Consider the following 72,089-nt stretch of genomic DNA (forward strand, 5'->3'; position numbering starts at 1 on the left):
AATAAGGAACATGAGAGTGATTGGGAAGCTCCTGAGGAAGCTGGGACTTGGTTTTGAGAGGATTCAAGATTTCCAAGAAGATTAGAAGGACGGTTGGGCTAGATTTGATTGAGCCACCCTATTGCAGCTGGAATCAGTAATCCCAGGTGGGCGAGGAGGCAGCAAAGAAGGGAGTAATGTGACAGGGAGACACCTCAGGTTCACTCTTGGTGCTCTCCTGACCAGGTCCCACGTGTGGGAGACAAAGGGGATGACAGCCAAGAGGTGATGAGTCACTTCAGAGGGAAACCCCTCCCTCACCCCTTCCCAGTTGAGAGGCCAGAATCTCTAAGAGGGCTGGTGTGATGAGATGAAGACCTTCTTAGAGGATGCTTACTTGGGGCTTAAGTTTGAGTCTGTATTTTATTTAATGAGCCCTGTATATTTAATGTCTCTGCATTATATCTTTAGAAGGGGCCTGAACTCCAGAGCTTTCTGTAGATTTAAGCACTGCCTATTGTCTTTTTTTGTAATAACAACTTCATTGAGATATAATTCACATGCAATAAAAATGCACCTTTTTATTTTATTTATTTTATTTTTATTTTTTTATTTTTTGCGGTACGCTGGCCTCTCACCGCTGTGGCCTCTCCCGTTGCGGAGCACAGGCTCCAGACGGGCAGGCTCAGCGGCCATGGCTCACGGGCCCAGCCACTCCGCGGCATGTGGGATCCTCCCAGACCAGGGCACAAACCTGTGTCCCCCGCATCAGCAGGCGGACTCTAAACCACTGCGCCACCAGGGAAGCCCCAAAATGCACCTTTTTAAAACTGAAGTATAGTTGATTTACAATGTTGTATTAGTTTCAGAAGTACACCACAGTGATTCATATATATATGTGTGTGTATATACTTTTCCAGATTCTTTTTCCTTATACGTTATTACAAAATATTGAGTATAGTTCCCTGTGCTACACAGTAGGTCCTTGTTGGTTATCTATTTTATATATATTAGTGTGTATATGTTAAACCCAAACTCCTAATTTATCCCCGCCCACCCCCAATTCACCATGTTTAAGTGTAGAATTCAGTGCTGTGCGTTGATCACCACTATCTAATTGCAGAACATTTCATCACCTCAGAAAAAACCTCTTACCTTGCAGTCACTCCTCACTCCCTCTCTCCCACCCCCAGCCCCTGGCAACCACTAATCTCCTTTTTGTCTCTGTGGATTTGCCTATTTGGGACATTGCCTACAAATGGAATCATATAACTTGTGGCCTTTTCTGTCTGGCTTCTTTCACTTAGCATAATATTTTCAACATTTGTCCATGCCGTAACATGTATCTGTACTTCATTTCTTTTTATGGCTGATAAATTTTCCATTGGATGCGTATACAGATGGCCCCCAGCTTAAGCGTTTTTTGACTTTAGGTGGTGTGAAAGTGATACACATTCAGCAGAAACCATCAGCCACAGGATCACAAGGGTAAGCAACCAATACATGTACAGCCATTCTGTACCCATACACCCATTCTTTTTTTACTTTCAGTACAGCATTCAATAAATTACATGAGATATTCAACACTTTATTATAAAATAGGCTCTGTTAGATGATTTTGCCCAATTGTAGGCTAATGTAAATGTTCTGAGCCCCTTTAAGGTAGACTGGGCTATGATATTCAGTAGGTTAGGTTTATTAAGTGCATTTCGACTTTTATTTTCAACTTAAGATGGGTTTGAGACTTAACACCACTGTAAGTCAAGGAAGATCTGTACTGCATTTCGCTTATTCAAAAATTGATGGATATTTGGGTTGTTTCTGCCTTCTGCCTCATAAATAACACTGCCAGGAACATTTGTGTACACGTTTTTGTGTGGCCATGTTTTCAGTTTTCTTGGGTATATACCTACAAGTGGGATTGCTGGGCTGTATGATAACTCTGTGTTTAACTTTTTGACGAACTGCCAAACTGTTTTTACAGTGGCTGCACCATTTTATAAACCCACCGGCAATGAATGAGGTTTCCAATTTCTCCACATTCTCAACAGCACTTTTCTTCTTTTTGATTTTACCATCCTAGGGGGTATGGAGTGGCTTTTCATTGTGGTTTTGATTTGCATTTCCTTAATGACCCAAGATGTTAAGAATTTTTTCATGTGTTTATTGGCCATTTATATAGCTTTCTTGGAGAAATAGTTATTCAAATCCTTTGCCTGTTTTTTTTTAAATGGGCCATTTTTTTTATTGTTGAGTTTACAAATTGTTTATGTTTTGGATGAAAGTCTCTCATATGATTTGCAAATATTTTCTCCAGTGGGTTGACTTTTTACTTTCTTGATGGTGCTCTTTGAAGCACAAATGCTTCAAATTTTGATAAAGTCTGACTTGTCTATGTTTTCTTTTGTTCCTTGTGTTTTTGGTGTTATATCTAAGAAACCATTGACTAATCCAAGGTGATAAAGATTTATACCTATGTTGTATTTTTACAAGTTTTATAGTTTTTGCTCTTACATTTAGATCAGTGATCCATTTTGAACTGATTTTTGTTAGGTGTAAAAAAGAGGTCCAGCTTCATTCTTTTGCATGTGGTTATCCAGCTGTCTAGCACCATTTGTTGAAAAGACTATTCTTTCCCCTTTGAATTGTCTTGGCATCTTTCTTGAAAATCAATTGACCATAGATGTATAAGTTTATTTCTGGAATCTCAGTTCTATTCCATGGGTCTATATGTCTATCCTTATCCTAGTACCACACAGTCTTGATTTACTGTAGCTTTGTGGTAAGTTTTGAAACTAGGAAGTGTGAGTACTTACTTTGTTCTTTTTTTTTTTTTTTTTTTTTTTTTGCGGTACACGGGCCCCTTACTGTTGTGGCCTCTCCCGTTGCGGAGCACAGGCTCCGGACGCGCAGGCTCAGCGGCCATGGTTCACGGGCCCAGCCGCTCCGCGGCATGTGGGATCCTCCCGGACCGGGGCACGAACCCGTGTCCCCTGCATTGGCAGGCGGACTCTCAACCAGTGTGCCACCAGGGAAGCCCATTACTTTGTTCTTATTTTTCAACATTGTTTGGCTATTCTGGGCCCCTTGCATTTCCATATGAATTTTGGGATCAGCTTTGATTTCTGCAAAAGAAGGCACCTGGGATTTTGAAAGGTACTGTGTTGACTCTGTAAACCAGTCTGGGGAGCATTGCATTTTAACAATATCAGTTGTACCAATCCATGAACATGCACATTCTTTCCACTTATTTAGATCCTCTAATTTCTTTCAACAATATTTTATAGTTTTCGGTTTAAAAGACTTGCAATTTTTTGATACACTTATTCCTAAGTGTTTTATTCTTTTTGAGAGTGGGATGGAAATAGAGCAAGTTAAAACACCACAAAGCTCACTGTTCTCACAGAGATTCAGTCATTTTTATTGAATGACTGCTCTTCCAGTTATTGTAAGCCTTTGATTAATTTTCAAAGTTTTGAAATGGTTGATTTTAACCACTTTTGCCAGTGTTCTCATTTCTTTCATAGAGGAATGGATTTTCTGAAGTCTTTTCTCTGACATACCAGAAATCAGAACTGTCTCTTTATACCACTTTGGTGGTATAAGTGGTACCATTTATACCACTGCCTTATTTTGGTTTACCTGCCTGGTCTCTGAGGACATTTGAGGTATAGAGGCAGGTGACTCAAACAAAGAGGTATGATGCAGAAGTTCATTGGGTCACAGGACATTTTGGTGGTTGTCAAGGTTATATTAACAGACAGATATATTGGGCTAAAATTCCCATTACTGAAGCCACAGATAGAGTGGTATACCTGAGACGTGGTTTAACTAGAAGTTGCTCCTCAGTGAACTGAAACTGAGAGAGCCATCAAGTGTCCAATAATAAGGCATGGTTTTCACGTTTCTTGGTGGAGGCTCAAACCAAGAGGAATATCATCCCAAATCTAAGAATGACAAATGCATTTCAAATGTCAACTTTAATCAATTCATAGTTACAACCTGGAGCTCAGTGCTGAGAAGATTCTGTGATCATATGTGATAGTGCCAATCACTATATTAGTCTGGTCCAGCTAGATAATAATGACCACTCAAACAAGGTGAATGTGGAGAATAAAGGGATTATTTAGGAAGCTGTGGGCAGAGTTGAAAGAAGTCAATAAAGAGGGTGCTGTACCATAGCCAGAAATAGTGACTACTACTTCAAGGCCTAAAGGACCTTTGATAGGATTGATTAAAGAAATGAGAGTTTTATCGACTCATGTAGAGTTCTTTGTTTTGCCATTTCTTATACCATAACCGAGGTTAGTTGTAGTAATATCAATACTTTGTCCTTTAAAATTTCAGAATTTCTTGGTTGAAAATGCTTGGGAATATTTTTAGAGCTAAACAAATGCAATTTATTGTTAACTTCTTCTATCAATGATTCCAGCTCCATCTAATGTAGTGAGAGGTTCTACATTACTAAGAAGTTTCACTATAGACTTATCTTGTTTAATCCTCAGAACAAATAAATCAGCAATGCAATGTTTGAGAGCCCCCAAGACCACTTTCACTTCTGACACTAACTGCAAGTTCAACGGTCCCCAAGATCACCTTTAGGTTCAATAATTTGCTAGGAGTCACAGAACTCACTAAAAGCTCTTATACTCGCAGTTATAGTTTATTACGGTGAAAAGACACACGTTAAAATCAGCAGAGAAAAGAGGCACATAGGGCAGTGTCCAGGAGAGATCCAAGAATGAGCTTCCAGTTGTTGTCTCCTTGTGCAGTTGTGGATAGTGTTAACTTCTATCAGTACTGCGTGATAGACATATGAAATATTACCACCTAGGATGCTTACCTGAGTTTTGGTGTCCGGAGTTTTTATTGAGCTTGGTCATATAGCCATTGTTAGTCGACTGCCTGCATGGCTGACCTTAGTCTCCAGCCCCTCCAGAGATCAAACTAATATTGCGTAGCCCAAGACACCCCTCAATAAATCACACTGTTGCGTAGACCATCTGGCATGGCCCAAGGTTCCCAGGTCAACAAAGGTACTCTTATCAGGCAGTATATTCCAAGGTCACTTAGAAGTGACCTTACAGGAGAGGCCAGTCCTATTTTTAGGCAAGGTTAATCCTTCACTACACAAACGTGTAGGGTTATAGAATCCTAATTTTAAAAAAACGGAATGAAGGAAACCCTTAAGGCAGGCAGACATCTGATAGGGATTTTCCTTTTGTCCTTATAGCTCAGTGATACTTTAGTGTATATAAGAATTACTATACACAAAATTTTGTATACTAGACATCCTGGGCTACATGACGGACTTTCAAAGGGCTTTTTCCTTTACAGCTTAACTTTTAAAAATACCTTCTTGGGACTTCCCTGGTGGTCCAGTAGTTAAGAATCTGCCTTCTAGTGCAGGGGATGCGGGTTCAATCCCTGGTTGGGGAACTAAGATCCTACATGCTGCAGGGCAGCTAAGCCCATGTGCTCTAGAGCCTGCATGCCACAACTACCGAGCCCATGTGCCGCAACTACTGAGCCCGCATGCTCTGGAGCCCACATGCCACAACTAGAGAGAAGCCCCATGCACTGCAACGAAAGATCCCACATGCCTAAATGAAGATCCCGCATGCTGTAACTAAGACCTGATGCAGCCAAATAAAGATATTTAAAAATAAATAAAAATACCTTCTCACTATACCCAGCTCCCACCACAATGAAATACATAAGCAGCTGCTACTATAAAGAAACAAAAACAAAGGAAACAAAAACAACCTACATAATGAAATTGTTTTTACAGAAGAACTTAATCTGGAAACTCAACTTCTGTTAGGGCTACAATTAAGATTCTAGCCATAAAAACTCCATTAGGTCATACATCTCTTCAACACACTTGTTTATGATTGTGAAACAAAGAGCTAAGGACTCTTGGGACCATTTTGGGGACATCTCCTTCTAGTGTAAAGTTGACTAAAGAATGAGGAAATTGTGTGACTTATAAGGTTACTTAAGAGTAAAATATTAGGCATTCTTAATCTACAGAATTAAAAAAGATAGTTTACAGAGTCATTCGAAGAAAGTTTTATAATAAAGAAGTCAATCATTACAAGCAAGTAAAAAGTAACATGTTTTCTCTCTTCCTCACAAAGTTCACTCTTTCAGAGATGTTTAGTGTGGTTATCCATCTCTGACTTTGTCGGGCATATAACAGCACTGGGCTCTGCCTTCCTGGCTGAAATATTATAGATCATCTTGAGATAATTTATCAACCAAAAGCATTCTCTCCATAAATCTTACTAAGTTAGCAATGAATTTCTGTGGTGGAAAGGGCTTTTTTTCCCCCTCTTTTACATTTTGATTTATAGCATGCCCTTTGCTGTGTCTCTTAAGAGAACAGTGATTCTCTCTAATGGTTACATGTAGCCTGTCCTCCTTACACCATGAATTCAAATACTCAGCAAAATATCCTCTTACCAATAAATATATTTGTTATATAACACATTAGTAATTAACTTGGATAATTCGCTTTTTAAAGAAACAAACCTTTGTTGCACAATAGGTTAAGCCAATAGTTTCCAGACTTTGTGATTTCACAGACTAGGAAAATTCCCAAAGGTTTTTTTGGGAGAACTAACATAGAGTTGTCAAATATTTTCTTTTGCCAAGTGAAGACACTACAAGGGAAAAAAATCCCACAGAATCTAGTATCAGAATTATTTTATAAAAGAATATTTTTGTAGTTAATATATGAGTTAATCAATATGATTTACTGATTTGTCTTATTTTTCTGCTTACATCCTACTTTTTCTGTCCAGGTTCAATATGTCTTTTAGTAGTAATTTCAGTGAAGGTCTGTGAGGAACAAACTGCATTACAGTAAGTGATTAAAACCATGGAATCTGGGGCAGAATGCCTGTGCTTGAATCCCCATTTGGCCACTGACTAGCTGTATGACCTTGGGCAAGTTACTTAACCTCCCTGTATTATTAGTTTCATCATCTCTAATAAGGTAATATTAATAATATCTCAAAGTGTTGCTGTGGGGATTACTGAGTAAAAATATATAAAGCACTTAGTACAGTGCCTTGTAAATTTGTATTATATAGCACTTGCTATTATTATTCATCTGTATATGTCAAAAATGTCCATGTTTTGTCCTCATTCTTGAATTACAGTTTAGTTAAGCATGGGATTCTATGTTGACCATTATTTCCTTCAGTATTTTCAAGATATTACTCCACTATCTTCTTACATCTATAGTTGTGGATTGCCTTTCCTTTATAGGCGAGAATCTCTTTTCTCTACTTGCTTTAAAGCTTTTTCTCTTTACATTTGATATTTTGTGGTTTCACTATTATGTGTTCATGTGTGAATTTAACTTCATTTTTCTAGCTCAAAATTTTTTTCTCCTTCAAATTAAAAACTCACATCTTTCTTCAATCCTACAAAATTATCAATTATTGTGTAAATTAGGATAAGATTCTGCTGCAAGTGATAAAAACAAACAAACAAAAAACAGAAAAACTCCAAATCGGAGTGATTTACACAAGACAGAAGTTTCTTTTTCATATGAACTAGGCCTTCCAAGTGGTGTTTGATGATGTCAGGGACTCAGGGACCCTTCTATTTTATTGTTCCACCATTCTCAGCAAGGAGATTCTCTACTCGAACTTAAACCATAACATCTGCATTCCAGTTACTAGGAAGGAAAAAGTACAGAGAAGGGCCTACCTCCTCCCTCTAAGTATATTTCTGGAAGTTGTTTCTGCTGTTTTAGTTACATCTCAGAACATAGTCATATTGTCAATCCAGATACAAGGGAAGCCAGGAAATACTGTCTTTTGTCTGTCTGGGCAGCTAAATTCCCAGCTAAAAATGGGTGATTCTATGAATAAGGCAGAGAGGGAGATTGGTTGCTGGAAACAAGTAGTAGTCTCTATCATAACCATTTTTTTGGTTGCAAATTTCTCTCGTATTCCCTCTATTATGTCCTTCTGGAACTCTTAGTAACATTCTCTTCTCTTTGCCTCTTTCTTTTTAATATATTTTTATCTTTTTGTGTTATATTCTGTGAGACTTCTTCAGCTCTATCTTCCAATTTACTGATGTTCTTTTAAGCTATGTTTAGTCTACTGAGTTAAGCTTTTTAAAAATTATACATTTTGGGCTTCCCTCATGGCGCAGTGGTTGAGAGTCCGCCTGCTGATGCAGGGGACACGGGTTCGTGCCCCGGTCCGGGAAGATCCCACGTGCCGCGGAGCGGCTGGGCCCGTGAGCCATGGCCGCTGAGCCTGCACGTCCGGAGCCTGTGCTCCGCAACGGGAGAGGCCACAACAGTGAGAAGCCCGCATACCACAAAAAAAAAAAAAAAAAAAAAAATTATACATTTTTATTGAAGTATAGTTGATTTACCATATTATATTAATTTCAGGTATACAGCATAGTGATTCAGTATTTTTACAGATTATACTCCATTAAAAGTTATTACAAGATAACGACTATAGTTTCCTGTGCTATGCAATGTATCCTTGTTGTTTATCTATTTTGTACATAGTAGTTTGTATCTCTTAGTCCCATACCCCTCATTTGCCCCTCCCCCCTTCCCTCTCCTCTGGTAACAACTACTTGTTTTTGGTATCTGCGAGTCTGTTTCTGTTTTGCTATATACATTCATTTGCAGTATTTTTAAAAATTCCACATATAAGTGATATCATAAAGTGTTTGTCTGACTTATTTCACTAAGCATAATATTCTCTAGGTCCATCCACACTGCTGCAAAAAATGATATATCTTTTATCTTTAGAATTTCTATAACTTTTTCCCTGAAATATGCCTCTTATTTTTTTATGCTCTTCTGTTGTTTTCATTCTTTTATGTCTCAAATCATTTAAGCATACTTACTTCATAGTCTCTTTGCTCTACTGTCTGTAACTCTTGGGGGATGAATTCTACTAACCCACAGAAGAGATATTTCTATATTTATATACATACACACACAAATATATATGTATGTAGGTGTATATATGTGTGTGTGTGTGTGTGTGTGTATTTTTATCTCATCTTGGGTATTTCTTTCCATGGTGTCTCATGTGTCCAGGATTGCAGAGGGTTATTATGGAACAGTTTTGTATTTGTCTCTACCAGCAGTCTTCAGGTTTCCCTGGTTCAAGCCAGCTTTTCTGTTGCTACCTCAGCTTGGGTTTCCTGCACTATTCATGAATGCACATTTGGCCCTCACTCTTGTGGACAGCTCAGTTTGGGAGGTATGTCATGTGGTGGTAATCAGTCTGCATTCTCCCCTAATTCTAAGGCTAATGGGAGCAGATATTCTAGAGTCCTTTTCACATCAGCAAAGCTCTTCTGGGATCCTACCTCTATGCTCAGCTCCAACGCCATTGCACTTGGAACCTCAACTCCCCTTTCAGCTTAGGTATTAAAATCCCAGCCCCTAAGTCAACTTCTGATTCCACTTCTTCAGTTGCCTGTTCAGCCTCACCTCTTGCTCACCACTTTTTAGTGTTCTCTTCATTTCTGGTATTTGAGGATTTTAATTTCTTAGTTTAGTGCTTAGTTGCGTATTTCAAATGTTTTTATTATATTTTATCGAGCATTTATCTGTGTAAGGAGTGATGAGTGCTTTCCACATCAACTTAGTCTGTCATAGTGATAAAAAGATAAAAAGTCTGGCAAAAAGAATTTTAAATCCCCCAAAGCAGAGAATAAAAACCTCTCAATAAAAGTATCGAAATTATTTGCTTCAGTATACTAACCTTGTTTATTCATTTGTAATGGGCCAGCATTGCCCTGTGGATTGACATTTAGGAATTAATGGATAGAGCATTGAGTTGGTTCAGTTGGTTCAGGTCCTGGCTTTGTTGCCTGCTAATTGCAAACTTGAGGAAATTACTTAAGTTCTCTGAGCTTATGATTAGCCATAAAATTGGCATATTATTATTTACCCTGCTTCATATGATTATTGTAAGGATCAAATGAGATAATGGATTTGAAAATGCTTTATTTTTTTATTGAAGTATAGTTGATTTGCAATGTTGTGTTAGTTTCTGGTGTACAGCAAAGTGATTCAGATATATATATATATATATATATATATATATATATTTTCAGATTATTTTCCTTTATAGTTTATTACAAAATATTGAGGCTAGTTCCCTGTGGTATACAATAGGTCCTTGTTGGTTATTTATTTTATAATAGTGTGTATATGTTAATCCCAAACTCCTAATTTATCCCTCCCCCACCTTTTCCCCTTTGGTAACCATAAGCTTGTTTTCTATGTCTGCAAGTCTATTTCTGTTTTGTAAATAAGTTCATTTGTAGCTTTTTTTTTTAGAGTCCACATGTAAGTGATATCATATGATATTTGTCTTTGGCTGGCTCCCTTTACTTGGTATGATAATCTCTAGGTCTAAGTTTGAAAATGCTTTAAAACTTAAAACACATCATACAAATTTATGGTATTATTAATAGCAACATCAAGGGTTGAAAAACATTAACACATTCATTAATATAGTTTTCAAATACTATATGTAGTATTATGGGATTTTTGGTTTGGTTTGGTAAACTGAAAAAAAAAAAAACCTGTATCCTGGTAAATGCTATCATTCTATGAAAATACCTAATAAGGGAACTACTTGGAAACATTCAAATTTTCTTGTGAAATTTAAGAGCAGCATTTATACTGACAGGCAGTTATAACTTTAATAGACTATGGAATTCATTGTGGAGAGATATACTCTTAGCAGTTAAAAAACAGAGACTCGAACCTGGAAGTCATCATTGCATTTTGTTATTATGTGTTTTCTCAAACAATGGATACTGAAAGTTCAATTAATATTTTGTGAGGAAACATAAACTCTTTATTTAATGCAGAAAAGATGTCCTCATATTTGAAAATGTTGAGAACTACCAACCTAGCCTATGGTAGTACTCCACTAACTGGCTCCAAACCCTCCTTGTCTCACTAAAACATATTCTCTAAGACAGAAGGATTGTATCAATCCTCCTTGACTATCAGTCAACTATGACGTCTATTGCAGAGTATCTGTGACTTACTAATGGTTATAGTACTAAGTTTGCAAATAATTTACTTAAAAGAAAATGAAAGATTGACTCGAGATGGCAGACTGATCATACACCTCTACCATTTACTCTGTATTAAATCTCATAAAAATACAGGTAAATAGATATAGATAATAAAATACAGTTTAATAGCATTGGAAAACAGGGAAACTTCCTATCAGAAGAAATACTTTTTAAATAAATTCTGAAAGATATCACCAAGAACAAATGTTTGGAAAATGAAAATAAATGAAACAAAAGCCCAACACGTGTGGAGGTAATTGCTGGGGAGTTAAATCTGATAGAATTACAAGCTTAGAGTCAGTAAATATTAAGAAGTGGAAAGGGCCCTGGTACATTTATCAATTTGGAAAATTAGGGAACTGCATGTGGAGCAGCAAATTAGTTATCCCCTCTTCTGTGTGCTAAGAAATGGGCAGCTGTGGTATGAACTGAATCATACACTGTAGCTAGAAAAGCAAGTGAGTGCCTAAGTAGCTATTTACACCCAGGGGGATCAAAGAGCCCATCAAACAAATCATGCTGGGGTACTATCTGACTGCATATCCCAGCCCTGTTCCAAAGTGAGGCTATAGTAGACAGAAACAGCTTATACTGATAGGGATTTGGAAATATCATGCATAAGATTGTACAATTAAGAGTCACCAAACATTTGAGAAAAAGTACAATACCAAGAAAGTGAGTCATCACACTAAACAAACAAAAATTAAGAAAGTGGACAAAAGACTTTAAGCATAAGTACAATATTCTAAGAGAGATAAGAGCAGCTTTTGTATCCATAATATAGGGAGAGTCTTATGTATTAAGGAAGCATGTATAGATCTTGGAAATTAAAAATACAGTCAAAAATTTAAAATTTCAGTAGATGACCTAGCATAACAATGGACTTGGCTGAAAAGCAAATTAGTTAGTAGAAAGTTAGTGCCAAGGGATTCTTGCATTACTTAGTGGTAAAGTACGATGAGAAGGATAATGAGAGAAAAGTTAAAAGACCTAGATGATACATCCAAGTGTTCATTCTGTTAGTAGCTGTCCCAGAAGGAAAGAGAGAGAATGGAGGGGATGGAAATAGCAGAAAAAGCTACAGGATAAAATTTTCCAGAATGGAAGAAAGATAAGAATCTTCAAACTGAAAGTATTTTAATTCTTTTCTCTCCAGTTGTGAGGTTTTAATCATTCTCTTTGTTGTACTGTTGTACTCTTGCTCCATCTGATTTTCTTCTTTGTGTGATTTGTAGTTTTTGTTTGTAACCTTGCCTTTATCAGGGACTGTTTCTTCTGTGGATTGTGGAAATATCTTTCCGGGGGTGGAGGGGGGTGTTGCATTTGCTTTTGTCAGGCACCTCAGTGGTATCACCAGCAGGATTATTTTTTATGTTAATTTTCTGTCATATGAGATGACCTGCATGTAAACTCATGTTTCAAATTGGAATGTGGTGCAAGCTTGAGGTTTTACTTTCTCACACAGATTTATTCATTATCTATAGCTCTAGGCAGAGGCAAACTTTCTTGCTAACAGTTAAGTGAGTGGAGTTCTTCTAGTCTGCCTTGTACCAAGATAGCAGCTATTCCAAAGTTCTAACTTTATGCAGGTTTCAATGCCATCTCTCTGTTTTGGAGGCCATAAATTTCCATCTCTGTTCCAATGTGAATTAAAATTCAAGTTCATAGTCTTTTTTTAAAATAGTGTACACTTTAAAAAAAATATTTTTTCAAGTCCCTAGCCTGTAAGACCTCTCTCCAGATCTGCTAGCAACCTCCATTCCCTTTCCCCACTCACATCAAAGCTTGTGTTCTTATTGCTCCAGTTATATAGTATATCTATACTATGGAAGACTATGCTGCTGTTAAAATAATGAGGTAGTCTACATGTGTTGACAAGAAGAGATCTTCAAGATATATATTGATACATAAAATAAGCAAGTTCTTTATTTTGAAACATGAGGGTTTCCCTGTTTTGTGAGCTGGGCTGCATGTTTATTTATTGTTCCATTTTATTCAGCATTTCAAGGTGTTTGTAATGAAAGGGGTTCACTATTCGCCTTAATCTGCCATGTTGTAAGAACCAGAAGTTCCCAATACACAAATATTTAATAATGGCATTCATTTGTTTGCAGTCTATTAAAATGTCTTTAGTGGAGGAATAAAGATACACCTGTAGGGGCCTCCCTGGTGGCGCGGTGGTTGAGAGTCCGCCTGCCGATGCAGGGGATACGGGTTCGTGCCCCGGTCTGGGAGGATCCCATATGCCGCGGAGCGGCTGGGCCCGTGAGCCATGGCTGCTGAGCCTGTGCATCCGGAGCCTGTGCTCCGCAACGGGAGAGGCCACAACAGTGAGAGGCCCGCGTACCACAAAAAAAAAAAAAAAAAAAAAAAAAAAAAAAAAAAAAAAAAAAGATACACCTGTAGTCTTACCAGTACTACAGATAATAGTGTACAACGGATATGTTCCCATGGAAATTCGTTGGGCATGTAAATACTCTTTGGGGCAGCAGAGGAATACTTCACCTACTTCCACTTGTGTGCAACATAACACAGCTTATAGTAGATACATTTTTGGCACACCAAAATGTACCAACTAGAATAACTGGTAGAATTACCTGTACCAAACTCTGCCAAAAAGCAAAGGTTGAGTTAGTGCTAGAAATAATTTAAATAAAATAGAAATCAATTTAGGAAATATTTTGATATTCTATGTACTCATGCCTTTCAATTAAAAGTGTGTGTGTGTGTGTGTGTGTGTGTGTATGTGTATCTTGTACTGGGAGAAAGGTTTTTAGTTTTTACACTCTTAATTGTATATAGAAGGGTTCAAAGTTTTAGAATAAGGAGGAGAATTCAAGGTTATAGGAGAATGTTATCCTTAAATTGAAATTTTAATTATAGTAATAGTGATAATGTGATTACATTGATCACCGATCAATGTGTGTGATCTCATGCTCAATATCCTTATGAAGTTACTATTATCCTAATTTTACAGATAGGAAACTGAACTCTAGAGAGGTTAAGTAATTTACCCAAAGTCACACAGCCTATATGTGGTGAAGCCAAAATTCCAGCCCCAGTTTGATTCTAGAGCCATGGCTAGCAACAGTCTAACATAGAAATATGTCTCATATCCATCACTCATTGGAGACCACACTTAAATTTTTGGTGTATTTTATTATCTTTTTTTCATTTTCCCATTTACATAAATTGTCATTTTTGAGGTTATTGATAACAGAAAAAGCAAATGTGAGGGCCTGTATGATGATTCTGAAATCGTCTACATTCTAAGGACTATGTTTTTTTTTTTTTTTTTTTTTTTTTTTTTGTGATACGCGGGCCTCTCACTGTTGTGGCCTCTCCCGTTGCGGAGCACAGGCTCCGGACGCGCAGGCCCAGCTGCCATGGCTCACGGGCCCAGCCACTCTGCAGCATGTGGGATCTTCCCAGACCGGGGCATGAACCCGTGTCCCCTGCATCGGTAGGCGGACTCTCAACCACTGCGCCACCAGGGAAGCCCTATGTTTTTATTTGAAGAAGGTAGTTTATCCTGATTTATCCTGACTTTTTATTGGTGGACTTAAAGAATCATGCCTGGTGAGAAGAGCATTTACTGCAGTTATTTGAAAGATGTCTGCAGTCTTCTCCCTTCTCTCAAGACTTCTGGGACATGTGTTGGCTGCCTCTCTGACGTCTGTTTCTGATAAGTGAGTTTTAGTCTCTAACAACTCCTGGGAATTTTGTCGGCAGAGACCGGGTGAGATCATTTTGCTTTCCGCTGAGTTTCCTTTCTCTGTTTTTTTGGACTGTTCTGATGAGCATGACCCTGGAGCATTCAGTAATACCTCTGTTCTCTTAGGAACTGTTGGCCTACTCCCTGGTTTTATCTCTGTCTGCACAAAAACTCCATGTCGCTGGAAAGGAAAACAAAGTTGACGTTAACCAGGGCACACAAGTTGCTGGAAGATGCAACTGTGACCTGAGTTCATGTATTAGCTCAAGTCCTGATTGAAGCAGGCACTTATTTCTCTGCCTCTTCATTGGCTGTCACCTTAGTTCAAAACTGAAGACGGAAGCATAATAAGTATTGGTGAACCATTTAAACAAATTATGAACAAGGGTGCACCAGAAAATGAACAGGAAGGGAAAAACAGAAAGTCAAAGGAGTGGCATCTCATTATCTCCCATTCTCAATTTTTCTGTCATTTGAATTGTATGAGACTATTCATATCCAATTTCATTTCTTGCTCTGCAGGTTGCTATGGATACGATAGAAACTGCAGTTCATAGACCTAAGGATTTATGATTGCGTCATAAACATCTATTACTTCCAACAACTAATAGTTGTTGTGAATGTTTTTATTATTAACTATGGTGAAATATGAAAACAAACATCTGTAGTTGGGAAAAAAATCCAGCAATTGACTATTACATTACTGTTCGATTTATAAAACTTATATGCATCCCCCTGCCACACACATACATAAGCATATCAAAAAATTTAGCAAGTTGCTTTGATATTACCTTAAGTGAATGATTTTAATAATTTGAACCAAATTCCAAAGACTGATCCAAAATTATGACATCATTCTTTAGTTTTGACTATGACATGTGGTTAAGATTTTATCCTCCTAATAACCATGTTAGTTTGTTTAAATCAACTTTGAGAAATATGATTATGACTTGAAAGGATTAGAGTTCTACCATAAATCTATCCCATCATAAAGTATTAAGTAATTGATTCTAAATACTGACTCACCTTTCCCCAGATGGGCTCATTGGGTGTTTTCCTGGCATCATATTGATGTGAAAAAGAGATGCATTCTATAAAATTCTTTTGGAGTTCTGCTGATGCATCAGGAGAGGCAAGTGGAACTAAGGGGAAAAAAAGAGATTTTGTGAATAAATATATAAAGATTTGTATATGGAAATGTAATCAGTATTTATAATATTTTTGCTTTATCAAAAATGTAAATGAAACTAAATTCTTTTAAGTATGAAAGGTTACCTAAACACATCTAAATAATACAATAATAGATTCATCATTCTTTCTCCATGAAAAGAACCAAATGAAAACAACCAAATTAGCCCCACATGTGGAATTGCTAGTAATTTTGAAAAGTAATAATAATGTAATAATGACTTTTAAAAATCAACTGTTAGATCTGCTTCTTGCACATATACTAACCAAAGTGTTAGGGAAAGCATAAGTACAATTTATTTCTCAACTTATTTTTACTACTGAAAAGGCTTTGAGAAATTTATGCATAAGTTGCTCCCTGCTAGCACTGACAAATGAACTGGAAGATTCCAGGGCTACTGCACTTAGAGTTGAACACACAATTCTTTTCATTTCCCATTGACAAAGGCTCTGAAGATTTGTGAGAGTATTAAATTCTTTAAAAATCACTCTTAAAAATAATCTTTCAATCTGTGTAATAGCTATATAGGGGTTCATTATATTGGTTTCTCTATGTTTAAATTTTTTAATAATTTAAAAAACTCACTTTAGTTTTGCTTTTAGCACACAACGTTATATAAGGAGTCAGAGTAACACCCAGTTTAGTGACATAAAATTCTGTCAAGGAAAAAATTTTAAATGTCTCCCTTTTATAGAAAAATATATACATAAGATAATATGTACACCTACCATATCTATGGAGTGATAACAAGAAACTGATAACAGTGGTTGTTGCAGGGGGAGAGAATTAGCTGGCTGGAGGACAGAGGTGGAGAAGGGTGGATTCACTTTCACTCTTTTCCCTATTGTACCATTTGAATTTTGTACTGTATGCCCGTATTAACTATTAAAAAATAAAATTTAAATTTGAAAAACCATGACTTTAAAATTAGGGAGGATATATAAGAAGGAAAAATATGTTAGTAAATTCACATTTATTAAGCATTCATGAATTTAATTCAATATTCAGACATTGATATAAACTAATTTTACTAGCTAGAATGATAATTATTCCATTATTTATATATTACATAATGTGAGATGGCAATCTTTTCTAGCTAGCAGGGAAAAACTCATTTTCTACTTAATCATTACCTTTCTTTTAGGATTTGCTAGCACACAAAAGAGAGCAGGTGCCAAAGATTCAACATAAATTTGTGGACTACTATTACATTGAGAAATTCTAACCATAAGTTATATTTTTCCACCAAGTCAGAAAAGACTATCAGTTTTGGGGTGAATGTCATGGTCTGGCTCACAGAATGTTAGTGTTTCCAGGAACATAGTCTGGTAACTCTTTGAATAAAATGAAGCAGCTCTAAATTTAGGCATTAATCAGGTGGGGTTAATGCAGTATCCAAAGCATGGGCTTTGGGATAAGATAGACGTGCTTTCAAATTCCAGCTCTACTGCATTTCCTAGTTGTGTCACTTTGGACAATCACTTAACTTCACTGAGATTCAATTTCTTCTCTCTAAAATGGGGATAATAATAATTTGCTTTCAGAGCTGTGAGGATTAAAGACAATGTTTATGAAGTCTCTAGAATGCTGGGTCAAATTAGAAAGGGACTTCTAAGTTAGGCAAGGGGCAAGCTCTTTTGCATCCTGACAAAAGGGAAACCATGGAAGAGGAGAAGCATGAATGTGATGAACTATCAAAATGCTGGGAGAAAACCAAAGGGTTTAGTAAACTGCTATGAAGGGTTGGTGGCAGCTTGGGCTGGAGGGTAGGGAGATCAGATGTAGACAGTAGAGAATAGGTTGGGAGAGCTTTTAAAATCTGCTCTTGACTTTCTCCCACATTGCTTTGGGAAGATTACTGTTTGCCTCAGGGCGGCAGCAACTGGCAGCAACCGTCTAGCCATGTGTTGTCAACTTAGTAACATTGGAGCAGCAGAAATCCCTCCAGGGTAAGGAGCTGATGAAAATGGATGCATGCAGCCCCTTGGGCATTTCCTTCTCCAGCACTCCCAGAGCAACTGTCAGTGCTGGTGGATTAAAAACATCAAGGGATTGCCTTCTCTCAGTGATGACTCTTTTTAGGAGTTTAAAGGGGAAAGGAGTGGAGCCCTGAGTAGAGGATTGGTCTCAAATAGGGACAACAAATGGAGATGGTCAAAACTGGTTTTGTCAGGCCTGACCCTCTCCAGCCTGACCTTCATCTTCTTTCCTTAAATTCATTGAGAGGTACACAAGCCAGACCCTGGTCTTTAGCCTTTGCCCACACAGGGCTGATAATTCCCCTTGGGGAATATGACCTAAGATAAACTAGAGGGACACTTTAAAAGAAAGACAATAAGATTTAAAACGTACATTATGTGAAGCAGAATTATTAGAACCTATGTACCAAGAGTAAAATAAGCATAACAAATATACTCAAAGGTACAGGAGGTATCCTTAATATAAAGCAAGAATAAGAGGTCATAAAAAAGAATCATGTAAAATATTAGAAATAAAAATATAATAGTTGAAGTAGAAATGGTGAGATAAAAAGATTTATGAACTAGAAAATCAGACTGAGAAACTTTCCCAAAGGAATCTGGAAAGGATAAAGAAATCAAGATAGAAAAGCTAAGAGACATTGATGGCAGAAATACCAACACTAGAATCTAGGAAACCTAGAAAAAGAAACAGAGAAAAGAAAATGTTTAAAGAAATAAGGATGATAAATACATAAGAATTAAAGAAAGCCCAAAGACCTCAGATTGAAAGGGCTCATAGATTACCAAACAGGTAGCAGGGCCAGGAGTAGATGAGGCAAGTGAGGCTCATGGGATGCAAAATGTAAGGAGGCACTTGCATGATCCTGGGAGTGAGTGCCTCCTTACAGTTTGCACCCTAGACCTCTCACTTGGCTCGCTCTCCTCCCAGTCCTGCATGGTAGATAAGAAATAACTCACATGTAAGACACTTTATAGAGAAATTTAAGGTCATCTGAGACAAAGAAAAAATTCTAAATGTTTCAAAGAGGAGAGGTAGATTACCTACAAAGGAGTAAGAAGCAGATTTATATCAAATTTGACAACATTGGACACATAATAACTTATTAATATTTTTTAAATATTAAAGGGAAAAAAACTTTAAGCCTGGAATTTTAATATCCAACCAAACTGTCATTTAACCATGAAGCCAAAATTAAAATTAAAGAATACTGGGAGGCAAAGAAGGCCTCAGAATATTTCCCCATAAACAGACCACTTCAAAAAAATTTCTAGAGGAAGAACTCAAATAAGAATAGAAATAAATCAAGGAGGGTGCCTAAGGTATATGGAAGAAAATAACAAAACGTTTTGCCTCCTTAAAAAGACAATGACTAAAGAACAGAAAAATAAGTATTACACCTATAATAACTCAGAACTAAAATTCTACTGTTTAACATATTAATGGAGATTCTGGTGAATATTATAAAAAATGAAAAAAGTATAATGATTGCAAAGGAAAAGAAAAAACTGTCATTATTTGTAGGTAATATAATTACCTGAATAGAAAAACCACTAGAATCAATAATGAGAATAAGGGTGTAGCAAGGCAAGCAGATAAGTGTACAAAAATCAAAAGCATTTTGCTATAATAAAAATAACCTACTAGAAAACAAAAGGAAAAATAAGATACAGTCCCTGTAGCAATAAAACTATACAGTATAAAGTTTCTAGAAAGTAAGACTTCACAAGACCTCTATAGAGAAAAATTTTTAACTCAAAGACAAAAATTGAGCTGAATAGACTTTCTGTTCCCTTAGATAGGACGGGATAGTATGTTACTGTAAAGGTGACAGTTTTTCCTAAATTAATCTATAATGTCAACACAACTCAATCAGAATTCTAGCTGGATATTTTGAGAAATGTCATAAATTCCAAAGTTGAAATGGAAAAATAAAGGTCCATAAATCGAGAGCTTAACTGCAAAAAGGAAGAGCAAAGAATGAGGAATTTCCCTATCAGATATTAAGACAAGCTAAAAATCTATATCATTAAAACATTTTAGTAATGATCCAAGGACTGAGTTCAGAGACAGACATATTCATATAGGAAACCCTAACATACAGTTAAGGAGGTCTCCCAAGTTAATGACAGAAGTGTAGATTGTTTAGTAGATGGTATCCAGAAAACTTGCTCACTGCATGGAGAAAAATGGAATAGGTTCCCTATTTAATACTGCACATAAAGCTAGGCTATAGAGTTAAATACATAATTATGGAAGGTAAAATGATAAAACCAAGAGAAGAAAATGTAGGAGAATATTTTTGTGACCTAAGGGTAGGAAAACTCGTCATAAACACCCAATGCACAAACCATAGGTGAAAACTTAATAAACTTGATTACATCAAAATTTATTTCTGTACACCATGAGCAAAGTTAACAGAGATGATAGGTTGGGAAAAAATATTTGTAGCATGAAAACTAAAAGGGATAGGACGTCAGTGGGAATGGCAGAGTAAAAACCTCCAAAAAAACTGCTTCTCCGTGAAAGCAATGAGAACATTGACAAAAATAATCAAAATCAACTTTTTCAGAACTTTGGAAATTAACCAAAGGCTTGCAACAATCTGAGAAGCATTTATTCAAGAAAAATGGCTTAATCTCTATAATAAAAGCAGGGCTTTGGCCCAGTTTTCATGCCCCTCTCCCCACCTTGTCATAAGCCTTGGAAACAAACAGCCCTGAATTTATGGTGAAAATCAGCAAGAAGCTTAGAAGCCACTGGAAAGAACCACTGGCTTTGGAACTTCCCACAAACATGAACTCAAAGAATTGTTATTTAACCTGGCTGGCAGTTCTTTGGAAACTCCATTCCTAGGGCTTGTCTTTATAGACAATGACTCAGCCTCTCTTAGTGTAAATAGCCTTTCCCCCAAAGGCATTTGTCAAAAACAATCAAGGGCAATTGTTTACCAGAGCAGCTGCCCTTAACGGCAATAATAGTTGGGGCAAACAAGAAGCTGACCCAAACTAGAAACTTTTATGCCTCCTACCTGCTTAGAATCCAATGCCAGCAATTTCCCACACAGGAACCTATCCTTGGACAACACAGGTCATATCTACCTACTATAAGGAAAACTTAAAGTATGATGAATTTAAGTTACCAAATTGATGTCTTTTTAGTGAGAGAAATGCATAGAGCAAAATCTCTATCATCATTAAAAGCCCTCTGTAATGATAACAAAAATACCTCACCATAAACTAGATATAATACAAATAGTATATTGTATATTTTTCATATAGGGTAACAAATAAAGATTGGTCACAGGGTAACTTTTTTTCAAAACAAATACTTTAATACTTTACTAATATTCAAAACCAGTATTCTACCAACCAACACAGTTCTTCTAAAATAAATATTCAATAAGTCTTTTAATTTTGGGAAGGTTTGGGATTAAATGTAGAGATGATAAAGCAAATACAATTAAATCTATAATTTGTTATATAATATGTCAGAAGAAAATTTGATCTAATAGTTTTCTAGTGTTGACAGTTTTAAAGAAATGATTAAGTTTATAAACAGGATTAAAATGTTTGACATATCTGTATTTACTATATTTATAGGTTTAATTTATTAGATTTACAAGAATTTTTTAATTGTTTGGGAAAGTTTTTTTTTAAATTTAATTTTATTTATTTTTTAATTTTTTTTAATGTATCAGGGTCTTATTAATTCTTATTACAAGAGTTTTTTAATTGTTTGGGAAGGTTTTGATTGTCAAGGTTCTACATTTTCCTTGTTAGGTATTTAAAGTGTTAAGAGAAAAACAGAATATAATTAAATCAACAAATGCTGTTTAAAATATTAATGGAATTTAATTGACTATGTTTGTAAATAAGTCATTGTTAAGGAGTATTTCATTTGTTCAAGCTGAGTTAATTAAACATCAAAGAACAAGTGAAACTTACTATTCTAATATTATATAATATTTAAAAATTAAGGGCTTAAAGAAATATTTTTAAATTTATAATGTTAAAACTAGAAATATTAATTTAACCATAAATAAATATAAATAACTTTTCTGTATGCAAAGACTCCCATAGAACATAAAAAATCTTCTACTGAAACAAGTTACCTTCAAAGGATTAACAACTGGACTGCTTTCAGACCTGACATAACAATAGAATCCAGATGACAATGGAATAATACCTTCCTAGTGTAAAAGCTAAGTAACTATGAATCTAGAATTCTATACCCAGCTATACTTTCATCTATTAAAGAGTGAGGGCAATTTAAAGACCTTTTCAGACAAAGAAAAGTGAAGAGTTGGCCATTCCTAAACTCTCATGGAAAGGACCATTTAAAGACATTGAAGTAAGGTGTTACATTGGTGGCCCCAGAGAATCAGGCCTCCCAGTATTCGCATCCTTGTACAGTCCCCTTGTGAATGTGCACTGGCCTTGTGATTAGCTTCAACCAATAGGATGTGGCAGAAGCAATACTATGCCAGTTCCATCTACCCTGCTGGAGAAACCACATGCAGAGACCAAACGGAGAAGGACAGGCCCAATCATTCCAGTGTCCCAGCTGAGTTCAGTTTCCAGACAACCTACCAACTAAATTCAGCCACTACTGCCCACCTGAGCCCAGCCCAGACTGCAGAATCATGAGCAAACAAAATGATTGTTTTAAGCAACTAAATGTTGGACTGACTTGTTATGCAGATAACAAACAGAAAGACTTCAGAGGAAGTCAATTAAAATGAATCATCTTTTATATAGTGATATAGAACCTCCCAGAATCTTGAAAATAATAACTTAAAAAAATATCTTCATGGGGACTAATAAAGGGGCAAGAAAGGTAATATAACTGTTACAGAAAGAAGCTCCTTACCCAGGCATTATACCCATTAAAAGTAGACATAAGGGGCTTCCCTGGTGGAAGAGTCCACCTGCCGATGCACGGGACATGGGTTCGTGCCCCAGTCCGGGAAGATCCCACATGCTGCGGAGCGACTGGGCCTGTGAGCCATGGCCGCTGAGCCTGCGCGTCCGGAGCCTGTGCTCTGCAATGGGAGAGGCCACAACAGTGAGAGGCCTGCATACCGCAAAAAAAAAAAAAAAAAAGTAGACATAACTACCATGTTCATTTATGCAAATATATGTGATTTTAAAGAAGCCCACAATAGTGAAGATCATCTAAGTGGGAAAACATCAAAGAAGATATTCAAGTTCTTAGTGGTTACTCTACTCAAGAATTCAAATCGGACCCAAAATAATTACTTAAAAGAAGCCTTGTTAGATGAGGCTTACAAAAAGTAAGCCAAAGTCTATGAAGAATGTTTGAAATCCACTCTCTGTTTCTTGGAAACTTCTAATTAAAATAGGAATTTTCCAAACAAGGATACACCAAACAAGTTGGTGTCTAGCCATCTATATTTTATCATCAAAGCCAGGATTTATTCAAACACACAACTTGCTCCTCATATTGATGCGGATTTAGCAGCTTTTGTTTTGAGAAATTTTCTTAACTTTTCATTTGTATCTACTTAAAAACATTCATTAGTATTATTTTTCTATTAGAAACCCCATTCTTCTAAGTATATTTATTTTCATCTTACATAAAAGGATTATTAATGTAAAAATAACAGTACAGATTTTCACAATACAGTGAAAAAGAGAAACTTGAATACAACTGTAGCAAGAAATCATTGTTATGTTATACCTGATGCAAAAGAAGCAACACAAACTAAAACCTATTTTAGAAAAATATTTTTAGCACCGTATCTGAATTCACAATTTTAAAGAATGTTAAAATATCAAGTAATTGATAAACAGCTGAAGTTTTATTTAAGTATGAAACACCTCCTTTACCAATTAGATCAGCTTTTCCAATTTATAAAGTTTTATTATATAAAACCCAAAGTGAACACTCATTCTTACAGGGACTCAGATATGATGGAGCATAGCCGTTTGTTGAACTGACCATGGATGGCAGCCAGGAAATTGTGTGGTGGTACAAGACATAAAGGGCACTTTCATTATCAGTACAAGATGATATTGCTGAAATGCCAAAAACCAGGCGTAATTAAGTGGGCTGATGGAACAGAATGACTATGAGATGACTTTTGCTATTAATGCATGTTTATATACACATTTTCTGTCTATATGCATATATGTATACACACACATATATATACATTAAAAATCTGGCATACACAGACTAGTTTATATACATATTTTTAAATGTTACATAAAATATTTTCTTTTAAATATCATTCTCATCTAGTACCCAAACACCATCTAAAATATGAATAAATTGCATGTTCATATTGTGGTGTGTATATTAGTTAAAATTACATTATGACTTTAATCTGTTGAATAATATGTAATTATCATTAAACTAATCAATAAATATTTGTTGAGTCTGGGCATAGTGGTAGGACCTGGAATATAATAATGATTTTGGCAATGAGAAATACCAGTAAAAGAACAGAGGCAGAGAGAGAGAGGAAGAAGATAGTACAATGATAGTAAAGAAATTAAAAGGGCTTAAAGCCTTAAGGAAAAAAGAGAACTAAATGCGAACAAAGATATTAACAAATTTGGAAGCTGGAAAGCAGATGGATAAGTGGCAATTGAGTTGAGTAGAGTCCAGTAAACTGGAAGCTAAGGGCTTGTGGAGGAGGAGCGGGGGTGAAAATCAAGCCAATTCATGCCACAGCCTTCCAGTGAGGCTTGGGAATTGGAGGCATCAGACGCTTCTGAGGCAGGGAGCATGGGAACTGGTACAAGTCGAAGCTGTAAACTGAAGATTGTTTGAGGGACTCCCAGATTTTCTGTCCTCCACTCCAGGCAGAGGCTTGGAGGATTTCTCTAAGGGAAAATTGACAGACCTACAAACACTGATTATGGTTGTTTCCTTATGAAATGGCGGGGCCCTGCCTGATCATCCTAGAACAAAGCCTATCTTTCTGTCTCATCTTCCACCACATCCCTTATTGAACTAGAGAGGAAACAACTGCTCCTTATGAGGAAGTACTGAGACCTGACTGGTTAGTTAACAAAAAAGTCAGTTAAGAGAAAGAATCATAGAAAATTATGTAAACCATACTTATTTTCCTTTAACCAGTTCATTCACCAAAATTTTATTGAAGTGCAAAGGCATTTTCTTTGAGGAAGTGTCTGTTGGTTGGAATTCCACTTTGTATTTCTTGCACAAACCACACCCCTAATGTATCCTTTTCATTTTCCGTTTCTTTAACACAGAATGGAAACTTAAGGATGCATTTGAAGGAAAATGAGTACAGCGTCTTTCAAGATTTAAAAAATTCACTCTAGCTCTTCTTTTATAGTTATTTTTCCCATGCTTAATTAGCATTTTTAAAGTTAGTGATTAACCGTTTAGCAAGTCTTTGTAAAGTATTCAACTTTGAATGTTTTATAGAAACAACTGCTTTTTTTCTTACTCAGATTTTAATTTATAATATGTAATTAAGTTATAGAAATACGGTAACAAGTACACAGGCATAAACTGGTTCTGAAACAAGCATGACTTTCAGAGAGTATTCTCTACCTCCTTGGTCTGAGTTATGTGCCCCTTCTCTAAATCCCCATACCAAGCTATCAGGAGCAATAGGAGACTTAGGTAGATTTGGCACGTCAAATAGGACCATGTAGGCCATGGCAAAGAATTTGAAATTTACTCTACAAACAGTGAGAAGTAGCTAAAGCCTCCAAAGGGGAAGAGTGATGTCCTTCATGTTTTTAAAAGATCTGTCTGACGATGGTGTGGAAAACATTATGGAGGAGGAAGAAAGGAAGCAGGATAGTAGTGGCTTCACTACATTGGTAAGATAATTTGGGATAGAATTTGGAGATAGAGGTGTCAAGATGGATTGGCTGTAGAGGGTAGGGAGTTTTAGAATGACTTCTAGGTATCAAAACTTGAGCATCTGGGGGAATAGAAATGACATTAATTGAGATGGGGGGATAGGTTTGGATGGGCAAAATGAAATGCTCTATTCTAGCCATGTTAAGCTTGAAAAGGAGATTAATTATCCAAGAAGAGATGTTAAGTAGTTGGTTGGATATGCAGGCTTGAAGCTCAGGAAAGAAGCCAGGGCTGGAGAGAGAAATTGGTACTTGTATTAATTCCTTTGACTTCAGCCTTAATCTTCTATTCCGTGTTTCATCTATTTTGGGTAGTCTCTCTTGAGGACTCATATGTTAAATAGTGATATTAGCACCCTTCTCCTCTTCTACTTCCCATCTTCTGTCAACTGTATATTTATTTTTCTTCTTAAAGCTGATAACATAATTCTGATCTGTAACCATAATTACATTTTCCATATTGTGTCTATAGAATGACACTAAAAGTTAACTACTAAATAGCACTTAAAATATAATTATATGAATTTTGTTCACTTAAGAGCCAAATGTTGTGCTAGGACTACATTTCTTTCTCAGTGGGTCCAATGCCCAGTGCCACTTGGGGAGAAAAAAGGTTCTAGTGTACATGTCAAATAAATCCTCTTTTCTAGGTTAAAAATGATTTCCCCTGAGAACTTTGAAGACATTAGCTCCATTGTGCTCTTCCGTCCGTGTTGCTTGATTCCATATACTTATTCCTTAGGTGGTGACTTAGTTTTCTTTTAATGGAAACTTCTGGAATCTTCTCTTTATAATTATTGTTTTGCAATTTCATAATGATGTATAGGTGTGTATCTTTTTTCCCTTCATACTTAGATACACTCAGTAGACCCTTTCAATGGCTCTTCTTTATGTTGGGAAACTATCTTCTTATTATTTTTCTAGAAGCTGTGTAGAGTACTGGTTATTTTTACAGGTACTAGAGTCAGACTAAGTTCAAACACCAATTATTTGTTGTGTAGCCTTGGGCAAATTATTTAAACTCTGTGCTTGCTTTCTCATCTGAAAAATGAGAGTATTAATAGTATTACTATACTATTATATGCCATAGGGTTGGTGTGAGAATTGAATGAGTAAACATTTAGAAAGTTCCATAAAGTACCTGGCAAATAGTATATGCTTAATAGATGTTATGTGTGGATATAATTATCTCACCTTCATTTTTACTCTTTTCTGGAGCTCCAGAAAAGTTGGACCTCCAAGACTGATTCTCCATTTTGCTTTTATTCTCTCATATTTTCTAAGGTTTTGTTGTTGTTGTTGTTTTATGTTCTGTGATATTTCCTTGATTTTATCCTCCAGACCTAAAAAAATATATAATTTGGCATAATTCTAATCTTTGGTTGCCATTCATAAATTAAGAATAGGATAGGAGACCAGTTTGAAATACTAAAGTAACTAGTGTGGTAGTTGACATCTAGCTGAGACAATGGGCTCTAGCATTCTTAATGTTGGGAGAGGGTAGAGTGCTCATGACTGGAGCAGTTATTTAAGAAACAGACTTTCAACTAACCCTCTGATTCTCCCCTCCCGCATTTCTGTTATGCTTTGTCTGCTGACTGAGCCTTCAGATACTTTTTGTTTTGTTTTGTTTTGTTTTCAGGCAGATTAGCTCTTCTTCACTGCATCTCCTTCTGTATATTCTAGGCTATTGCTTCTTTGTTCTTTTTTATCCATCAACAGTCTTCCATTCCTTCTCAAAATCCAGAAAGCTCTTCCTTCCATTCTTTTCACCTTTATGGGCCCTTTATGGGTTGACTGCTTTGCTATCATTCGATAGGGTCTTGGGAGGCAGGGGATTTAGATGTTTGTGCTCAGTCTACCATCTTGAATCAGAATTGGAAATTTTATTACCTTTCTAAAAGAGATGCCAATTGTTACAGACTATCTAATAGTTGGCCCTCCCTATTAATTACCACCCTTGAGGTGGAAATCATGTTAAATATGACCATTTTCTAATATCCTGACCTTCAATCTAGCTGCCCTTTGTATCCTTAACTAGACTGGCCAATCACAGAGGCCAGAAGGCTAAAACTGAGGGACTGTTGATGTCTAAAAGTAATCCCTCACTGCCTACTGTCGTGTTCAGAAAATTTGATGTTTATCTCGTGAACTTTTGTATGGGGTGAGAACAGAGCGGGTATTCAATAAATACATTTTTGTTTGGACTTGATCCTGCACTTCTTTAAGACTTGCTAAAAATTCTACTCCTGCAGTAGAGATGAGTAGTACTGGGTTAAGAAACAGATACAACTTGAATAAATGTGAAAAACCTAGATTATTGTAATGACATTGTCAGGTAAAACAAATTTTAGATCTCAAAATGTATGAATACTGTATAGAACAGTATTTCCTATATTACGTTTTGTGGGATACCAGTCATGTGAGATGATCTGAAAAAAGGTAAAGTTGTCAATATTGGGAAAACATAGCATTCTTTATTCCTCTTCTTGGAAATTCATTATGCTTATGCTTAGAATAAGGGTTTTAAGAGTTCTGTAGTAAAACACACACACACACACACACAAAACTGTTTAACTTTATAAATTCAGTTTTTCCAAAACTTATTTGACTTCCCCTGTTTTTTGAGCAGTAGCTATAAACATCATAAAAACTAGTACTCCTCATCAGAAAATCTACAAACAACAAATGCTGGAGAGGGTGTGGAGAAAAGGCAACCCTCTTGCACTGTTGGTGGGAATGTAAATTGATACAGCCACTATGGAGAACAGTATGGAGGTTCCTTAAAAAACTAAAATTGAATTACCATATGACCCAGCGATCCCACTACTGGGCATATACCCAGAGAAAACCATAATTCAAAAAGACACATGTACCCCAATGTTCATTGCAGCACTGTTTACAATAGCCAGGTCATGGAAGCAACCTAAATGCGCATCGACAGACGAATGGATAAAGAAGATGTGGTAGATATATACAATGAAATATTACTTAGCCATAAAAGGGAACGAAATTGGGTCATTTGTAGAGACATGGATGGATCTAGAGACTGTCATACAGAGTGAAGTAAGTCAGAAAGAGAAAAACAAATACTGTATATTAACACATATATGTGGAACCTAGAAAAATGGCACAGATGAACCAGTTTGCAGGGCAGAAATAGAGACACAGATGTAGAGAACAAACATATGGACACCAAGGGGGGAAAGTGGGGTGGGGGTGGTGGTGGTGGTGGTGGGATGAACTGGGAGATTGGGATTGACATGTATACACTAATATGTATAAAATAGAGAACTAATAAGAACCTGCTGTATAAAAAAAATAAAATTCAAAAATTAAAAAACAAAAACAAACAACAAAAACCAGTGCCCCTCCATGCGCACTTTGAAAAATACTGCCCTATAGTGTTGCCTAACAGTTATAATTTTTAAAGTTTGCTGGCAATAATGAGCAGAATGCTACTAAATTTCTGACTTGGAAGCTGGTGTTATCAATGAACATTACAATTTTTATTATGTTGTATTAAACATATGTGGAGCTAAGTTATCCACTAGGAAGGGATAAGGAACAAACTTGTCAAGGGCTGCACTTGCTGCATGTATATTTTCAACTCCTGTAGAGGACTAATTTTCCCAGGAGGTGCAAGCACATATAATACATCTTAATTTGATAACAGTAACCTGAGACTGTGAAGAACTGCTAACCTTACCTATTCCATAAGAAGGCATTTGCAACTTGCTGTATTTGACTGGAGAAACAAATGGACATGTTGGTTTTTTAAAGTCACTCCTCTGGGTGCTCTTAGTGTCATAAGGTGGTTGGAAGGGATTTTCCAGTCCTTTACCATGTGACCACCAGTCACCCTTCATGGAAAAAAAAAATGGAAACACAAAATTGGATACTGTAGGACATTTTCATTTTCATGTGTTTGATGCTCAGTAATTTGATTCAACAAGTTATTGGATTTTCTAGTACTAAAATAGAGTTCTGAAATCTAGGACTAAATATATTTTCATAAAGACTGTATTTCCTAAGAGGCACCTAAAAATGCATTATCATATAATTTTAGCTAAAATACAGCTGCTAATTTCTTAAACTACCTTCTATCAACAGATGGAATGGTAAAAATCAACAAAATAGTTATGTTTCTATGTTTTGTACTACCATTTATGTATATATAAATATGCATATGTACACACGTATGCATATGTATATAGTAAACATGATTTAATCTAAAACTTATATTCTATATTTTTCATTATGGCAATACAAATAATGTATTATCATCTAAGATGGTGGTTTTCAAAGTTTTTAGTCCGTGACCCACACCATGAAATACATTTTATGTCATGCAAGAATACCCACTGCATACATATACATAAAACTAGAGGTTTCACAAAACAATACTTATTCTTACTACACGCAGTGCACTATTTTTCTATTATATTACTTTTCTATTTCATCTCATAATGCTGGTTGCAGTCCACATTGATTTATAACTCACTAATGATTCAGTTTGAGAAACTTTGTTCTAAGCAGAAATATCTTCAATGTTACTGAATTTCTGATAATAAAACCTGAACTAAGTATGCAGGAAATGAAGCTTCTTCGTTAGCACGTTTGATCTCTTAGAAGTTCAGAAAGCAGTGAGGTGAATCGTTATTCAACTTAGTACTGACTAAAAAAATTTTTTTTAATCTGGTTGATCAGGTAGAAGAGAACCTTGGGAAAAGGGAACTTGACACCTCAGAGTCCTTGGATATTAGAGAATGAAAGTAACCTTGGGTATGTTCCAACACCTACCTGGGGCTTTAAGGGAAGAGATCAGCCTTTTAAAAGATCAACTATGATTGCATTGTCAGAGACTTTAAAATATGATTCAAGGTGGATAAATATGAGATTCTAATAAGTTAAATTCTGAAAATACAATTGAAGCTCCATTGATATAAAAAGAAGGAGGCATCTAAAGAAACTTGTGTGGTTACATAGGCAGTTAGCTTTCAAATGAGCTTAGTTTTCAAGGAGACAGGTGTGTGTACAAGCAGTGCACAAAATCAGATTCAAAGGAGAAACACTTTAACGGAGTCAGCTTGTCAGGAGACTGTCAAGAAGCTTAGAGGAGATTCATGAAATATACCAAGTAGCAAAAATAGGGTGTTCTGTGGGAAAAAATTCTGTTGCAGCAAGAAATCAAGGAAAGGCTTAGAATTTGGAGAAGAGTACCCTGCTTAGAGCTGAAAGTCAGAGCTATTCAACTTTAGGTTCTTCATTAAGGGAAGTTATCTTCAAACTGAAAAAGATGGGATGGACATGAACCAAAGAGAGCACTAAGCCCTGCACAGATGAAGACAGAGTCAGAACTCACTTTGCAACTGGAAATGAGGGCCAGTTTCTAGGCCAATGACAACCTGTAACCAGGGGTAAAAATGAATGTTTGCAGAAATCAAGGAAATGTAGGAAGTGGGGAATTTTGGAGAAGGAAAGATCAGCCAATGCCTCATTTTTCAGAATGGAGTTAAAGGTGAATTACATCTACTTGATGTAGATCCTAGGAATTCTAGAACATATCACTACACAGATGGTGTCTTTTCACTCTCTGGCTCAAAATAGTCACGTCTTACTGTTGTCAGAGTGCCTGCTTCTTGCAGCTCTTCCCTACTCTGTGATTACCACGGTGCTTATTATGCTCCAAGGTCTAGGCCTTTTCTCACTTATTCTCATCACAATTCTATGAGGTGGGTACACCCACTGTACAGATGAGAAAACTGCTGGGAGATAAAGTAACTTCCCCAAGGTATATCACTAACAGGTAGCAGAGCCGCCTCAATTCAGTCTGTCGTTTGTCTGTGCATGCCTCTAATTTCTGTGCTACATTGCTATGGGAAATCTGCTGTGGAAGGCAAAGCCAGATAAACACAAATTTATTTAAATTATTTCAAAAATAAAAATAAAGAGGCTCTAAGTAAATATCCTGAGAAATCCTCTATGACAAGGTTTTAAGGCGTACTCTTTATATCTTCTTTTGTTGATCTGAAACTTATTTTGCTAACATCCAAGTTACTGGAGAAGTGACTCTGGAATAAGTGAACCACGATGTCTGGCAGACTTCAGTTTTTTTCTTAAACAAGAGTGTAGTGCAAAAGCTACCTTAAAGCAGGGATAATTCACCTTTCAAGAAGACTTGAATTTAGAATTTTACCAAAATGGTCTCTTTGGTTTCACAAATACGTATAAAGGAAATAATAAGCAGTTTTTTCTGAAGTGTGATTGATGACTTCAAGACCCTTATAGTTGGTGAGTGTTCTGATTAGTGTTGTCAATTGGATGAATCTTCACTTCAGGAGAATGAAATGCTACAGTTCAAAAACTGTTGTGTTTATCTTTTCTATTTCTGGATAGTCTGCTCTATGCCTGAAAAGTCTGGTTCCTTCCTGGAAGAGAGTGTGTATGCACCCAGGCACATGTGCATGCCTTTTTGGTCCAAGCATTTGCTCAGAGAGATTATAAGACAAAAGGTAAAGGCAGAGGCTTATTTTTTTCCTTCACCTCACACCGAAGAGAAAGACTAAGGATAAAAATTTACTGCTCTGTGTACCATCACTTACATTGGATTGAGAGGTGCATGTGGAATTATTTATGATTAAATAAACCAAACCAGGAAAGGTCCTCTATGTTATTGCTTTGCCTAGGTTTTGGGGGTCAGACCACATCTTGCAGATTGTAGAGGGGGTTCTGCCTACAGAAAGAGTTGTTCCCAAAACTTTGCACCCAGAGAGAGGATGAAGTCCTCCCTTCCAGGCCAAAGCCTGTCTCTTTTCCTGCCACAGGATGACTGTCACTGGGGCTCCGTGGTAGGGAGGTGCCTGGTGATTCCTGATGACAAGGCTCCCTATAACCCTGGCTGCTGGAAGGCCTAAGAGCCATTGTGCTGTGGGCCCCTTAGCCACATTTGGAAACCACCGTGTGGCGCTCTCTATGTTATACTTCTGTCAGCCCTTTGCCTTCAGAAATGCATCAGTAAACATTACTTACTTCCATTCTTTGGGAAACTAAGGGAGAATCCTAGGGGAAATGTAGTAAAAAGTAAGTGGGGTATCCTGGAGGAACCAGTTAAGAGAATATAAGAGATGGTGTGCCAAGCTCTGTGGCACCCTGGCCAAGATGGCTGCTGCTGCTCGTGGTGGTGTGGTGATCTGTGGACATCAAATTATACTTTATGGATTCCTAGGGAAATGTGGACTTTTGACAACACCTTACACATAGAGTATCATTTTTTTTTAGTAAAGCTCAGTGGCTTTAAAAAATTTTTTGTTTTATAGCAAACACTAGAGTTACACTGTATCTATGTTCCTCTATGTTTTGTTGTGGACCAGAAAGAATGCTGAAAAATACCTCTTTTTAAGCAATTCATAATAACAGTTCACAATAACAGTTATTCCTGCACTGTGTTCTGTGGAACACTGGTTCTGCAGCATATTAATAGGTGTTATATAAAAGAGGTTTCCATAGTTAAAGAAATTTGACAAATACTGAGTTAAACAAGTTTACCACAGGATTTCTCAAGAACCTTTATCTACTAATGTGAATTGTGAAGCTCTGAGAAGGGTGTATAAAAATACAGGTTTTCCAAAACATATCTGACTTCGGAACTTTATTTTATTGAGCACATTGGCAAGGACTAGTGCTCCAAAAAAATACATTTTGGAAAATACTGACCCAGTATAATCTTTTTTGAAATATCAATATTTACTAATATTTAAAAACACAGACAACCAAATTAGTTTTCATTGGAAATAACTGAGCTAAAGCTCCTTTTTATTTCTTCTAGCACCACCAATTTTATGTCCCTATGTAGAACTGTATAATTGATTATTTCATTTAAAAATCTTGTAAATAAATAAAACCGACCAATCTGGTATTCTAAAGATATTTTCTTAGCAAAATACATAAGACAACAGATATATGTCAATTGAAATATTTAGGCAACTTTATTTTCTTTACTTATATTTTAAAGCCAGTATTACTATAAGCCAGTTAATTTTTTTTCACTATACTATTTTTTTTTATTTTTATTATTTTATTATTTTATTATTTTACTTTATTGGAGTATAATTGCTTCACAATGGTGTATTAGTTTCTGCTTTATAACAAAGTGAATCAGTTATACATATACATCTGTTCCCATATCCCTTCCCTCTTGCGTCTCCCTCCCTCCCACCCTCCCTATCCCACCCCTCCACTCGGTCACAAAGCACCAATCTGATCTCCCTGTGCTATGTGGCTGCTTTCCACTAGCTATCTACCTTACGCTTGGTAGTGTATATATGTCCAGGCCTCTCTCTCACTTTGTCACAGTTTACCCTTCCCCCTCCCCATATCCTCAAGTCCATTCTCAAGTAGGTCTTTGTATTTATTCCTGTTTTACCCCTAGGTTCTTCATGACATTTTTTTTTCTTAAATTCTATATATATGTGTTAGCATACGGTATTTGTCTTTCTCTTTCTGACTTACTTCACTCTGTATGACAGACTCTAGGTCTATCCACCTCATTACAAATAGCTCAGTTTCATTCCTTTTTATGGCTGAGTAATATTCCATTGTATATATGTGCCACATCTTCTTTATCCATTCATCAGATGATGGACACTTAGGTTGTTTCCATCTCCGGGCTATTGTAAATAGAGCTGCAATGAACATTTTGGTGCATGTCTCTTTTTGAATTATGGTTTTCTCAGGGTATATGCCCAGTAGTGGGATTGCTGGGTCATATGGTAGTTCTATTTTTAGTTTTTTAAGGAACCTCCAAACTGTTCTCCATAGTGGCTGTACCAATTCACATTCCCACCAGCAGTGCAAGAGTGTTCCCTTTTCTCCACACCCTCTCCAGCATTTATTGTTTCTAGATTTTTTGATGATGGCCATTCTGACTGGTGTGAGATGATATCTCATTGCAGTTTTGATTTGCATTTCTCTAATGATTAATGATGTTGAGCATTCTTTCATGTGTTTGTTGGCAGTCTGTATATCTTCTTTGGAGAAATGTCTATTTAGGTCTTCTGCCCATTTTTGGATTGGGTTGTTTGTTTTTTTGCTATTGAGCTGCATGAGCTGCTTATAAATTTTGGAGATTAATCCTTTGTCAGTTGCTTCATTTGCAAATATTTTCTCCCATTCTGAGGGTTGTCTTTTGGTCTTGTTTATGGTTTCCTTTGCTGTGCAAAAGCTTTGAAGTTTCATTAGGTCCCATTTGTTTATTTTTGGTTTTATTTCCATTTCTCTAGGACATGGGTCAAAAAGGATCTTGCTGTGATTTATGGCATAGAGTGTTCTGCCTATGTTTTCCTCTAAGAGTTTGATAGTTTCTGGCCTTACATTTAGGTCTTTACTCCATTTTGAGCTTATTTTTGTGTATGGTGTTAAGGAGTGATCTAATCTCATACTTTTACATGTACCTGTCCAGTTTTCCCAGCACCACTTATTGAAGAGGCTGTCCTTTCTCCACTGTACATTCCTGCCTCCTTTATCAAAGATAAGGTGACCATATGTGCGTGGGTTTATCTCTGGGCTAGATAGAAAGCCCAGTTAACTTTTTTAAACCAAGCTAACCTTTAAAAAGAAAACTGTCATCTTAAATAAAAGAACAAAGTTTACAAATATGTGAAATGAGCATTCTTTATTACTCCTTGGGTACTTGGAAATGAGTACATTTAAGGGTTTTTTGTTGTTGTTGGAGGGGGTAGGTTTAGTTTTGTTTAAAAATGACCATTCCCTTCACTCCACGCCCAACGTGAACACTTAGCTCCGTGATGCATCTTTGATCTTTGTACCTCCTTGTTCAGCCCTCCTCGTTCAGCCACTGTGAACCTCTCTTACTTATCCTCTTACTTCATTTCAAACTCACTTTCACCACCTGTTTAAGGTCTTTGACTCATGGAGCTTTGAGCACTAATAAACAAAGATTCTACTGCTGCTATCACCCAGTCTTGTTGATAGAGCAAGCTACTAACACTTCTGTACATTTATTTTTTTCAAGACACCTACAAAGTAGGAACAAGAGAAAATTAGATTTATTTTTAAATTTCTTTGTTTCATATTCCTCTTCTCAAACCAGCTTCTTTTCCTTATGGGGTTCAGGATGGGTTAACAGTTTGGTTTAAACTTGGCCTTGAACTAGAGCTCAGGAGAGTCATTCATTAACTTTTGCAAGAATTATGAGGACTTCACTAAGCTGGATTTCTGTACCACATTTATTTCCCCCAGAGGCATGTTCTATCAATATCTTTTAAATGTTCAATAATTATTTGTTTATAAAACAAAATAGCCTTAAAACTGCCCTTGTAAGGGTTTACTACATGATATTAAAGCATATTTGACTACAGGAATTTCTGCCCCCAGAAGCTCTCACATTCACACACAGGGCCATGGTGTGCTGTTTCGTGACAAGAACAGTTGATGTTATCAGTGTAAAGAGAGCTCAGGAAAAGCAATCTCCATTTAAATGTTGAGTTAAATCACAACTACATCTAAACTTACGTGGCAAAAGGGGCTTTGCAGCTGTGATTAAGTTAAGGATCTTGATAAGGAGAGATTATCCCAGACTCTCTTCTTCTGAGGACCCCAATATAATAACAAGGGTCCTTAGAAGAAGGAGGCAGGGAAGTCCGTCATAGATTTGAAGATAGTATGTTGCTGGCTTTGAAGAAGGGGCCATGAGCCAAGGCAGGCAACCTCTAGAAGGAGGAAAAGGCAAGGAAATGGATTCTTCCTTAGAGCCTCCCGAAGGAACCAGCTCTCCCAATAGACAATGAGATTGATTACGTACTTTTGAGCTTCAGAACTGTTGAGAATAAATTTGTGTTGCTTTAAGCCATTGTTTAAGTTTGTGGTAATTTGTAACAGCAACATAGGAAATTAATACAATAAATTATACCTCAACGAACCTGATTCTAAAAAAAAGAATGGAATATATTTAATATGATAGTGAATAAAAGTGTGATTTGTCTAAACCAACAGTCCTGGATCAGAAACATGACTGTGACATTTGCTTACTATGTAATCTCAGGTATGTTAATTTACTATATTAGAGCATGTTATCATCTAAACTATTTCCAATAATACCTCCTAGAAGTTGTGCAGATTAAAGGATATAACTTATACAAAACACTTATCTCAGTCCTAGCACTTCATACACTTTCAATAAACGGTAGCTATTTTATAGAAAGTATCTGAATTACTGAGTATCATGGGAAATTTTTATATTATCTGTCACAAATACAATATTAGAGATTTCTTCAATAACCCCTCCTGGGGCTTCCCTGGTGGCGCAGTGGTTGAGAGTCCGCCTGCCGATGCAGGGGACACGGGTTCGTGTCCCGGTCCGGAAAGATCCTACGTACCGCGGAGCGACTGGGCCCGTGAGCCATGGCCGCTGACCCTGCGCGCCCGGAGCCTGTGCTCTGCAACGGGAGAGGCCACAACAGTGAGAGGCCCGCGTACCGCAAAAAAAAAAAACCCCTCCTACCCACAAGCACCGCTGAGTGACTATAATCTGACCCGATCTAGAAAAACAATTATTTGGATTCCTTCCCTATATATATAGTTTGTATGCAAAATTATCAGTGAGGATACTTCCAGCTTACTGCTTTTAACTATTGGATTATAAAAAATATTAGTCTGAGATCTGTCACATCCTTTAAGTAGTTTGTGACAAAATTATCCTGCAAAACACTTCTGAATCTAAATGTATATTTGTAAATAATGAACATCAATCCAACCTGATCATCTGGCTCGTTTTTGGGATCTATGTAGGGAACTGGTTCATTGCATGTTCTTACATTTGTGTTAATGAATTTAGCATAATATACACGTCCTCTCCCAACACATGGTTTTGAATGTTGAATACTTTTTCCAGGCTTTTTTTCAGGTTTCGTTTCTTCTTTTTTTTCAGTTACATACAGTATACCAACATCTTCTATTTCATGCTGTCTGAAAAACAGAGTTAAATAGTATATCATTTATCCAATGAGCATTTCAGTGCTGAGTCATAATTACATAAAATTAGATTTAAATATATTTCAAGTGTCAAGACAATTTAGACTTTATTAATAACTATTAGGGGCTGGTGCAATTAAAATTTGGGAGGGTATCCTCTCATTCAAAATTATATAAAAGATAAAGAGATTTGTGTTAATAGTGATTATTTATTACCATATACCAATGTAGTGTACAGATTCATTTGCTTGGAGTTAAGAAAGAGTAGTGATTTAATCATTCTTACAAATTATGTTTACAGTATTTATTCATGTGCCTAAGTTACATGCTAATCTTAACTCATCTTCTTTAAGAGTTAGTTACCTAGTATATTTAGCTATCTGGACAAGGTTAACTATTTAATTTTAAAGGCTCACCTGGCAAACTTATAAAAGCTAACAAATGAGCACTATTATTTATCTTTTCAGGAAAAGACCACTGTGCAGACATCAGAACAGATAATTCAATTTCATCATTTTTTGCTTCTAATGACTACCCTGGAACAAAAATAAAAATTATTGAAATTTTTAAATGTTAAAAAATATTTTAAAAGGAATAGTTTATAAATTTTTCTCCTTTTAAATAAGGAGTAATAGGAGTATTTTAAAATCTTGCATACTTGAAAAGTAAAGGCAAGAACAAAATATTTGAATTTAGATTCTTTTTACATAGAAATTTTAAAAAATCAAAGTCCTGACCCATGGAAGGTGAGTGAATAAGATTCGAAATTTATAGAGAAAGTGATTAGTTCTGTTTAGCTTTGTCCATGGCCCTACCTTACTTCAAACCAAAGCAGGTCTATCTCTTCTACCCCATGTCATTTTTTTCAATTAAAAGCCTCCAGTGGCTTTCCACTGCATTTACGATAAAACACTTCCTCCTTATCGCAGTTCTGAGGCCCTGTGTGGCCCTGCTCCAGCTAATCTCTTCAACCACTCAAGCCTCTCTCCCTTCCCTTCTCCAGCCAGCCTGCCTACTCGCAGTTCCTGGAACACACCAGTCTCCTCTCCCCTCAGGGCATCTGCTCTTCCCCAGCTCCCTGAACAGCTGGCTCATTACCATTTAGGTCTCAGCTGAAGTCATCTCCTCAGAAACTTTTCCTAGATTTCCCCCTCCCCACTCCATGTATTCTCTATTTTAGTACTTTTTTCATTTCTTTCATAACAAACTACAATTTATCATTTATGTACCTACTTTTTGTTTACGTGTTCTAGTAAGCACTACAAATAATCCTGTACAAGCCCGTAAGTTCCATTAAGGGGACGATCGGGTTTCATTCATCATTATGTACCCAACATCTGGACAAGTGTCCTGATTGTTGCAGGTAAACAGATTGGCATTATACTATTTACACATTCCTGGTGAATCTGCTGGACTAGTTTTTCACTCTGGCTTTGTGTTAGCTGTGCACACCCAACCCTCATCCAAAACACACACGACATTCAGTACCCTTGGATTCCAGTTCTCTCCATCCCAGCAAAAGTTGCTCTCTGCAAGGGATTTGGAAAAAATGATTACTGGTAAAGTGTAAATTACTTTGAAGGTTTTTCTGTTATCTTTCCAGAGATGAATTTTTTAAAAGGCCTTAATTGATTTATCACTGTAGACTTCTGGCATCAGTTTTTTCCATCTGCTTCTCATAGTTGTAACCCAACAATAAATTTGTACTAGAATCAGGCCTTAAGGAAAGGACCGTAGCTATTTGTTCACATACTGATGCATTCATGTGATGAAGGATTTGTGGTGTGAGTGGCTACAGATTGACTCATAAATGTGAAATACAGGGTTCTGTAGTAATCTCTTACTAGAAGGGAAGCACAGTTAAAAATACTAATGGGCCCTGAAATAAGTCAGACCTGGGTTGGAATCCCAGCTCTGCCATTTAATATCTGAGCCTTGGTTTCCAATCTTTTGCATGATAAGGACAATAATACCTATGGTGAGACATGTGAGAATAACATTAAATAATTCATTCTTTCAATAAATATTTATTTATTCATTCATTCTTTCAATAAATATTTATTTATTCATTCATTCTTTCAATAAATATTTATTTATTCATTCATTCTTTCAATAAATATTTACTATGTGTCCAGTGCTGTCTGAGGCACTGAGGATAAGGAGTAACAAAAGAAACAGCGCCTACATTCTAGGGGGTAAAGGCAGCTGAGAAATAAAAAGTAAAATATATAGTTTGTTAAGTACTAAGGACAAACTTAAAGCAGGGAATAGGGGAAAGAAGTGCATGTATATGGGAGGTAGGTGGCGTTTTTAGATAAGGTGGAGGCTGAGTTATGAAGGTGGCAACTGAAAAAAGACAGGAAAGAGGGGAGAGAGCTAAGTGGATATCTAAGGAAGCACATCCCAGCAGAGGGAAGTGTAAATGCCAAAGCCTGGAAGCAGAAGCACCTGACCTCAGGACGGTGCTTCTCCAAGCGTAGTTCCTGGAGTAGCAGCCCTGGCATCAATTGTCAGCTTGTCAGAAATACATATTCACAAGTCCCATTCCCAGCCTACTAAATCATAATCTCTGGGGAAGGTTCCCAGGAAACTGTTTTAACCAGCTCTCTAGGTGATTTTCATGTATGTTAAAATTTGAGAACCACTGTTTTAGTGACAAAAATACAGGTTTGGAAGCACATACCCCTGGCTCCACACCATAACAAGCTGTAACAAGCTGCTTGATTTAATAGTTCTCAAAATTTAGGGTACATCAGAATCACCTGGAGGTCTTGTTAAAACTCAATGATCATGCCCTTCTTCTAGAGTTTCTGATTTGGTATGCCTGTGGAGGGAAGCCCCTGAGAACTGCATTTCAAATAAGCGCCCAGGTGATGCTGATGCTGTTCTGGGGACCACACATTGAAAACCACTGCAGATGTTGCAGGGAGTCAGTGCTGGAGGAGCGGGGGGCAAGGAGCAGACGAGGCCGAGTGAGGCAAAGGCGCACATTGTGTAGGCCCCATTGGCTGCTGTAGGAGCCTTAGCTTTTCCTCTGCAATGGCCAAGGGAGAACGTGATCTAACTTTATGTTGTAAAATGACCACTCAGAAGACTGCATGGAGGAGGCTGCAGAGGGGCGAGGCGAGCAGCAAAGACTTCCGCAGCGTACAGGTAAGAGACGCTGGTCCTTGGGCCAGGGTGGCAATGACGGTGGAAGTGATGAAGTGTGGTGGATTCTGGATATATTTTAAAGGTAAAGCCTACAGAATTTGCTAATAAATTACATGTGGGGTGTGAGAAGTAGTGGATGATTCAAGATGACGTCAAGAATTTTAGGCCAAGCTATGCATGTAAAGTGCCTGATACATAGTAGGTGCCCAGTAAACAGTGCGTTTGAAAAAGTATTATTGCTCTCAATACTAGAAATGAGAGGTAGGAAGGGGATTGGCAGAAGAAAAGCCCTGATGGCCCGAAGACTCACCTTTCGGATCTCACTTAACCCTCCAAGTAGGAAAACATTTTTCGGAAGGGGAAATAGAAAAACAAACCCCAGCACTTACTGCTGCTGCGTATCCTCCTTTCCCTCCATGGGCTCCTACGGCCTGCCACGAGGCAATGAGGAGCCTCACGGGAAGACCAGGGAGTAAGCCCTGACAAGAAAGGGGCGCGCGGAGAACCGCGGCAGTGACTTATGCGTTGCTAAGCGACAGCGGACTGGGCACTAGGCCTCGGAAAGCTTCTGGGGGGGGGGCGGGGGCAGGACCCGGAGCGCGCAGGCGTAGTAAGCCGGTCGGGTCCACAGCGAGCGCGCGCGGCTGGCGGGGCGTGGGTGGGAGACAGGGTCTACTTGCCGGACCCGCCCAAGACTCTACACCCTGCGTTTGAACTTGTCCTTCCCGTATCCGGCCGGGCGGAGTATTTATCAGGGCCCACTGGATCCTTGGGGATCAGCAAGGGGCGATTCCGGAGCCTCCTCCGCGGCCTTGGCTCTGGTGCCGGGGGCTGAGCTGCTCACATCCCTGCCTCGCCAGCCCTCCAGAGCCTCGCAGGACGCCGCCCCGGTTTAGCCCACGTCTGCCGGAGCCGGCTGCAGAAGGGCGGGCAGGCAGGAGAGAAACTTGTTTTCCCATGAACCATTAAATACTGTGCAAGTCATCATTTGCTGCTCCTGGGCTGCTTAGTCTTTGCATGAGAAAGCTTGGCTGTCGCTGTTCTCCACCATTTCTGACACATCCTCTTTCCCCAGCCTGGGAGCAAGCCTTAAAATAAAACAAGGGAACACTCATCTCCTACAAATGAGGCTCCCTGCGGTGTGTGCATCTGCTCCAGCCTGAGCGGGGTTCAGAGTTGGGTAGAGGGGACTGAAGGCTATGGCAGCACGTTGGGGCTTGTACGTGGAGCATTTCTCCAAAAAGAGCAAGCTCCTGGGAAAAGCAGTTGATGACTTGCGTCCACCTTCTGGCCCTGGAATTTCTTACCTCATTTCACCATTGCTTCCCAGTTTCCACTGCCAGAGCCAAATGTCTTTGGCATCTGTTATGGTAACTCATGCATCTCCCTGGATAATGGGAAAAGAAAGTTCCTTCTTGAATTGAATTCTGTTATGTATCGGGCTACGCACGTGCATATATTTTGTAACCTAGAGTCAGTCTTAACATGTGTTTACATTTACCTGGAAAAATGTGAGAGAGCAGAGGTTGGTCCTAGGATTCATTGTACATAAGTGAGCTTAAGTCCCATGAGGAAGAAGAGTATATGAATAGAAGTTTGATAACTAGGTATCAAACCTAGACACCTGAGGGTGGACCTTGTTGGTAAAAAGGCTGGAGTGTGTGTGAATATGTGGTTATGTGTATGTGTTCTTGGGAGTAAGGAGTGGCTGGGTAAATAATATGGGGAGAGTGAGTTGAAACCAAAAGCAGGGCATTAACATTAATGAGCTCCTTCTTGGGAGCCAGGCATTTGCTCTGCAGTGTGTTAAATGCCTCCTACTTATCTGGTTTTATCCTATCAAACTGTGATTAGGAGCATAGGCCTCCGGGGCAGTCAGTGTTTGAGTCCTGATTCCACCACTAAGTAGCTGGTTCAGCAGGGCAAACGTTCTAACTTCTCTGAGCCTCAATTTCTTCATCCACAAAATGGGGGAAAGAATACCTAAGGTTGTGCAAGGTGTAGATGATGTAACACAGGTAGAGTAGAGAGAGGACTGCCAAACATGTAGTAAGTCCGTGCTTATTATTAGCTATTATTTTTATTGAGCAACTTGATCTGCATATGCTACCAGATGTCTTAAGACTCAGTCAACTCTCTCATCATTCCCTCTAATTTCTATTCCAACCTTCACCAACCTCTTCAAGGCTCCTAGAACCCCTCACCTTCAGGGACAATCCCAACTGCTTGGTAGGAAAAAATGAGAAATTTTCTCAAGTTTCTCCCTCTCAAAAAAACCTATTCACCTGCATTCAAACAGGATGACAGTTGTTTGATTCTGAGTCATATAGTATTACTCTAAAATATAAATATATTTATTTCAATCTCTTTCCAGCTGTTAACCAGTGTATGTGTAGGTTTATTAAGGGATATAAGAAACACTTTTAATTTTATTTATTTATTTATTTTATTTTTGGCTGTGTTGGGTCTTAGTTTCTGTGCGACGGCTTTCTCTAGTTGCGGCGAGCAGGGGCCACTCTTCATCGCGGTGCGCGGGCCTCTCACTGTCGCGGCCTCTCTTGTTGCGGAGCACAGGCTCCAGACCCGCAGACTCAGTAGTGTGGCTCACGGGTCTAGTTGCTCCGCGGCATGTGGGACCTTCCCAGACCAGTGCTTGAACCCGTGTCCCCTGCATTGGCAGGCAGATTCTCAACCACTGCGCCACCAGGGAAGCCCAAGAAACACTTTTAAAAAAGAAATTGTGTCTACCAGAAGGAAGTCACAATCTAGTTAGAATACAGGAAAAAATTTTGAACAGCAATGATACTTAAGAGCATTATATAACTGATAGTCACAAGTTTTCAATTTCAGTACTGATAATAATACAGTATTACAAAAATGTGCCCATCATTTATTATTGCAACATCCCCTGTAGGGCACTGCAAAATGATATGGATTTTTAAAAAATAACTATTGACTTTTTTATGTAGAAAAAGCACTGGACTGCCGTTAGTTTTTTCTACTACTAACTGGCTAATCTGACCTAGCAGAGACACCTAAACCTCTCTGCTGTAAATCTCACTTGTAAAGAGAGGTAGTCAGATTAGATCATCTTTATGATCACTTTCAGCTGTAAAATACAGTGATTCTACTGGAAATTTTATGTCTGAAAACTCAATGAACACACAGGCCTAAATAATACATGAAATTTTCTCATTTGTGTTAGGTAATTTGGATACTTGTCAGCGAAGAAGAAGTCAAAGTGGTGTACTAATATTGGGCAAGTTAAAAATACCAGCTCTATTTGAGCTAGAACACCATATGTGAGGAAACACAATAGGATGGAAATTGCTCATCCAAAATGTTATAGATGCAGAAAATTGTCAACACTTTTTTTCGAACCATAGGAAAATGCCAAAAATAATGAAGGTACAGTTGTATAACCTGCTAGGAAAGCTGAGGCTCAGGAAGATCCAGCTTTTTCTCAGTTCTTTCTTCAGTGATGGGATACAGGTGAGGCTCTCTAGAATATGGCAAAAGAACAAAGCTCTCTCTAATCTTATTTATTGTTTTAAAGATAGGTTTTTTTTTTCTTTGCCTCATATACATGTGTTGTAGGGATTAAATGACAAAATGCATGCAGAGAACTTATCTTAGCACATAGTAAGCACTCATTAAAAGTTGGCATTAGTATTCTTCCTATTCGTATAATTAGTAGGATAGAAAGTTCATCAAGTACGTGCATTACATTGTCTTTATTTCATTACCTTAGACTCTAAGAATTTTATTAAGCCAAAATATACATTAATTTGAGGGCAATGGGAATGAGAAATATTAGTGTTAGGTTTGTTCATCTTTGAGGATGGATAGGTTCAAATGAATTACAGATATGAAAGGGACTCTGAATTTTCCTCTGGTCTAAGTTCAAAGCTAATTGATTTATATCTCACTTTTAAGAGAGAAGGATTACTTTATACCTAACTTTTAAGAGAAAGGGATTACAAAACAAGTATGACATGCTACATCTCTTAAAAAGTAAAAATCTCTAGTATAAATCATATAGAGTACTCTGATATAAGTGATCCTGGATGTATACATGGGTATGTTCATATTCATAGAGATGTATAAATTAAAATCTTAAAAATTATATGAAATTTCTTGAAATTTAAACAGTTACAGCTTGGGTTACTCCAAAATTATTGTTAGAAATCATTAGTTAGGAAATTCACCTGATTGAAGGACGAAGACTGTATTTTATGAATTTGGAGGGTTCTAACCACCTCTATAATTGCATGATTCAAGGTTCATTTTGAAACAATCCAACTATGGTCACGTACATAGAGGCTGTATAACCAAAGGATGAATGAAAAGCTGGTCTTGGGTGGCTAAAACAGTAGAGGGCCATTTTGGTACTATAGAGGTTTTTGGTTTTTTGTTTTTAAATATTTATTTATTTATTTATTGGCTGCATTGGGTCTTTCATTGTAGGATCTTTGCAGCATGCAGGATCTTTCATTGTGGCACGCGGGCTCCTCCCTTCATTGTGGTGTGTGGGCTTCTCTCTTTTTGTGGCATGCAGTCTTCTCTCTCTAGTTGTGGTGCGTGGGCTCTGTAGTTGTGGTACGCTGGCTTAGTTGCCCTGAGGCGTGTGGGATCTTATTTCCCCGACCATGGATTGAACCGGCGTCCCCTGCATTGCAAGATGGATTCTTAACCGCTGGACCATCAGGGAGGTCTCTATAGTGGTGTAAGTAGAGTGATTGTGTAGTAAAGATTTGTGAATAGCTACGGACATATAACTTCTTGAGGAAGGAACAATGCAAAATGGAACATGGTTGGGGTGTTACCATTATCAAAAAGTAAGGACACTAGTCTAAGCTCTCTACTTTTGATGGTTTTTGATGTCTTCTAGCTTCTTTTCTAGGCTATTTCCCTTGTTTTATTTGAAGACTTCCAGAGATGTAATCATCTTCCTGGAAGGTTGTTACCACATCTTATCTAATTATTGAACAATCCGATATGTACTGAGCACCTGTATGTTCTGGCCTATTCTCACTGGACCATGGATTTTAGTTTATTCATTTGAGATTCTCAGCACCTAGAAAAGTACCTTGCAAACAATATGCCTTATGAACAAGATTGTCCCAGAAAAATTCTTCTTTATATCCTACAAAACATATATTACTTTTCATTTTTAAGTGTTTTTTATGGACACAGTCAATCATTGTCCAACAAATTCCTTAGAGAAGCTCCACATTTTAAAAATGGTAATTAAAACTACCTTTAAATTAAAAAGAATTTTTTTATTGAAGTATAGTTGATTTCTAATGTTTAAAACTACTTATTAAGCTAAGCAACTTAGATTCTTCAACTTCTGCCTGTAAAAATCTACCTTTGATCCCTTTGATACAAATTGCTATTCTCTGTTTTTTCCCTTGGGAAAAAGAACTAATATTTATTGAACTTCAGAGTTAGGAGACCTGAGTTTAAGTCCTAGCTCAGTGATTAAAGTTTTGTGACTCTGGGCAAGTTATTTAAATTCTTTGAGCTTTAGATTTTGAATATGTCTCTTGTTAATCTTTAAAAAATAAATGAATAAGAAAAGACCCCAAAAGAGTAGAGATAAGAACTTCTCTTGTAGGGTTGTTATGTTAAATAAGATATGTGTAAAGCACCTGGCACAAAGTGGGTACTCAATAGATATCATTTCCCACCACTCTTCCCCATCTTTACCCCTTGTGGAAGTCACCCAGCTAGAAAGTGATATAGCTAGGATTGGGGTTTAGATCAGTCTCTCTTTTTTATACCTCATTGCCTCCACATCTAGTTTCTCTACCTCTTGCTTTAAACCATGGCAATAAAAATTGAACATAAAACTCTAAATAAGGTCTTCCTCATTTCACTATGGTATTATGAGAGTGGGTAAAAGTAACTAGAAAGAGTAATGTTGGCCAGTGTTATAGGAGTGGAAGCCTTCTAGACAGGAAGGTGTGCTAGGGGAGGAGACCATGATAACCATTCAGTGATAGGGGGAGGGGGGTGTGAAAAGTGAAAGTTTGCACTATCTATTTGTAAAATGTCACCATACACAATGCATTCTGACAAATGTGCAGCAGTTAGAGCTGATGTTTAGGTGCCATGGTTGGTAAAACGAACAATAACAATCCAAGGAAAAGTACACAATCACAAGTCACCACCACTCCATGTAAAGTCATGACTTTACAGGGCGCCACAATTTCAGACTATGCCAATGAACTGCTAGACAATAGTAATCATTTTGATATGGATGGTTTGTCTACCATATAGAGCTACAGTAAATTAAAATTTTCCTTCTCTAACAAAAGTGAAGAGTTAGGAGCTAACTTATCGCGTCCATTTAAAGAAAAATGAAGACAGAATATACCTCAAAAGAAATCACAGTTGAGGTTTTAAATAGAAAAGTACAACACTTTTTTTTTTTTTTTGCGGTACGCGGGCCTCTCACTGCCGTGGCTTCTCCCGTTGCGGAGCACAGGCTCCGGACGCGCAGGCTCAGCGGGCATGGCTCACGGGCCCAGCCACTCCGTGGCATGTGGGATCCTCCCGGACCGGGGCACGAACCCATCTCCCCTGCATCGGCAGGCGGACTCTCAACAACTGCGCCACCAGGGAAGCCCAGGAAAGTACAACACTTTTAATTAATAAGTTTTAGTTTAGTTTACCTCAAATACCTCCTAGACCTCTATCATTCCTTTCAAAATGGTATGGCGAATGAACATTTCACAAGTCGTCACTGTTAAACTATTATTCTAAAATATCCTTTTCCCTGTATGTAATTATAATGGTATTATGTGCTTCAAGCTATATTTAATTATTTTGGTATTTATAAGATTTGCAAGAGTTTGGAAATTTAGCCATGTTTTTTATCCTCTTATAGTAAGCCTGGAAGCAAACTATTTACCTATTTACCTGATTTAAGTCTTTCTTTTCTTCATCCCTTCCTTCCTCCCTCCCTTTCTTTCTTTCTTTCTTTCGTCTTCCTTTCTTTCTTTCTTTTTTTCTTTCTTTCTTTCTTTCTTTTCTTTTCTTTCTTTTTCTTTCATCTTCTTTCCTTCCATCTTCCCCCCTTCCTCCCTCCCTTCCTTTCTTTCTTTTCTTTCTTTCTTTCTTTCTTTCTTTCTTTCTTTTGTCTTCCTTCCTTCCTTCCTTCCTTCCTTCCTTCCTTCCTTCCTTCCTTCCTTCCTTCCTTCCTTCCTCTGCCAACCTCTGAGGCTTTAATAATGGGTTGTAAGATTCAGGAAAAGAAATCTAACAGGATTTTCCTATATTTTAAGAGAACATAGGCAACATTAGAAAGAAACCTGGCATTTCTGCAAATTTTTTGCCAGGTAGAGAATAGATACGGGAACTATCACAGTCTTTACTTTATTTGGATAATGGCTAGTCAACCCTGTGAGGACTGCAGGGAAGACTTTGAGCCATTGTTGAAGGTAATGAGTTACCACGATGAACAAGGGCCTGGGCTTCCTTGTTGGAAACAAAGATTGGTCCAGTGTGACCTTTCTGAGCCTCTGTGCCTTTGGCTGTACGCTTAGCTACTAACATCTACCCTACCTGCAGCAACAAGGTTAAAGGAGCAGTTACACACAAAAGAGCTTTGTTAAACTGACCTTTATTAAATGCATCAGTTGGGCCATAGCAGTGTCCTAACCTCACCCTCTTGGGGTTAGTTTCACAGGACAAGGCAACTCCCTGTGTGTTAAGTCCAGTTTGTCTCAGCATGTACTTTGGCAACAGCCTCTCCTGCAAAACTTGCATTTGCTTTTGCTTTTTGTTTATATTTTAGGTTCTGCTTGTTTGTTGAGCCTGCTGATAATCCTCAGTTTAAGCCATATTTTATCTGTGTGAGAATATTTGGCTGAGAAGCTCATATGCAAGATAATCTGCTCCAAACTCATACTTCTCTCACTAAAGACAGGCCAGAATAGTATAGAAGATAGGACCAAATAATTACCTTTAGATTTTTGTTTTAACTGGAATATGGGTTAATTAGATTGGACGAGAGCAGAAAGTCTCACCCATGGGAAAATATAATGATTCTAAGTATGTTATTTCCCTAGTGAATTGTTGAGGTTACATAAAATAAAATATATAGAAACCACATAATTTTATCTTGGGTGTACTTCATGGGGTTATATCCCAAACTTATCGTTTTCTTTCTATCACTTTCTATTCATATATAGTAATATGAGACTTGTGATTTTTTCTTTTTAAACATTTTATTTTAACCTTCTCTAAGAATTTTTTATACTTTTTTACTTAGATCCATTACAGTCTTTTTCTGAACTGAATATAGGTAGGCCTGAAATTCTACATCCTATTTTTAATATTCTCTTTGCTTCTCATTCAGTATTTCAAGGAATATAGCACAGTGGTCACAAACTGTGCCCTGGAGTTGGACCACCTGTTAGCAACATGACTTTGAGCAAGTTTATCTTTCTGAACCTTAATTTCCTCATAGTAAAGTGGTAATAATGACCGTACCTGCCTTCCTCATAGGCTAAAATAAGATGGTCCATAATACACTGCCTGCCACATGCTCGGTGCTCAGACACTGGTTCTCTATCAACATTACCATCAGGATATCAGTGTCTTCAAAGTTGAAATTGTCTCATCTTCTTCCTCTCTGTACACCCAGCCCCAGGCACAGTGCTTGTCGTCTGGCACATTCTAAGTAAATGCTCCAGAATAAATGGCAAAAATATCCAGTATGTTTTATACAGTCCCTGCTCTTTCTCTGCCAGCCCACTGGTTTCTCCCTGCTTCTGGAATTTTTCACTGAGAGTTATGGGTCCCAGAAATTGAACTCTTGGAGTATCCTAAGACCTTCATTTTTTTTTGAGGTACATTGATGTACAATATTATATAAGTTTTAGGTGTACAACATAGTGATTCACAATTTTTAAAGGTTATACTCCATTTATGGTTATTATAAAATATTGGCTATATTCCCTGTGTTGTACAATATATCACTGTAACTTATTTATTTTATACATAGTAGTTTGTACCTCTTAATCCCTTACCCCTTCTCTTTCCCCTCCCCACTTCCCTCTCCCCACTGGTAACCGCTAGTTTGTTCTCTATATCTGTGCATCTCGTTCTGTCATTGTTTTATACTCACTAGTTTGTTTTATTTTTCAGATTCCACATATAAGTGATATCATATAGTATTTGAGTATTTGCCTTTCTGTCTGACTTATTTCACTAAGCATAATACCCTCCAAGTTGATCCATGTTGTTGCAAATGGCAAAATTTCATTCTTTTTTATGACTGAGAGTGTGTGTGTGTGTGTGTGTGTGTGTGTGTGTGTGTGTGTGTGTGTGTGTAGCATCTTCTTTATCCATTCATCTGTTGATGGACACTTAGGTTGCTTCCATATTTTGGCTATTGTAAAGAAAGTTTTTATTGTTTTAATCAGACTGCATATTTTTCCTTGGGTGTTATTTCAGCTGTCTTTTCCTTTGGACTTCTCACTCTCAGGAGGCATGAATCTTCGTCTCAGCACTGGCCCCAGGTGTCTCACAGCTCCTCAGTTTTGATCCTCTGGTCCAAACAGTGTGTTCTTTTACCACAAGCCATCCTAATTTCTGCTTTGCTCTGTTTGTGGATATAGTTATACTTATCTGGACTGCTTTCCCTTCTTTTGGGGGTAAGGAATTTATTTTCACCTTTATTTATAGGTTAGAAGGAAACTGTTGCTCCATTTCTGGCCCCCCTCTCTCTACCCACTTTCATTGCCCTGGAGAACAGATTTGCTCCACAGACTGTCAATCACCTCCTATTCACCTTGCTCACGAAGGAGAGGTTCGTGCCCTGGGGTTACTTGGGTGGCTGAACCCATGACACCTGACAATGGACAGGACAGATGAGACTGGCAGCAGTTTATCAGGCATGTGTGCTCACAGCCGAGGGGACAGGACGCCATGCCACACAGAGCCACATGGGAGCTGCACTCCAGAACAGAGTGGACAGCCAGGGGCTCTGGGAGGCTGGTTTGGAGGGTCAAGAGGATAAGGTCACCCTGGTTCCCACTGGGGGACGTGATTGGCTTGTTTGAATAATTTTGCAGGCTGGCAGGGAACTGAAACTTGGTACCCCGGGATCAGCAGGAAGTGCATCTGGCCTCTTGTAAGGAGGGTTGTTTGGCTACAGGACCCTTTCCCTGGGAGCAGCCTGGCAAAGAGCACTTGTAGTTATAGGCCATTTGAGACCCTCCCGATGTCATCAGATATCAAGGAAGCACACAACATCAGACCTTAAATCTAGGACTTACACCACACAGACTATAGTACCATGACATCATTTGTTTATTACCTTGGAATTTTACTCTAGGTGTGTGTTTGTGAATGTCTTGTTTTCTATTGAAATTGTGAGCTACTCAGGGACAACCAGCACTTCAAGAACAATGCACGTTATGGTTTGGGAAAATACTTACATTAAAATGATCTCTTCTTTGACATCTCAGCGATATTTTCAAATTTACTCATGTGAATACTGTTTAATACACCCAAGCTTTGTCTTAAAAATGGTTAGTTTTTTTAATGCAGCCAAACTTTTAGTAGTGAAGGATATGCTAGGTAGAATTTAAACTTGTATTAGTAAAGAGTTTGAACTCATGGCTGGCAACAATGCCTACGTATACACAGGCTGCTGAATTAAAGACATGTGATGTGCCATGGATTGACAGCTCTAAACATTTAGAGTTACCCACGTTTGCTGACATTTCAGAAGAGCTAATGGGTTTTTTTCCCACTCTCTTTTCAAACAATGAACGAAACAATAAAATGAATGGGGCATTGGCATTCTTTTAAAAATCAGAGTTAAGCTACAGCCTAAACACCAGAATGCTGATGTCTCAAATGTATTATTCAGACTGCATATTGTAGGCACTAATGGGGCCAATTAAGAGGTTTTATTGTTGCTAAATTGAAGCAAATTGGTATGAAGGAGGGAATGTAAGGAGGTCATAGACAGATTGGAAGAATTTACAGTGTTTCCCCTCAACTTTCTAAAAAAAATCTAATATTAAATCTAATATTAATTTTAATTCATCTCAATTTAGGTCCATTAAACTAATTTTATTTTCTATAATTATTAAAATATTTGTTAAATTTTATGAACTGAAGTGCAAATTCTTTCCCTTTTAGTTATGATATACAATTAGACAAATGACTGAAAGTTTCAACATTTAACAGATTTTTATATTGTCAGAAAATTCCATTATGTCTCTGAGATAGAATGTCTTTTCTTGTATTTCTTACAAATAATCCTATTGAGATCCATCACTGTGCAGACAAAATATTGTTGTTGTAAAGAAACTACTGATTTCACTTTAACATGAAAACTTAAAACTGATTTCCTTAAAGTAAAACGAGATTTCCATTGCTAAACTCTGTTGGCATAGGAATTTCTATCCAGAGAAAGACACTACTTTTAAGGATTAAGTGCTAATTCAATTTTTACACTATTATAGTTTAATTCTAAAAATTTTCTGGTGAAATCACCACTTATCAGTCCAAATTAGGTATTAGGAATTTAATGTATACATTTTTAAATAGGTTTTTTTTTCTCATATTATAAAAGGGATAAATACTTATTCTAGAAAAATTTGGTAAACATAGATATAAATAAAGCAAAATCTTACCAGCTGGAGATAACCACTGTCCAATATCAGTGGATTTATTTCCATTTTCCCCCATCAATCTAGGGTTGTGCTCTCCAATATGGTAGCCACTAGCCACATGTAATCTAGCCTCCATCCTCTGTCTCTGCTCTTTAGCAAGGCGTCCAGGTCCTGTTTGGATTTTCCCTTCCTGCTCTTGCAGTCTGGAAATCACCTTTAGGTGGAAAATTGTGGCAATTTCAGGACTCACTTCATTTGCTCCCCTTTTCTCAGGGATCACGACCCTGCACTGCCTGTTGTGCGCTGTCTGAAAACAGTTGTTCCATGTATTTTGTCCAGTGTTCTGGTTGTTTACAAGGGGAGATTAAATCCATCACTATATTGTGGGTAATAATGGAAGTTTTTGTCACCTTATTCTATATGTCTATTCTATGTGTCTATGCTTGGCTTATGTGAGGAATTGTTATAGAGGAATTTAACCTATTTTTTATATATTATCATGAATATGCAGTCTTACCTCTGTCATCTTACAATAGTTTAAGCCCTTGGAGGAATATTTCTTTTCCTGTATTTAACGCAACAAATACTATTGGGCACTTACTATGGCCATGCATTTGTAGATGCTACAGATACAGCAGTGTACAAACTTACACAAATTCCTTCCCTAATGTAGCTTACATTGGGATGAAAGAAAATAAGTAAAATACGGAATATTAGTTAGATGGTAATAACCACCATGGAGAAAGTAAAGGAGAGAAGTAAATAGGGAGTTTGGGGAGTGAGTGTTTGACAATTTAAATAGGGTGGCCAGGGAAGGACTCATTGATAAAGTGACATTTACCCAAAGAGCAAAAGGAAGTGATATCTGCAGATGTCTGGGAGAAGAGCATTCAAGTCAGAGAAGATAGTAAGTGGAAAGGGCTGGGCACAGAGGGTGCCTGGGGCATTCAAGAAACAGCAAGGAGTCCCTTGTAGCTGGAACTGAGGGAGCAAGGGAGAGAGCAGCAGGAGGTAAGGTCAACAGAACAAGGGGAGGCCACATTGTTTAGGGCCCAGGAATGATCTGGGCTTTTACTGAGAGTAAAATAGATTTCTATCAGAGGGTTTCGAGCTGAGGAGTGGCGTGATCTGACTTCCTTAACAGTATCCCTCAATGCTGTGTTGAGTATAGCCTGAAGAAGGGAAAAGGCAGAAGCAGGGAGTTCAATTAGGAGGCTATTACATGATGACTGAGATCAAGGGCGTTGCCTTAGAGTTAGTGAGAGATGCTCAGATTTGAGCATATATTTTTAAACTTTTTACTATGGAAAATATAAACAAACAAAAAGAGAGGGAATGGTCTAGGGAACCTCTGTGAGCCACATAGTGGCTGTCAACTCATGTTTAATCATGTCTTATCTATACCTCCATCCACTTTCTGGCCTTCCGTTCTTCCTACTGGATTATTTTTAAGCAGATTATGGACGTTTGAAGACAGAGACAACAGGGGAATGAACAACAGAGAAAAGTCAATGATGAATTTTTTTAGCCCTGAGCTTTTGCCTTAAGCATCTCAAAATGAGGGGTTGCCACCATCTACAAAGGTGTAGAGTTTGTAGGAGGAGCCATCAGCTGAGGTGAAGTAAGTCTGTGAGAGGAGCAAATTAGGAACTCATTTTGGGACATTAACATTTGAGATGCCTAATAGAAGTCCAGTTGGAAATGGACTAGGCTGTGGGTTAGATGAACCTGGAGTTGAGAGAATAAGCCTGGATGGGAGATGTAAATTTTGGAGTTGTCAACATGTACATAATATTTAACTTTATGAGACTGGATAATATTACCAGAGGGATGAGTACAGATTAATAAGAGAAGATGTCCAGGGCCTGAGCTCTCAGATCCTCCAAATTTGAGATTATAGAAATGAGGAGGAATCACACAAAAGAAGACTGAAAAGGTGTGAATAATGAGGTAAAAGGAAAATCAAGATAGTGTGATGTCCAGGAAACCAAATGAAAACAAGTACTGATGGGTCAAAGTAAAGAGGAGGACAGAGAACTGCCCAGTGGAGTTAGAAACACTGAACTGAAATCATTAGGGGTAATATGAGGAGTGTTAACAGGTGGGGGAGCAAAAGCATGACGGAAACAGATTTGAGAGTGGAGGGATTGGATTCCAGCAAGTGTAGGCAACTATTTTCCAGGAGTTTATCCATAAATGGAAGAGGTATGTGGCCGTAGTTGGAAGAGTCAAGAGAGGAACAAATAACAGCATGTGTGTAGACGGGTAGGAGAGACTCATTCAATAGGAAACAGAAATTGATGGTGCGGAAGTGAGAATGGCAGGAGCAGCATCCTTGCGGGTATGGCATCCACGTGTCCAGACCATTCGCCTATGGTAACAGGCAGGAAGGTAGAGGAAGTACTTGGGCACAAATGTGGGTAGGTAGGTAAATGCAATGGTAGAAGCTTGGGGGAAGTTCTCTTCTGATGGAAATAGAAATCACAGCCAAGGCTGAGTGAGGAGTAGGTGTGAAATGGTTGTCTAGGAGGGTGGGAGAGTGAATGGGTTAGAGAAACAGAACAGTTACTGGGCAGCAATTAGGTCCTTGTTAAAGTGAATGCTAGAGGTTTTTTGTTTATCTTAATAATTAATTTTTTCGCCATGCTTTATGTATGGGCCTATTTTCAGTCATTTTTGCTTAAAAACTAAGTTGTTCCTAACTGTATAACTTTATACTGTTATAGTTATATACGTTAAGAGAGTTTTCTTCTATCATAACTGATTTTTCCTTCTCTTTCAATTATTCTGCTTTTTCCTGATGAATTTCTATCATTGATTTATTGATGGGTTAGATAAGTGCTCTCTTTCTTCTAAATTAATAATTTTCTTTTTCACATTTTCATCTCTTTTTCCTGAAGAACTTTTTAGATTATTCTCTTTACCAGTGTTTCCTAAAACTGCCAGCCTGTCAAAATCACCTGGGGACATTTTTAAACTTGCAGATTCAGGGACAAAACCCTTGGAAGATCCTGATTCATTAGGTATGGGGTGGAGCCTAGTAATAAGTCTATTTAAAATGCTCCCGAGGTAATTCTGATAATCAGCTGGGTTTGACAATCACAGCTCTGTATCACTGTTGAAATTTGCCAGTTACTAATTCCAGACTGGAATTTTATATTTCAACTAATTTTCCTTAATCCATATATTTTATTTTAATCTGAACGTCTTCTCCCCAGTGGCTCCCTGCTCTTCTTTCAAAGATCAACCTTCATTATACGCTATTGAGGACATACGCAGATGTTTCCTGAAATTTTATTTTTTCCTATAATAAATAACTTTTAGAGATAGGTACTTCCTCTGATTCTAAGGGGTATTATTCCATTTACCTTGGCTGTAGTGCTCTTTTGAATTTCAAGATTGATTTTTTTTCCCATTTATTCATCTTTTAATGAGGAGAGTTTGGTTATACACTGGCATTTGCCAACAGTTTATCCCTCTCAGGTCTAAAACCTTAGAATGGTTGATCTCCCCTAATCCAGTATTTTGCTGTTGTTTTGTTATGAGATTTTCAGGAACCTTAAATTTTTTTTAAAAATTATGAAATACATCATATATATAGGATATATAAAATAATGTATAAAGTATGAATAATTATAAAAGGAACACTTACAGAGCTACTTTGCCTTGGCTTCCATGCTTTAAGTAAAAGGACTACCCAATTGGCTACTACCTGTTCCTTCTCTCCCCTGTGTGCTGTGACTTAGTTTTATTATCCCAATCAGTGGAGAAAGAATAGTAGTTGGGATCAGAGAAGGGAGAGAAGGGTTGATTCTTCTTTCACTACCCTGGAAAATAATACCTGAGGAGAAGGATTTCTGTCTCATCTTTTTCTGATTGTTGTAGATACTGCATCTCAGAAATAATGGTACATACCATCTACCCACTTTATGCCAATTTCCTGGTTAAATATTGCAGGCATGTTCTTAATCCAGATTAATATGCACTGAATTCAGTGGAAATCCTGCTTTAATACTTGCAAATGATCAAATGACTGACTATGATCCTTGATCTTTAGAACTGTTTTGAAACAGACACCACATTTCCAATACAATGAATTTCCTGCATCTTCTCTTTCTCTATATGTCTTCTAGTATTTGTAAAAAACTAGAAGAAAAAAAAAGATACCACATTGGAAACTTGTATTCACTGATTCTTGCACAGTTCATTGTGGCAACATGGAAAATAAAACTAATGAAAGAAAAATGTAGTTTAAGGATGAAAGAAGTATCTTAGACATCCAACCAAGAATGTATACTGTCCTTTCAGCGGAGGAGAAAGCATAAATCTTGCTCTCTAGAAGAGGGAAGAACCCACTTTCTACAGAAAAATCTGCTAATGAGATCACACAGTAACTAGACTTTTTAATTCTAAAATCTTAAATTTTCATCAGACTTTGGTTTTATTCAAAACCACTTGAACCTATTAAGAAGAGGAAAATTACCTTTTACACATAATTCTAAATGTTCAGTTAAAATCTTCAAGATATGCTTATAAAACACTTTAATTAAGCCACTAATTATATATTTGTATTTTCTCTTGCATATTTTAAAAATTTTGGTAACATCAAAATAGAAACAAAAGACAACAGAAAATCACTTTCAGAAATATTTTAGTTATCATGGACCTTTATGGAGGCTACTATGAAAAAGAAAAATTTCAATGCTCAGTTGTCACAAAAGTGGAAATGGCTACAGGTAAAGTATACCTACCACACTGGCTTGACAAAAGTAATCAAGATAATGGGCAATGCATTTGAGTTTAGCATTTATAAAAATTTAGAAAAGACCCTGGATGCTAAATTCAGTGTCTTTGTTGTTTTTGTTTCTTTTCAGTTTTTTGTTTGAGGCAGAATTCTTCTCAAAATACGTCTTATGGAGGATCCTAATATAGGAAAGAGATGAGAGTAGGACTGCTCTGATTGGGACTCTTGGCTGCGCAGCTTCCTCATTGCCTTTCTGTAGTTCTCCTAGTACCACTTCCTGGGAGGTCTCTGTCTTACTGGAATCCTGGGAGAAGTCCCAATTCTTAACTTTGCCATTGAGGGCACCTAGGCACACAGCTAATTAATGGGTGGGCTGGGCCCAGAATGCAGGTGTTCTGATTCCTAGAGCAGAATATCCTCTACCATACCACACTGCCTATATTCAGTTCCCAAAATTAGTTCCAGACGTGAAAATCTTGTCCTTTTAACAAGTAGCGAACATTCTTTGATATCTGTATTAATGGAGGCCAGGGAGAAGTACTATATGAAAAATATTTGTGGACTATATATTCCCAAATACAAGCTAAATTTTGGAATTGGATTGCTTTTTCTGTTGTCTTTATGAGTTTAGAGACAGATGCTTCTGAAAGGTTCCTTCGATAGACAAAGTTGAAAATATTTCATTGTGAAAATGGTGACCAACTTCCAGAAAAGTCAAACTAGTGGGTGTTATGGCCATATCCACCCTGCACCTCTTAGTTCCCCCTTCAGTGCTTCTGTGCTCTTTGTTAACATAAGCACCTACTTTTGAAGCACAAGCCTTCTTCAGGCTGCAGGGAATTCCCCTGTACCTAGAGATTTCCAGTCTCACATGAAAGTTGAATTGCTTCTTCTCAAGCTTAAAAGCCCACAGCCTTCTTAATAGAAAAATCTCCTGTTTCTACTACACCCCTGTTGCTTCTATGCACCCAGGCTGCTAAAGAGTCTGTCTTTTGCATCTTCCCTCCAGCCAAGTGCTTTACTTCTTGAGTTAACTTTTTAAAAAGATAGGCTTTTTTTTTTTTTTTTTTTTTTTTTTTGCGGTACGCGGGCCTCTCACTGTTGTGGCCTCTGCCGTTGCGGAGCACAGGCTCCAGACGTGCAGGCTCAGCGGCCATGGCTCACGGGCCCAGCCGCTCCGCGGCATGTGGGATCTTCCCAGACCGGGGCACGAACCCATGTCCCCTGCATCGGCAGGCGGACTCTCAACCACTGCGCCACCAGGGAAGCCCGGCATTTTTTAATAAATATGAAAAATAGTTACATGCTTTAACAAATCATACACCCCTAATTCTGATGTGTTGTTTCTTGAGGAGGTTGTGGGCATGTGGAGTGTTGAGACTCCTGGCTGACAGTCATTGAAGCAGAGACCCATCTTTTGCTTAGTTGTTTTTTTTTCCTTGTTTTTTTTTTTTTTTTTTTTTTTTGCGGTATGTGGGCCTCTCACTGTTGTGGCCTCTCCCGTTGCGGAGCACAGGCTCCGGACACGCAGGCTCAACGGCCATGGCTCACGGGCCCAGCCGCTCCGCGGCATGTGGGATCTTCCCAGACCGGGGCACGAACCCGTGTCCCCTGCATCGGCAGGCGGACTCTCAACCACTGCGCCACCAGGGAAGCCCTTCCTTGTTTTTTAAAATGCCTAATTCTGGCAAAATTAAACTTATCAAGGTTTGTTATTATCTAAAATATGATATGTAAATTTAAAAGTCCCTGTGTAAGTTCAATATGAAATATGACACATTAAGTTTACTGTTAAGATGTGCTATCTGGTCTCAACACATTTTTGAGATTGCTTTACCTTTTTTATCTCTTGCTTTCTATCCATTTATGAACACCCATTTTTAATCATTATTTACAATATTTTTCATCCTGTAATAGAACTTAGTTATGTATTAATCATTAAGCAACCTTGACTAATGTGATTCACTTTGTGCAGTTAGAAGATTGCGCCAGTAAAGTGTGATTTTCTTATAAAGAGATTGGGGAAGGGAACTACCAGAGGAAATCAGGGTAATAAAGTGACATATTGGTGTCACTTCTGAGGTCGTATTTTTCTAAGATCATTTGGCCTTCCTATGTGTAGAGATATAGATTTTATTTTCAACTTGACTGTGCAAGAAATTATTTATTTTCCCTAAGTCAAATTGAGCCTGCTTCAAGTCCCATCCTGCCTGGGAGGTGAGAAGTTAAATCTTTCATCCCTGGTGCTTTGTGCCCTCTCTCAAAAGGATCATGTAAAGGGCCTAATGTAGAGAGAACATTCAGGAAAGAGTTCTCTAGTCTCTTGTCCATACCAGTTACCATGACTACCATCCAAGCCACCATGGTCCCTTGTAGTCAGGATGCTTTGGGGATAGGAATCTTTCTAGGACTGGAAGCCCCTGGGCCTGGGATCTAGCTTCTCTGGGTGGACCACAGCTGTTTCCTTCTCAGATTTGGCCATCCCCCAGAGGTGCTGTTGGGGAGAAAGGCGCAGGTCTCCATCTCTTGGGAAATGCATTGCCTTTGGTCCCTTTCCAAAGTCTTGGATAATCTCATTGTCCTCTTGGCTCTTGCCACTTCTGCTTCTCTTTTACCTGCTAAAGGCATAGTGTTTGTCTTTCTCCTCAACTCACAGCATAATGCCCCCTTTAAAATGAAACCTTGGAAGGAAAGTCGTCTTCAGGGAATCTGGCACCAAAACCCTCCTTGAAGTAAAGGAGCTAAAGACTTGTCGACCTTCCTTGAATCAGGAGTGGGGAAATACAGGGAGAGGAAAACCCAAACGAATAACACAGTAGAGTCTCCTTTACATAGTGATGGTATTAAAAAAGTAGGAAAGTTCTTTACTCCTTTAAGTGTATTTGGAAAGTTTAAAAAAAAATGTCATTCCCTAAAGTTGTATTGTCTGCTTATATACATTTGGTATCAATATTATCATCGAATTAACCATTCAAGTGAACAAAAGTCAGCCCATGCTTCATCTCCTTAATTCGAATCTTGCAGCAGGTAGAGAAGAGAGGCCTGGATTCTTTCTCTATGTCATGGAGTGTAGCAATAGAGATTTGCTCCATAGATACAGAATGGTGGTTTCTAGCTTGTATTCCCAAGGCATTTGAAATTATTGGACAATTGCTGAGGACAGGATGCAGGAGGGAAAATTGAGACCAAGTGTGCAGGGCTCCATGGGCCCCCATTTCAATCATACTAGTCCTTTTCCACTTGCTTTATGTATAAAATTCCATGTAAACCTTTGTTTTAATGGATTCCATTGTTATAAAAACTTGTAAGTCATTGAAGGAATATGTAAGTATATACCTACAACATTTGAAATTCCCCAGTATTTTGAGTTAAAGGTCTCCCATTTTCCAGAGTATAATTCTGTAGTATAGAAATATACCTTCCCCTTAAAATACTATGTTGCTTAATTATCAACTGTATGTGAAAATCCCCAGATGATAGGCCAAGTTTGGGGGATAGTATGATTTATTTTTAGACTCTCAGTTCCTTTTCTGGTTCATAGGCCATCCATTGTGGGTGGTTGTGGATATAAACCTTGCAGCTTGCTACACTACCAGTGTGGGTTCTTCACTTATCTGTTCACTATACAGAACAATATAGTTCCTAGAAAGCATTAAGTACTTCCAACCGAAGTATTGAATCATGTTCTCATTTAACCAGAGTTTTTGAAACTATTGATTTTAGGGCTATGCTGATCATCAATACATTTATATCTAACTACTGGTTATTTTGTTGTTGTTGTTATTAAACAAATTATTCAATTTTAACAACAAATTATTATTCAGAGATTTTAGAATGCAATTCAGACAACAATACCTAAAAATAATTTTTACATGGTTAACTTTATTTTATGTCCAGCCAAATAACATGTATGCCATAATATTAGAATTAAAGATTCCAAGAGACAAGTTTAAATACAGTAAAATATTCATATTAAATATTTTGTTATGACATTTTAAATTTTAGAATGCTAAGTTTTGGCTTGTTAAAAACATATTTGAGTAAAACTATTTCAGTGTCAGACATTTTAGTAACATATAATGTTGTAGCTTTCAGAACAGAAAGTTCCTTTTTTTTTACCCTACTCTGCTACTATCATTGTAGTATATAGACTTAAGAATACATAGTGTCTTTTGTGCAGTATAAGTGTTACAAGTCTAATTCTTCTCCTATTAGTATCGAATATTAAAATTAGAGTATTCAAGTTTAGAGATGGTTTTTTCATTGGAAAAGTTTGTGCGATCAATGCGAGAACTAGGACTTCCAACATTGCTCAGCCAGGACTTCCTACAAAAAATAAACAAATAAATAAAAATTAGCATTTAAGTATATATGGACTAGCTAAAATGATCCCACGATGAGTAATAATGGGAGTTTACGTTTACTAAGTAACTTTTGCATATAATGTGAAATATATACATGATTTGTACAACGTAAAAATTTTATATCAGAATACCACCGAGTTTAACATTTAATTAAATGTGGACAAAGAAAAGCTAATGACAAATTAAGCACAGTCAACTCCGGATGATTTCATGTTGGGGTTATTTCCCTCCTCTTAAAACATCCGATGCCATTGCTACCTAGCTCTTGTATGCAAAAGGATGGGTTTTTCTCCTTACCCAGCACATGGTAGATTATATATATATGTATGTGCAGAATGAGAGAGAGAGAGAGAAAGAATGAAAGAATATGGAAAAATCACATTTATTCTTTATTTAAACATTAAAATAAAATTAGATGAATATTTTTCTTATCTATTCAAAAACCATTTCTTACCACATATATTAGCAAAGTGCATTAAAGAGACAGAGTAAATGTTCTGAAACTTTTTCTGCTTATATAGTGTTTTTTATTAGTGATATCATGTGTCTAATTTATACATGATATCACTAATAAGTGATAATTTATACATTTGGTACTTACTTGAGATGCTTCATATAAATTCCAAGATTACTGTAATACTGCTAACACCTCAGATATTGTTAAGGATTTTCCAGAATCTTTCTACCTACTAATAATTAGTTGGGGTGACAGATTAAGTGGGACTACAGGTTAATAATAATAGGAGGCAGTTTTATACAAATGATGGCTGTTATCCCAGTTGTAGAAACAGTCTAAAAGTTTCCTCATATCCCCAAAAGTCTTTGAGGTTGTGAAGCTAGTGCTATGTACAGCTGTGCAGTATCATATGTAACAATCTCACATAACCTTGAATTAAGAATATTTTCTAAGCTAAAGTTGTCTGACTAGCCTGAAAATTACTCTTAATCAGGCTGGAGAAGAATGACAATGATTCAAAATTGCCCTTGTGTTATTTAACTCTATTATTGGTGTATAGTGGATTTACAATATTATATTAGTTTCAGGTGTACAACATAGTGATTCAATATTTTTATAGATTACACTCCACTTAAAGTTATTATAAAATATTGTCTATGTTCCCTGTGCTGTACATTAATTACATCCTTGTATCTTATTTATTTTACAAATAGTAGTTTGTTTTAACCCTCTTTTTGATTCTTATTTGTGATAATTTTTCTGGGTAAGGTGAACTTTTACTTTTGTTCTTTTTCATAAGCTAAGCCATCAGCACAGCAACATTTTTTCTTCAACTCATTTAGTTGAAATCTTAAAAATCAAAATTGCATATGTTGAAGAATGAAGTTCAGTTATTATGAAAAGGGCCGATGGCTTCAACATTACCAGTCAAATCTCCTTGAAACCTTCTAGAAAAGAAAGGCCAATAGTAATAAAAGCTAACATTTATGAAGCACTACCTGTTTGCTCAGCACTGTGCTAAATTCTTTACATACACTATTTCCTTTAATCCACACATCAACCCTGTAAGCTATAGTCCATTAGTCCTCCTAAGTTACTGATAAGGAAAGAGACACAGAAGAGTTAAGTAACTTGCCCAGGGTGGGAGCAGTGATGGTGGTGACAGTGATCAGATTCTGGATATACTGTGAAGGTATAGTCAATGGATTTGCTGACAGATTGCATATGGGTGTGAGAAAAAGAGGAGACTGAAGGATGATACTGGGGTTATTGGTTTGAAAAACTACAATTGGTTTGAAAAACTACAGGATGGAATTGTCATTTACTGAAATGGAGAGACTGTGAGAAGAGAAGATTTGGGGGAAAGATCAGAAGTTCAGTTATGGAATGTTAAATTTGAGATGTCTGTTAAACATCTAAATGAGATGTTGAGTAGGCAGCTGGATCTATGAATCTGGCTGGAGAGATGAAATTTGGAATTTGTCTGTAGATAGACAGCATTGAAAGCCACAAGAATGGATGGGATCACCAAGAAAATGAATGTAGATAAAAAAGGAAAGAGGTCCACAGACTGCACTGTAGGGCATCTCAATGTTAAGAGCTCAGGAAGTAGAAGAAGAACCAGCAAAGGAAGAGAAAGCATCCAGTGAGGTAGGAGAAAAACTGGGAGAGCATTGTGTCCTGAGAGTCAAATGAAGCCCTCTGGGAACAGGGAGAGATCAACTGGGGCAACACTGCCGGCAGGTCAAGTAAGGTGAGGACTGAGAATTGACCATTGTGTTTAGCAACACAGGGGTCACTGATGACCTTGACAACAGTTTTGGTGGAGTGAAAGCCATATTTGAATGGGCTCCAGAGAGAATAAGAGAGCAACTGGAGCCAGTGAGTCCAGGACTTGGACTAGTGGGCATCAAATCTGCAATGACTAATCCACCTGAGCTCTGTGTATTTAACTAGTTGAGAGCTTGACTATTTACCTGTAGTTGATCTTCAACACCACCAAGAACTTCTTCACTGGCTAGACCTATGGCCAAGGAGGAATTTACACCACTGGTAGGAGCAGAATGGTCATGCTATTCGCTGAGTCAGCTCTGTTTACACTGTGTGTGTGTGTGTATGTGTATGTCAGGGGGAGGGCCACTCTGTGCCATGGCTCCACACATGCCATCCATGTTGCTAGGAACTGTCTTGCCTGACCTGCCTACTCACCTAGAAGTATTCTGGTCATCTGTCACTTGGCAAGCCCTAAAACCTCACTCTTCATGTGCTGCCTTTGCTCTTGATAGGGGTGGTTCAGGTCTGGAGATGGCAGACATAAGAGTTCTCCAAGCCAAAAAATAACTAGTCACAAATTTTTACACAAACTTATATCTAATTAGTGAGGGTGTGATTGGAATGGGATATATATTTTTTCCCACTCCCCCTTAATGTGTAAAAGAACCACATAATCCAATAGTACCCATTAATTCAATTCAATAAGTATTTAAGTAGCACTGTATGCAAGGTATATTCTAGATACTGGAGTGCATACATAGGCATTTAAAATGAGGTTCTTTCCTCAATCTAACCTTACATCTAAAGCAACTAGAGAAAGAAGAACAAACAAAACCCAAAGTTAGTAAAAGGAAAGGAATCATAAAGATCAGAACAGAAATAAATGAAATAGAGACAAAGAAAAAAATAGAAAAGATCAATGAAACTAAAATCTAGTTCTTTGAAAAGATAAACAAAATTGATAAAACTTTAGCCTGACTCATCAAGAAAAAAAGAGAGGACTCAAATCAATAAATTAGAAATGAAAAAGGAGAAGTTACAGTGGACACCACAGAAATACAAAGGATCATAAGAAACTACTACAAGCAACTATATGCCAATAAAATGGACAATGTAGAAGAAATGGATAAATTCTTAGAAAGGTACAATCTCCCAAGACTGAACCAGGAAGAAATAGAAAATATGAACAGACCAATCACAAGTACTGAAATTGAAACCATGATTAAAAACTCCCAACAAACAAAAGTCCAGGACTAGATGGCTTCACAGGTGAATTCTGTCAAACATTCAGAGAAAAGTTAATGCCTATCCTTTTCAAGCTATTCCAAAAAATTGCAGAGGAAGGAACACTCCCACTCATTCTGAGGCCATCATCACCCTTATACCAAAACCAGACAAAGATATCAGAAAAAAAGAAAATTACAGACCAATACCACTGATGAACATAGATGCAAAAATCATCAACAAAAGTACTAGCAAACTGAATGTAACAATACATTAAAAGGATCATACACCATGATCAAGTGGGATTTATCCCAGGGATGCAAGGATTTTTCAATATCTGCAAATCAGTGTGATACATCACATCAACAAATTGAAGAATAAAAACCATATGATCATCTCAATAGATGCAGAAAAAGCTTTTGACAAAATTCAACACACATTCATGATAAAAACTCTCCTGAAAGTGGGCATAGAGGGAACATATATCAACATAATAAAGGCCATATATGACAAACCCACAGCTAACATCATTCTCAATGGTGAAAAGATGAAAGCATTTCCTCTAAGATCAGGAACAATACAAGGATGTACACTTTCACCACTTTTATTCAACATAGTTTTGGAAGTCCTAGCCATGGCAATCAGAGGAGAAAAAGAAATAAAAGGAATCCAAATCGGAAAAGATGTAAAACTGTCACTGTTTGCAGACAACATGATACTATACATAGAAAATCCTAAAGATGCTACCAGAAAACTACTAGAGCTCATCAGTGAATTCGGTAAAGTTGCAGGATACAAAATTAATGCACAGAAATCTCTTGCATTCCTATACACTAACAACGAAAGATCAGAAAGAGAAATTAAAGAAACACTCCCATTTACCATCACCTCAAAAAGAATAAAATACCTAGGAATAAACTACCTAAGGAGGCAAAAGTCCTGTTCTCCAAAAACTATAAGACACTAATGAAAGAAATCAAAGATGACACAAACAGATGGAAAGATATACCATTTCTTGGATTGGAAGAATCAATATTGTCAAAATGACTTTACTACCCATGGCAATCTAAAGATTCAGTGCAAACCCTATCAAATTACCAATGGCATTTTTCACAGAACTAGAACAAAAAAATCTTAATTTGTATGGAGACACAAAAAACCCCAAATAGCCAAAGCAATCTTGAGAAAGAAAAATGGAGCCAGAGGAATCAGGCTCCCTGACTTCAGACTATACTACAAGGATACAGCCATCAAGATAGTATGGTACTGGCACAAAAACAGAAATATAGATCAATGGAACAGGATAGAAAGCCCAGAAATAAACCCACACACCTATGGTCAATTAATCTACAATAAAGGAGGCAAGACTGTACAATGGAGGAAAGACAGTCTCTTCAATAAGTGGTGCTGGGAAAACTGGACAGCTACATGTAAAAAAATGAAATTAGAACATTCTTTAACACCATACACAAAAATAAACTCAAAATGGATTAAAGACCTAAATGTAAGAACTGATACTATAAAACTCTTAGAGGAAAACATAGGAAAAGCAGTCTTTGACATAAATCATAGCAATATCTTTTTTGATACATCTCCTAGAGTAATGGAAATAAAATCAAAGATAAACAAATGGAACCTAATTAAACTCAAAAGCTTTTGCACAGCAAAGGAAACCATAAACAAAATGAAAAGACAACCCACGGAATGTGAGAAAATATTTGAAAATGATGCAACTGACAAGGGATTAATCTCCAAAATCTGCAAACAGCTCATGCAGCTCAATATCAAAAAAACAAACAACTCAATCAAAAAATAGGCAGAAGATCTGAATAGACATTTCTCCAAAGAAGACATACAGATGAACGAAAGGCACATGAAAAGATGCTCAACATCGCTAATTATTAGAGAAATGAAAATCAAAACTATAATGAGATATCACCTCACATTGGTGAGAATGGACATCATCAAAAAGTCTACAAACAATAAATGCTGGAGAAGTTGTGGGGAAAAGTGAGGTTCACTGTTGGTGGGAATGTAAATCGGTACATCCACTATGGAGAACAGTATGGACGTTCCTTAAAAAACTAAAGATAGAGCTACCATATGATCCAGCAATCCCCCTCCTGGGCATATATCCAGAGACAAACATGGTTTGAAAGGATACATGCACTCCAATGTTCATTGCAGCGCTGTCCATGATAGCCAAGACATGGAAGTAACCTAAATGTCCATCAGCAGATGAATAGATAAAGAAGATGTGGTACATGTATACAACGGAATATTACTCAGCCATTAAAAGAATGAAATAATGCATTTGCAGTAACATGGTTGGACCTGGAGATTATCATACTAAGTGAAGTAAGTGAGACAGAGAAAGATAAATGTCATATGATATCACTTTTATGTGGAATCTAAAAAAAATGATACAAATGAACTTACTTACAAAACAGAAATAGACTCACAGACTTAGAAAACAAACTTATGGTTACCAAAGGGAAAAGGTGGCTGGCGGGGGGGAAGGAGGGATAAACTGGGAGGTTGGGATTGACATATACACACTGCTATATTTAAAATAGATGACCAACAAGGGCCTACTGTATAGCATAGGGAACTCTGCTCAGTCTTCTGTAATAACCTAAATGGGAAAAAAATTTGAAAAAGGATACATGTATATGTACAACTGAATCACTTTGCTGTGCACCTGAAACTAACACAACATTGTTAACTCTACTCCAATATAAAATAAAAATTTTAAAATAATTTTAAAGTTATATGTATTTAAATTATTCAATATTGCTTTTACTTTTTCATGAATATGTATGAATAAAAAGTATTTATGAATTGAGTATTGATTATGAATAAAGTCAATAATTAAATAATTTTAATTTATTTCTCACAAAGAATTGGGTGATTTGATACCCCTTTTCAAAGAAGCAGTATTCTGATCAGTATTTCTCATAAAGCAAGACAAAAAAGAAATCTATGTAAATTATTTTTAAAAACCCACTTAGAAACCAATTACAGTGAATTAAACCAAACTATGTCTCTTGTGAAAAAAGGAGTACATTCTCTTGACTGATCTTCTTGAATTACTTCGAAAAATTATTAAACTTCAAGAAACCTGTATTTAAAAAAAGTAACAATTTTGTCTACTTTTGTTCAAGTCTTTATGTTCCTCATTAAAATTTTGTTTGCTTAAATTCAGTTCCTGTATATTTCTTGGTAAGTTTATACTTAGATATGTTCTATTTTTCTTACTGTTTTGAACAAGATGCTTTTTAATCATCATGTTTTTAAACTGGTATACAGAGAAACTAGTGATTTCTCATATTGTAATCAGATGGCTTACTGAACTTCCTTGGTGATATAATAGTTTCTATTTTCTTTTCTTTGTGGTTGCCTAGGTAAACCACCCCATGTATTTTTCCAGAATTCATTCTGTTAGTCAATTTTTAACACAGTGGATAATTTCAAATTGCTCTTTATTTTAGCTTCTCTAGCCCCATTTTGGCTACTTACATGCCTTTCAGAGAATTGCTACAGTAACTATGCAGAGAAAGATTGAATCATGAACTGTGTGTGCCCAACACGATCATAATACACTAATACATGCTCTTAACTCCAGTATATTTTACCTATCAGTTTCATAGACTCAATAAATATTGAATGGATGGCTGGATGGATGGATGAATTATATTTTCTTGAACAAGACTCAAGTCCATTATTTCTGCTGTAAATCTGAGTCTGCTTTGTGTGCATATATATTTCAGGTATTTTTATTTAAGCAACATGATCCACTGGTAGGCTTTAGAAAACAATAAGAAGGTTCAATGAATAAAAATGAAAGAATGAGAATGTAAACTGGAAAATTCTATTGACAGAAGTCATGTTACTTGATAACCATGTCCTCCCTTCACTCTAATATAAATGCCTTATGTAGAAATTTTGAAAATAAAACTAATTTTTGTAAAGTTTAATTCTCTTACCAAAATCATGTTGCCGTTAACAATTATAAAGAAATAACAGAAACAGGAATTCCATTATGGATACATTTCTTACATGGTTGATGAGAACTGTACACAGTTGTGAAAACAATTTTTTATGGAATGGCAAAGGACAATGATCTTGTACATATTACTTTTAAGTATTCTTCAGGCCATCTTTGCATTAAAGAGAAATGAATAAAACACAGTGCTGATAAATGTTAAGTGACCAAGGAAAAATCTCTTCATTTAATAAATTAACTGTGCTCTGTTTTTCTGTTCCTGTTCAGAGAATCACCAACTATTGGTCCCCTCAGGGTTTCCACAGCATTGTCTCTAATTCGTGGGTGCTGACGGCACACATTTAGCTGTCAAGTACAGTAAGTGCCACACATTTATGGCCTTGGCAGCCAGCAAAGAGGCCAGCTGTGGCCTTCTAAAATGCACTGAGGTTTTTGCCCTCTCAGAGACCTTACATTGACTGCCCCTATCTAAAAAGGGCCCCACTCCTATGCTATTGTGTGTATCATGGGAATTGCCACATTCTATAATTGCTATGTTTATATGATTGTTTATGTATTCACTACGTGCCTCCTCCACATTAGAATGCAAATTCTAAGAAGGCAGGGTCAGAGTCTTACTCACTATTGTATCCCCAACATCTAGCATGATGCCCAGTGACAATGGGCACTCAATACATATTTACTGAATGAATGGAGTCTTTGTCACCTGCCTGCCCTCCTCAGGTCTGTAGCTTCCATGCATGAGAGGGAGGGGCATAGACTGTGTAGGGTCTACACAGTCCACACACAGAAAGGAACCCTGAGCACGACCTGTTAACTCTTTGATTTTTACCTCACACAAAACAAAACCCTCCTGCTTTTTTTCCCCCACTCTTTGAAAGGTAAAGAAATAGTTGCTCTTATTACAGAAAATGAGTAAATATTTTGCTGATGGAAGTCCCCTATGAAATAACTCAAATAATGACAATATTCAGTCTCTTAAAGAAAGTTAGAAGCCTTTGGATCGACCTAATAAGCTGAATATAAGCCTGTGGTTCATGGGAATCTGACCGTGTATCAATATTTTTGCCAGCCCCCAAATTTTACTGCATTTCTTGTGATTGTGAGTTTACTCACTACATAAATAAACATAGTAACCAACTTCACTCAGCTCAGGGTGACTGTCTCAACACCACAAGAGGGCCAAGTCCATCCTGCAAACCCAGTCACCTGATATGCCGCTGCCTTGGTCAAATTCAGCACACAGTTGGTTGTATATGCTCATACATGTTGTGATTATCCAATAAAAAATCCTTAGACATTTTTCTTAGTATCCCAAAGATGTACAGACACCTACTATTTATTGTATTTGCTGTATTAATTCAGGATTTTTAAGCTCTTTTTTAAAGAAAAGAATCCTTTCTTCCAACATAATCTTGCACAAAAGCTTACTGCTTATAGCAGGAGTGAAGTTCTTCTCTGAACAAGGGAATGGTTGGGGCCTGGGGGTGCAGAACCTTCCCCCCAGGCCTTTCTGTCTGCCAGCTGCACCTCGAGAACCACTGGGGAATCCCAAGGGCTCTGAAGAGCACAGTTTGAAAACTTCCCTATTAACCTATCACTGAGCAAGGATACAGAGGAGTGGAGTAGTTGGAGGATCCATGACAGGTAGAGGTGGAAATCAACATAAGGCCATCTTTTCTATAACTCAAGTCAGCATTTCCTAAAAAATGTAGTATGCTCCCGGAGTGGTAAAAAAAAAAAAAAAAAAAAAAAAAAAATCCTATTTAACTAATATCCTTCTCTGAAACAAAGACGTGAAATTAAAGCATTAGAAAGCCAATACTATTAATAATTCATAGCAGTTCTATTTCCTGGGACTAAAGTGGGGCAGCATAATCCTTTCACATAGCTCTGTAGCACCAGTATAAAATGTAGACCACAGCAAGAAAGCAGACAGTAGGAAAAGACAGCTAATGAATTAAAAGCTAACGTTATGCATGTTGGAAAATATTGAGTTGTCTGCTCATTTCCAGCTTTCAAGTTAGCATTAATAATGAAAGGATAGCATATAATATTTTTGCTATTCTCCTTTCTTTAGCAAGTTTCCTTATTTAGTTACATGTGGATAAATAATATCATATACTTCTTTATTATCAATACAAGCATTTTGAACATATTTTGATATGTCTAAAGTTTCTGTTAGATATGTAGCCCATGATTAGTGAAGAGTTCAGTGATTATAAAGGGAATCCTAGGATATCCATAATTAAGCTGAGACCAGATTCCTCATCTTTAAAATAGGATAATAATACTGACTTCACTGAATTACTGAAAGGATTAAAGAGAATGTATATAAATTGCCTAACGCGATGTCTGACACCCAGCAGGCCCTTAAAAGCAGTTATTATAGCGTAATTGTTCTCTACCTTTGCCAAAGATGATGGACAGCCTGCTTAGCAAGCTCTGTGAGCCTCCAAGTCACACACTTCAATGCAATTCCACTAGCAAAACCTCTCGTTCTTGGTGGAGCTGCTTCTCAGCTGCAGTGGGAAATAGCATGTCACTCAACCTCCTCATCTGGGGGAGAGTCTGGAAGAACTACCCAGGCATGAGCTATGTCTGAGATTCTGAGAACCAGCCAATCTGAATCAAGGGCCTGGATGCACAGAAGGCAGAAGAAGTGAAGGCATGATTGAAACCTCTAGCTTCTCTGCCACACCACAGTTTCCAGGTCAACAAAGTGACAGATATGCTCTTCTGTTTCATTTTGTAGAAAGAAAATAAATGCTGGCAGCACAGTGGTAATGGAGTGGACTTTCCACTCTTGGATGTGAATCCAGTTACCACTTCTTAACTGGTCATCTTGGGCAACTTTCTTAAACTCTCAGTGCCTCATCTGTAAAAAAGGAGAGTATATAGCCTACC

General features: G+C 37.3%; 2 protein-coding genes across 3 annotated transcripts in view; both read right to left on the reverse strand.

Annotated features, from left to right (window-relative positions):
- Nucleotides 1–14,600: 14,600 nt before the first annotated feature.
- CIMIP6 (ciliary microtubule inner protein 6) lies at nucleotides 14,601–41,390 on the reverse strand (the record flags this gene model as incomplete). The annotated part of the gene is made up of 5 exons (XM_079721118.1): nucleotides 14,601–14,969; nucleotides 15,815–15,930; nucleotides 29,538–29,691; nucleotides 37,603–37,813; nucleotides 41,362–41,390. The coding sequence occupies 5 exons, from the start codon at nucleotides 41,388–41,390 to the stop codon at nucleotides 14,601–14,603; spliced, it is 879 nt and encodes a 292-aa protein (XP_079577244.1).
- Nucleotides 41,391–61,569: 20,179 nt separating this feature from the next.
- Nucleotides 61,570–72,089, reverse strand: part of ACYP2 (acylphosphatase 2) — a gene marked incomplete at its 3' end in the record, with an annotated part of 273,923 nt that continues 263,403 nt past the window's right edge. For both annotated transcript variants that reach the window (XM_079720649.1, XM_079720648.1), the window contains exon 4: nucleotides 61,570–61,684. In XM_079720649.1, coding sequence (XP_079576775.1) covers nucleotides 61,570–61,684 — 115 coding nt within the window. The remainder of the gene's footprint in view (nucleotides 61,685–72,089) is intronic.

The sequence above is a fragment of the Hyperoodon ampullatus genome, assembly GCF_949752795.1.
Source record: "Hyperoodon ampullatus genome assembly, chromosome: 15".
In the NCBI taxonomy this organism is placed as follows: Eukaryota; Metazoa; Chordata; class Mammalia; order Artiodactyla; family Ziphiidae; genus Hyperoodon; species Hyperoodon ampullatus.